Source organism: Centroberyx gerrardi, chromosome 13, assembly GCF_048128805.1.
Source record: "Centroberyx gerrardi isolate f3 chromosome 13, fCenGer3.hap1.cur.20231027, whole genome shotgun sequence".
Taxonomy (NCBI): domain Eukaryota; kingdom Metazoa; phylum Chordata; class Actinopteri; order Beryciformes; family Berycidae; genus Centroberyx; species Centroberyx gerrardi.
In genome coordinates, this window is record NC_136009.1 from 5,384,323 (window position 1) to 5,451,365 (window position 67,043).

General features: G+C 43.2%; 3 protein-coding genes and 1 pseudogene across 4 annotated transcripts; 2 read left to right on the top strand and 2 right to left on the bottom strand.

The window, feature by feature from the left end:
• Positions 1-16,481: 16,481 nt before the first annotated feature.
• On the bottom strand, positions 16,482-26,393 carry cryz (crystallin, zeta (quinone reductase)). 2 transcript variants are annotated; one of them, XM_078287769.1, is made up of 8 exons: positions 26,307-26,393; positions 21,338-21,490; positions 21,085-21,248; positions 18,403-18,454; positions 17,979-18,128; positions 17,624-17,725; positions 17,428-17,523; positions 16,482-17,258 (listed from the first exon to the last, which is right to left on the bottom strand). In XM_078287769.1, exons 1-8 carry the CDS (start codon positions 26,325-26,327, stop codon positions 17,097-17,099), a joined length of 900 nt encoding a protein of 299 aa, XP_078143895.1. In that variant the 5' UTR covers positions 26,328-26,393; the 3' UTR covers positions 16,482-17,096. The 2 variants fall into 2 exon arrangements, with proteins under 2 accessions (XP_078143895.1, XP_071762377.1); XM_071906276.2 differs by lacking the exon at positions 26,307-26,393 and adding an exon at positions 22,479-22,684.
• A 1,181-nt stretch (positions 26,394-27,574) lies between these two features.
• Positions 27,575-28,480, top strand: LOC139917186 (peptidyl-prolyl cis-trans isomerase pseudogene; annotated as a pseudogene).
• Positions 28,481-42,677: 14,197 nt separating this feature from the next.
• Positions 42,678-51,301, bottom strand: LOC139917189 (NLR family CARD domain-containing protein 3-like). Its single transcript, XM_071906268.2, has 9 exons — positions 51,264-51,301; positions 47,937-48,112; positions 47,705-47,783; positions 47,316-47,544; positions 44,770-46,570; positions 44,482-44,655; positions 43,871-44,044; positions 43,639-43,685; positions 42,678-43,389 (listed from the first exon to the last, which is right to left on the bottom strand). The coding sequence occupies exons 2-9, from the start codon at positions 48,065-48,067 to the stop codon at positions 42,797-42,799; spliced, it is 3,228 nt and encodes a 1,075-aa protein (XP_071762369.2). The 5' UTR covers positions 48,068-48,112; positions 51,264-51,301; the 3' UTR covers positions 42,678-42,796.
• Positions 51,302-61,886: 10,585 nt separating this feature from the next.
• Positions 61,887-63,444, top strand: LOC139917201 (uncharacterized). The gene is made up of 2 exons (XM_071906286.2): positions 61,887-63,004; positions 63,194-63,444. The coding sequence occupies exon 1, from the start codon at positions 61,990-61,992 to the stop codon at positions 62,995-62,997; it is 1,008 nt and encodes a 335-aa protein (XP_071762387.1). The 5' UTR covers positions 61,887-61,989; the 3' UTR covers positions 62,998-63,004; positions 63,194-63,444.
• The last annotated feature ends 3,599 nt before the right edge of the window (positions 63,445-67,043 follow it).

Below are 67,043 nucleotides of genomic sequence, written 5' to 3' on the forward strand. Positions count from 1 at the left end.
CAGCACAGTGTTGAGAACGAGGAAAACAAATGGCTCCTCCAGCCCCTGCATGTCCCAAGTTTAAACTATCTGCTTTTATTTTAAGCCTGGCTGACCCCTACTGTGGCCAAATTCTATTACTGATGGTATTTTATATTCTACTGATCATTTAGCGGACAAGACATGCCCTGCTGTGATTGGAGTTTGTTAAAAATATATGTATACTAATGAGAAGAAGTGGGCAGCGATAATGTGCTGTGACCCACCGCCCATATGTTATCACCGCTAATTAGGCTGATATGATATTAGGTATATTCTGTCTACCTACCATGTCCTGTCTGCCCTAAAGGTCTTTAAGCACTTAACTGATGGGGTTTGATCCAACACATGGCCACATGTCAACTAAAACCACACCATTTAATATCTCAGTTTCTGCTTTTCTAAAAATGGTTGACGTTCAGATCCAAAACAGGCTCGGAGAGCGGCTGTAAAATGCTGGACCATAATTGTTTGACCAGTCCATCAGATATAGATGGAAATACTCTCATTTATAGCCAGCTGACTTTTTTTATTTTTTCTTTAACCTGATACTCGCTGTGTCATTCTACAGCCAAAGTTTAAAGAGCACCGAACCGCAGCCTAGAAAAAATTGCTGCTGTCCAAATACTGTGGAGCTTCGTTAATGGTGTTTCCCACTGGTTCTTTTATTGTTTGTACTGGTGACAGACTGGGTAAGACACACAGAAAAGATTTGTTGTGCGATGTGGTGGCACGCTACAAAGAAATCTATGGATGATTAGAAAACACACCTTCAGCTTTATAACCCCTCACACAGTATAGACTGAAGTCCCCCACATTGTCTACTGAGATAGGCAAAAAAAATAGTTTCCTGATTCTGAGCAGAAGCAGCGCTGAACAGCAGTGTGACAATGACTTAAATCACGCTGCTTTATTCAGCTAAAGACGAAGAAGGGAAATAGGTGAAACAGCAGCCAAAGCTGTTTGTGTGGAATTGTGAATAATTGTGTAAGATGAAACGGTTTTCCATTGTTCTCTTGCAGTAACTCTCAGATCTGCAGGGGGAGAAATTCATTGTATTTTAGTCCTCAAAAAATGAAACGGTTAAACAATGCTTTGTTGGAAAAAAAAGAAACAAAAATACTCCTTTGTATGATGACAGCTCCTCCTCCTGGCATATGTCTGCTGATGATATTGATTTGGATCCAAACTGTGTGCGAGTGCGTGTGTGTGCGTGTGTGTGTGTGTGTGTGTGTGAAGCCTGTTAATGAGGAAGCAGAGTACGGGTGGTTGTTAACCCAGATATCTGGTTGCATCATCTCTCTTGTCACCTCTCTATCTCTCTCTCTGCCCAGAGACTATTTAAGAAACTATAATTGTTGCTGGGTTGACTGTGTTTTATCGTTGTTGTTGTTTTTTTATAATATAAAGTTTTGTTTTTAGTGTTAATGATGATGATGATGAGAGACATCTCTCTTCCTGTATCTCTTTATATTAATGTGTTTTCTGACAGACAAAAGGACTCAGAGCAAAACAACCACGGGAAGATTTTCTTATTTTTAGATTCTAATAATGTGTTTGAGAATAAAGTCAGCGCTGCACTGATGTGCAGTCATCACTCCAAAACCTGTCTCTCTTTTGACTTTTAGCTATGTATTTACTATTTTGTGGCAGTTGTTTTAATCAACAGTACACAGTAATGTGCGTATTTGTGTTTTAGCCCATCCAGTTATTAGTTAAAGGAGTTAAAGGTGCTACACGTAGCTTTTTAGCATCAATAAATTATTACCACAATAATTAGTATAAAACAAACAAATGAAACCATCACTGAGAAGATTGTAGGCCTCTATCAGCCTCTACACTGTATTTTACATTGTGAGTCTCCAGGTCAGATTTGGAGGGAAATCTGCTGGATTGCTTTATGGCACAAAACAGGAAGAGGGCGCTGTTCTTCCAGAGCAAACAGAGATAAAGCTGAAGAGTTTCTGGCAACAGTAGATGGTGGAAGGAGTGAAAGACCGATGGAAAAATTACATGTTTATCCTCTTCAGTAAAGAGAAAGATGCCAGGGGGGGGGAGGACAGGAAGCAACAGGGTTTATGGGAAATGTGGTCTTATTTTAGAGAAACAGTAGCTAGCAATATCGCTAACGTAGGAAGACGCTACCCATAGCACATTTAAATGACAGATACTGCACTCCAATGTAAATTTCTTTCTCTTTATCCCTTCTTCATTAATGAGCTCAAGTCCCGTCATGGTGCAGGGAGCAGGCTGCGTTTACACAACAGCAGCTCCCTTAGTGCAGCAATCCTCTTATTGGTCCGATTCACACTGTAGCAAGCCTAATGATTAGTAATCAATAGTAGAGATCACTAGCTATCAATATCATCTCACATCAACTGGGCAACATCAGATGCACTAATGCAGTGTATCGACTGTGCCAGAGGTGGGGGAGCAGTAATAGTTCTGACTGAGTGTAAATCACAAGTCATTTATATACATTTCCACTTTTCAGCAGAAACAAGCCCACAGCGGATGTGGAGGCGGGCCAAAGCCGTAACACACACACACACACACACACACACACACACACACACACACACACACACACACACGCCCAGCAGGCATTTCTGCTGCATGGCATTCAAACATTTGCATTTCACACAGATGCCTGGGGACGAGGTTAGATTAGTTGTAACAATACAGGGTGTTACTGGTGTGGGCCTGGTGTCAGTGCAGGCCTAGGGCTGCTATATGGGAAGGTCTATCAATCACAGTACATACAATACACATCTCTCTTCCTCTCTCTTTGTGTGTGTTTGCAATGTTACTTGCCTGAAACCTTGTATCTTCCTCAACCAGGAGGAGTGGATTGATCACTAACATGGGGGTCATGTGTTGACTGTCACCTTTATCAGTTAGTATAGATAATATAGTTAATATAGCCCTAATCCTGTCAAATAAGAGAGTTATTTAGGGACATTTTGAAACATCTTGAAAACACATACCTTTACAAAATGTGAACATTGTTTGATTTTCCCCCATTGAGGCTTATGTGTGTTTGACATTTGAAAATGATCCATGGTTTGGCTTGGTACCAGTGTCACAATATATTTCTCACACTTGACAGATACTACCAAATGTCAATTACACCTACAGTAAAAAAAAAAAACTAAAAAAAACCCCCATTACATTTTATGTCTAGAATTTGTTCAATTCCTTCTCTAACTTGGTTTAAATTCATTTTCAGCTGTCATGCCTCCCCTGTATCCACCAGCAGGTATATACTGCCCCCTAACCACCATGAGAGGGAACTACAACCAGTTCCTACATCGGCTTCCCTTTCACTCCTTCACCACTGGAGTACACTGCTGCTAACCCAGACTACATTCAATCAGTTACATCAATTAACACAAAAGTGAAAGTTTATCTACATTCATATTTACAACAAAATACACTTTTTCAGAATTTTTAAAGACCCATCTGTACTGTACTGATTTGGTGTAATTTTGGTTTCGCCTTCACAATGGTCCCTGTTTTGTTCAACTTGTAGGTAGAAACATGTCTCACTATAATGTCCTACCACTGCTGAGTGAATAAAAATTAAATGCTGGGTGATCCTTTATTGATATTTGAAGGTTTTTTTATACCAATAATTCAAGGAGGAACCAAACCCTGACAACGTTCAGCAGTCTCTACATGCAATATGCTCAGTAGCCATTAAATACTGTATGTGTTCATCCATTCAGAGGGAGATAAACTGGTAAATGTTCAATATAGACACACATTTTAGACATTGTGAGGAGTTAAAGGTGCTACAAGTATCATTTTAACATCAATAAATCATTGCCATGTTAATTTTGGGACATTAGTATAATTTCTGTAAGTAAATGAGCCCAGAAGACAGGCTCTACCAGCCTTTACTCTGCATTTTACATTGTGAGCCACCAGGTCAGATTTGGCAGGAAATCTGCTGGATTGCTTTATGGCACGAAACAGGAAGAGGGCGCTGTTCTTCCAGAGCAAACAGAGCTAAAGCTTTTTTGTTAACAGCATACTGTTTCTGGCAAGAAGCAACAGGGTTTATGGAAAATGTGGTCCCAGACAGTGAGTCTAAACCGAACCCCTGTAGGCAGCGTTTAGAGGTGGGCAGTATGACCAGTGAAATCCAACACACCGCAAACAGCCGTCCTGCTGCCAAAACCGAAACCCAATCTAATGACAACGCACCATAAATCCTCAGCAACCCGTTACAATGAGAACAGAGGTCAATCTCATTGCTGTTCCAGTTTGTTTCCCATTTAGATTGACCTGTTGTAATCACTGAACTGTGAGGGTTTATTTAAAAGTGGTAATCCTCTAGTTCTTAATTTTTCTTTTGTCTACGATTTTGTCTCCATCTTTGGTGCTCAGCCTCATTGCTGTGGTGTTTCTGCTCTGCACTTCCCAGAGATCACCTGTCAATCAAACAGTGTGTCTTCTTTTAACATTATCCCACCCAGGTGATTCAGTCCCACACCTTTTGAAGCTCATTGATGATTTTAGCCAGCACTCTGGTTACAAGGTTAACTGGAGTAAGAGTGAGGCCATTCCGCTTAACCATCTTACATTCCCAGCAGATTTAGCTTCTACTCCCATTGTATGGAAGACACAGGGGATGAAATATCTGGGTATCACAATTAGATCTTCGGTTGAAAAGATCTATGAGTTGAATGGACCTAAGCTTTTGAAAACTATAAAGCAAGACCTTAAGAGATGGACGACAATGCCTTTATCATTGTGGGGGAGAGCAGAAGTAATTAAAATGAACATACTCCCGAGATTATCCTTCCTCATCTCTGCAATTCCTCTCAAGTTTCCACAGCAGTGGTTTAAGGAAATAAATAAATTATTTACTAAGTTTCTATGGAAAGATAGAAAACCTAGAATAAGTCTGAAAAAACTTACCATCCCTAGAAATATGGGTGGCTTAGGTATACCTGATGTTTATTCATATTATCTATCCCATAATGGCAGATACGCACTATCATGGGCATACACAAGACATGGTGAAGAAAGTAGTTGGAGGTGGTTATAACAAAAAATCATAGCTGAAAGTAATAAGTATATTTCTCTAGCCTCCCTCTGGTATTACCCGAAATGTAATAAAAATATTGATAATCCCTTGATCCTCCATTCATGTGAGTTAGCTAAAGAACTTCACAGACGTCTTAGTATTTCTGGCCTATCCCTCCCCTCATGTCCAATTAGGATGAACTATTTATTTTTTATTTTATTTTGTATTTATTTACTGCTGGAGAGAAACCTATTGTCAACAAAGTATGGTAGCAAAATAATATTAATACTCTGAGCCAATTGATAGTTGAGTTGATGGAAATATTGTCGATTTCAATGTACTGAAAAGGCAACACAAATTAAACGACTCAAATTTTTTTCAATATATACAGCTTAAAATCATATTAAAGAATTACATGACTAAGGGCATTATCCTAAATCATACAGATTCTGTTGATAAGGAATTGATGGAGGCAGTCAATGGTAAAGGAACGGTTTCGAAATTGTATAAATTATTATCCCACACCACTTATGACTGTGACCATTAAGTCACAGTGGGAGAAAGATCTAGAGGTGTCTCTCACCACAGATCAATGGGAGAAGATTTTGCAACGTTCAAATTATTTATCAAATTGTGTGAGGTACAAAGTTATCCAGTTAAAAATTGTATTTAGGTCATATATAACGCCACAAAGATGAAAGAAAATGCATCAAAATGTTTTGGATTTATGTTGGCATGGCTGTGGTGGGACAGGTACACTAATGCATCAATTGTGGCACTGCCCAGCAGTAAAAAGATTTTGGGTTGATGTTATAAATTTCTTAAATTCTATTTTATGTGTAAATATTCCATTATGCCCTACAGTGTGTTTACTGGGCAGTAAGGTAGTTGGAATCATCCCATTTAGATACACTCTCTGCCCTGGGGCATTTTCGGGACGGTGGGGCTGGCATCTGACCTTGTGTGGGGTCCCACCCCCCCCCCCCCCCTTCTTTTCCCCTTTTTTGTTTTTCTCTGTCTCTGTTTTGTTATGTGTGTGCGGTTTAAAATAAAAAAAATAAAAATAAAAATCAATCAGTGTGTCCAGTACTGTGACGTCTTTTTCTTTGGATTTTCTATTGATGCAGTTTGAGTTTCTCTTTTCTTTGTCTGTTCAGCCATGGTGGCTATCACTGCTCATGCTAACTACCCAGTTCTTCTTCTGTTTATTCCAAACAAACCGGAAATGTAAAACGCATCACTTCCTGTGCACCAGAGTATTTTTCCTAGGAAAGAGCTACCAGATTGTAGACGCTCTAGTGTGCCAACTATAGACTAGTTCAGTGATTAATTATTATTGATTAAACAATAGATACATTTAAAAACATTTTATGAAGTGATTCATTAAAATGACATTATAATGCAATTAGAAAAACTGTTATATAAAATATAACAGCATATATATAAAATATTTAAAAAAATATTCTTCCATTTTATTCCAGTATTTTTTTTACACATAGCAGTGAAAAAGTATAAAAATAAAAGTGGATCAAACATCTGCAAAACACTCAACACTCAACAATCACAGTTACAGTATTTTATGAATCTAATCACATAGAATTCTAAATGATGAAGTGCCTCTTCTCACCTTTATATCCGACTAAAAAGAACACACGTTGTAAAACACCACTAATCAAAAGTACGTAATCTCTAAATCTTTAAACTAAACTTTTAGAACTAAACTTTTAATCTACAAAAAGATGTTTGTTATCGTATTTTCTTCTCCAGTGCGGTGGGCGGTCGGCCGGACGTCTTTTCAGGAAGTACCAGCCTCAGCTTCCTCTTGGGGGAGGAGCCTCCTTCCTCTGACAGGTACTCCTGCTGCACCAATGTAGCAGCTGCAGACACACTCCCTGTCGACGGTGCAACTGCTGCAGACACACTGGGTGCAGAGACACCGGATACAGACGCATCTGCTGCGTGCATACTGCCTCCAGACACTCTTACAGATCCATCAGTTGTAGCCACACCCCCAGCTGACATACTGGCTGTCATATTGGCTGCAGACCCACCAGGTACAGATACCCCAGGCTGGATCAGGCTATTATTGTTCGACAGATTGTCCTCAGTCACTGGCCCGGGAGCCTGAGGGGCCGGCGCAGAAGAACCATCCCCGCCTAGTGGTCCCTGAGCTTGGGTCGGGAAAGGGACGCTGTCCTTGGTCTGGAGCGCTGGTGGAGGTTGAGGGGCCAGCTGATGCAGTCCCTCCCCACTTTGAAGGCCTGCTCCCTGGGCTGGATCAGGCCCGAGCCTGGCTGCCAGAGGAGCGGTGTCTGGAGGCGGCTGGTTCTGAGACAGCGACTGGACAGGTGTGGGATGGATAGCCGGGTTGGCCGCTAAATTGGAAGCGAACACCCCAGGCTGGGAGGTATGGAGAGGAGACGGCTGCATCGCACCTCCCAGCAAAGGGTTGGTGTGCATCGTGTTCGCTAGGAGAGAGGTAGCAGGAGGATTGAGGCCTAACGCGGCTTGCCTGCTGAAGCTTTCTGGGTCGCCGCTAGAAGCTGCGTTGGGCTTCAGAGCGCTGAGTCCGCCGTATGCCATGTTAGGGGCGATGGTGTTCACTGGATTGCTGGGGACCATTGTATTTGCTACTAGGGCCATGTTACTGGGTAAGTTCCCTCCCTGGAGAGAGAGGCTGCTGCCAGTCAGCTGCGAGCTAGCTGAGCCCAGCAAGGAGAGGTTGGTAGTACGATTCCTGTCAGCGGCAGAAAGGGAGAAGGGATGCTGGGAGGAAAGCTGACCACTCTGCAGAACCAAACTGGTTCCTTGGTGCTGAACACCCGGACCTTGAACGATTGGTCCCGGACCTTGGACGAATGATCCTGGACCTTGGACAATTGGTCCCGGACCTTGGACGATTGGTCCCAGACCTTGGACGAATGATCCTGGACCTTGGACGATTGGTCCCGGACCTTGGACGAATGATCCCGGACCTTGGACGATTGGTCCCGGACCTTGGACGATTGGTCCCGGACCTTGGACGAATGATCCCGGACCTTGGACGATTGGTCCCGGACCTTGGACGATTGGTCCCGGACCTTGGACGAATGATCCTGGACCTTGGACAATTGGTCCCGGACCTTGGACGATTGGTCCCGGACCTTGGATGATTGGTCCCTGTGCATTGCTTGGAGACCCGACCTGTTGTCCAACAGTAGAGCCCTCCGCAGCTCTGGTGGCATCTGATTGGTCAGTTGTGTTGGTGGCATCGTCAGGTGTGTGCTGGGAGTCCTCTGGGTGTACGTTATCACCTTGATCACCTTCTGTACCTTCCTGACCACTTTCTTGGGCCTTTTTCTGTTTAGATGACGTCTTGCTTTTCTGTCCTCCTTCTTCACCCTCGTCATCTTCCTCCTTCTCCTCCTCAGTCGATCCTTTAGTCTTGGCAGATTTCTTCATTTTCTCGCCGCTCGGTTTGTTTTTCTGACTAGAGCTCCCTCTCCCTGCCTTCTCTCCTCGTCCTTTTCCATCCTGCCTTTTCTTTTCTTTACCCTTTTTCACCTGCTTTTCTCTCTTAGAGCTGCTTTTCTCTGCGTGGCCCTGCTCGTTTTTCTTCTTGGGATGGACTTTGCTTCTTCTTAGCGGGTTCAAGTTCAGTTTAACCCTCAGCAACCTGCTGGACTGACCTTGAGCTTTATGTTTCCTGGACCCTCCCTCTCCTCCTCTTACCTTGTCTCTGGACGTCCTCGCCTCCTCTTCCCCCTTTCCTCCTCTTCCCTCTTTGTGAAGGTTTCCTCCCTCCAGTATTGTTGAACTTTCCAGATCGAACGTGACGTTTCTCGCTTCTCTCCTCAACCCCCCGTTCCTCTCCGAGTCAAACTGGTTGTAATTCACATTCCTATCCCTGTTGCTCTGTCTGTACTGGGAAGGGAAGCCATCAAAAGGAGCAGAGTCTCTCAAATTGGTGTGAAACCTGCCTTGTCTGTCGGTCTGTTCTGTCGGTCTGTGCTCATATGTCTTGTGGCAGCTCTCGCAGCTTAATATCTCATGTCCTCCTCTGTTCTTACCATCCATATCAGTTCTATAGCTGTTCATCTCTCTGCTTGTCCTGTAATTAGGCATGGTTTCTGGTCTTAGGCTGCTCTGAGTGACTGGTTCTCTCTGTGCAGGGGTGTAATAGTTAGAGTTGCCATGTAGAAGTGGCTTGTTGCCAGTGACAGCAGCTTCCCTGGTCAAGATGCCTTGTTGAAGGAATGGCTGCCGAGTCCCAGGCCTCCTCCTCTCCTCCTCCATCATCATCCTCACTCTCCTCTTCTCTCTCTCCACCTCTACCTCGATCCCTGCATCTATCCCGTTGTCCCGCCTCATCGGGTTCAGCCATGCCCCTCTCGGGCCCTCAGCGCTGCAGTCAGGACACCTAAAATGGCTGCCGGCCTTGCCTGCCCTGGACCTAAACTGGTCACCATGGGTCTCTATCCTCGGGTCCAACATGGCCGCTTCCCTGTCCCCCGGCTGGCTGCTATTGGCTGGCATGGAGAGGTCCCTCCTCTTCCCATTTCCATCTCGGTGATTGACGTCATGGTTGGCCACTGCGCTCTCTCCCTCCTCCTTCTCCTTCTTTCTGTTCCTTTCTTTCAGTTTCTTCCTGCGAGACCACCAGATCAAGACCGCCAGCAGAGTTAAGCCGACGCCACCTGAGTCACAGCAGGACAGGTAGGATTTTAGACAGTCAAGTGATGTTTTAAAAGGGGCATTGAGAGATTAATTTCTCCAAATTCAGTTCTACTTAAAGGTGCTATGTGTAGTATTTTTAAAAATCTATATACCATTGAGAAATTAATTGTGATACCTTGTTATTATTATCATAAACAAATGAGACCATGGTCGGACAATTGGTAGACTCTGTCTCACACCAGTGGTATTGTTAGTGCTTGTGTTTCTCTAGATTAAGACCGCATTTCCCATAAACCCCCTTGCTCCCTGTTGTCGCTCTGCATATAAGAGATTTTTCCAACTAATATTTTATTCTCACCGCTAAAGCAGACCACAGCGGTGATAGCCAGATCTCGAGCGTAGAGTTGAGGCGTCACGCTATTGGCTGCCTTGATCTGCACAGTGATGTTCTGATTGGACGGGATGCAGTTGGCCTCGGTCAGCTCTAGTACAGTGGTCACAGCTGGGTTGTCAGCACTCACACACACCATCCTACGACCGTTATAGAGGGCCTGCGAACACCATAATTGTAAGTCATTTTAACTACACTCAACACTCAGCAAGCTCTGCTCTGCAATAAATGGCCATCTTAACAAGTCATTTAGTATTAAGTCTTAAAAACTTGTTTTCCTTAAAACAACTGAAAAAATCTGCCAGACTGGTGAGATAGTTGCACTGAAGTTCCAATGAAGTTTCACCTGTTTTGAGTATTTTACAGAATCAAGTGACATCTTGAAATAAGGTGGATCAGTATCAAGATAATGTCACTTGACTCAAGCAAATTCCTGAAACAAGTGAAACTGCATTGGAAACAAGTGAAATGATTTCACCCCATTGGTAGATGTTTTAGTGAAAAACGCCTCCTGTACCTTGTCAGGCTGCTGTATGAAGTTGGCCAGGAAGGCAGACAGCTCCAGCAGCTGGCAGGAGCAGTTCCAGGAGTTGAGGTCCAGGTTGAGGTTGGTCAGCCAGCTGAGGTAGGAAAACGCCTCGGCAGGAGCTGAACTCAGACGGTTTCTGGACAGATCCAGAGTCCGCAGGCCAGACAGCCCACGGAAACTAGGAACAGAAGACACCATAATACAGTACATTACAGCAGTGGTTCCCAAACTGGGGTCCAGGGACAACCAGGGGTCCTCCAGGAGGTTTCAGGAGGTTAAACATGTACTAACCTGTCTCTGTCCAGATGATCTATCAGGTTATCAGACAGATCCAGAGTCTCCAGATCCCTGAGGTCATTCAGAGGGAAGGAACCAGAGTCCAACCTGGTGAGCAGGTTCCCCTCCAGCTTCAGGCTGAGTAGGGCCTTCGTACCTTCTAACCAGCCAGCCTGGATCTGCACAGCAAAATACACAATCGCATCAGAGGAAAACATACCCATACTGTTTCGTCCCATAGTGTAGCCGTGTGGTGATGACGTATATTTCTTGCTGAATATGAGAAGAGGATTGTAGAAGCTAATGTGTGAGGATTCATAGCTGTTAGATTTTAACTTTATAAAGCACTGTATCTAAAGGCAGAGTTTAGTAGGAAAGTAGGAAATAAACACATGCAATTGTAGAGGAGTGAAACGTCTCACCCCTGACTGAAAGACTTCAATTTACCTCTTCATGATTGTGGAAATAGTTAAATATGAACATTCAGTTTTTCAAAAGGGGCTCAAACTCCCACTAGATCAACCTAATTTTATAAATCAAATCTACAATAACCAGCTACAAATACTATAATTCAAATACCTTCACAGATCTATTTTTTCACCTCCGGTGGTACGCACCATGCTGATCTGGTTGTTCCCGAGGGCGAGGACCTCGAGGTGGGGTAGGTGCGTCAGAGCTCCCCCCTGCAGGGCCTGGCTGGTCAGCAGGTTGTGGTCCAGCAGTAGCGTATGGAGGAAGGGCAGGTTCCTGAAGGACTCCTCACCCAGCACTGAGATACGATTATGGCTCAGACCTGGAGGAGGGACAGACGGATGGATGGATGGATGGATGGATAGATAGATAGATAGATAGATAGATAGATAGATAGATAGATGGATGGATTCATAAGAAAGCACTTTCCTGATGTCTGAATGGCAATCACAGGTCTAACTGGTTCTTGGGCTATATTAAAGGTGCAATGTGTAGCATTTTAAACATCAGTATATTGTTGTCAAATTAATTGTGATACCTTGGTATAATTACTGTAAACAAATGAGACCATGGTGGAGACGACTGGTAGTCTCTGTCTGCTGCTCCATCTCACTGCTGTGAGATAGAGACTACCAGTTGTCTCCACCTCACAGCAGTGGTATTGTTAGTGCTAGTGTTTCTCCAAATTAAGGCCATATTTCCCACCCTGTTGCTTCTTGTCTCCCCCTGAAGAGGATAAAGATGTTGGAAGTGATTTTTCCCTCCTTCCACCATCTGCTGCCAGAAACTCTGGAAGCTTTATCTCTGTTTGCTCTGGAAGAACAGCGCCCTCTTCCTGTTTTGTGCCATAAAGCAATCCAGCAGATTTCCCTCCAAATCTGACCTGGTGGCTCACAATGGAAAATACAGAGTAGAGGCCAGTAGAGGCTGACATTCTTCACAGTGATAATTCCATTTGTTTACAATAATTATAGTGGTGTCTCAATGTTAATGTGGTAATGACTTATTGATGTGATGATACATGTGGTGCCTTTAATTAAATGAATAATGTAATAATGTAGGGAAATGTTGACATATATAATTTAAAAGACAGAACATAGTGGTGACGATGTGGATGGAAAGAGGTGGGGTCCGCTGTAAAAATGGAACCTTCTGCACACACACACACACACACACACACACACACACACACACACACACACGCACTGACCTATGAGTGTGATGTTGCTGAGGTCGGACAGTGAGGCAGGCTGGACTGTAGAGATGGAGCCTTCTGTTAGCAGCAGAGCTTGGGTCGAGTCTGGGGCATCTGGTCACACACACACACACACACACGCACACACACATGCACACACCCACACACACACACACACACACACACACACAGTATGCACACATATACACACACACACAATACACACACATTCAAAAAAATGACAAGCTTGACACATATGTTTATCTTGTATCCAGACTCATAAAGCTTATGTCAGGATATTTTTCATCAAATTATGTCACTGTGTGTATGTGTGTGTGTGTGTGTGTGTGTGTGTGTGTTACCTATAATGTGAGCCAGTCTGTGACAGATGACAGCATCCTCAGAACAAACCACACAGGAAGCAGGGCAGGACGGGAGGCGGGACAAACGCTGGGCTCCGATGATTGACAGCAGCAACATCAGCAAAATACCTGGGGACAAATTCAGATTTTCTTTTTCTCAGATAAAACTTAGCAAGATTTCTGAGATTAAAGTTAAGAAAAAAAATCTGAATTCCTATCCTTGGTGAACAATTTAATTATCTTATTAACCTAAATTTTTTTTACCTGCAGTAGGACAACTAGCCATTAAACTTACAAAAGTGATTATACAAGACAACAGCTTCTTAGGTAAGAATGAGTGCTAGTCTAAGTATTAAAAATTACAACGAAAACTAATAATAGGGATGTTTTGTATTTTAAATATGAAATTATGAGCCTTGCTTTTATCAACCCTTTCATCATAAGACAAGAGTCATGCTTGTTTTTTTTTTCCTTCAGATGAAACACTATAAGAAAATCTATCTTTTGAATGAATATCCATTTAATTCTTATTCTAAGGGCTATGGTTATGAAAAATGTTAGGAAGATACTACTTTACTTCACTCCTTCCACCATCTACTGTTGCCAGAAACTCTGAAAGCTTTATCTCTGTTTGCTCTGGAAGAACAGCGCCCTCTTCCTGTTTTGTGCCATAAAGCAATCCAGCAGATTTCCCTCCAAATCTGACCTGGTGGCTCACGCAGTGTAGAGGCTGATGATCTTCACGGTGATGGTTTCGTTTGTTTACAGTAATTATACTGTTGTCTCAAAATTTATGTTGTAATGATTTGATGTTAAAATGACACATGTAGCAGTTTTAAGTATGGATATTGATATTTCATGTAAAAATCCTCCTGTATCAGTCAGTTCCTACTCACTGGTCATGTTGTGTTATAGCAGAGACAGCACAGCGGGGAGGTGGCATCTCTTCCATAGGGCACTCACTTGATAGACCATCATCAGCATCATCTTCGTCACCAGCACCTGGGCCTGTTCACACATATCATCATCATCATCATCATCATCATCATCATCATCATCAATATGACCACCAGTGTTTCCTCTACATTCATTCAGCCCTGCACTGGTGGATGGCTTCCCTACTCTTAGAAAATGTGGCAATTTGACTGTATGTGTATTTGTATCGGCCTGTTCCAAAGATGCTTCTAGAAAACTGACATGATCTAAAACACTGTGATTCAACACAATAGCCAGTTGTGATGGAGTGTGGTGCTGAAACCCACAACTAAAATTTCCCTCCATTGCAGGCCAAATTCCTAGAGGAAACTCTGACCATCATCTACATCATCATCAACAATTAAATTAATACCATCACCATCATCATCATCATCATCATCATCATCATCATCAGGGACCCTTGGGTGTCCCTGGACCCCAGTTTGGGAACCACTGACAACACGACTTACTGGTAACCCAACCGTTGGGTTACCAGTAAGTCGTGTTGTTTGTTAACTCTGTTTGTTCTGAGTTGCTAGGAAAACAAACAGTGATAAATGTGATGGCAATCAACTGAGATCACTGTGTGTGTGTGTGTGTGTGTGTGTGTGGATGCTACAATGACTCTGCCCCCCACGTTGTCTACTAGTACATGTCCTCTGAGTGTGTGTGTGAGTGTGTGTGTGTGTGGTAGCAGCTGTCCCCAGAGGATGCTGATTGGATGGATGACAGTCAGACATTGTGGCAGCACTATCATGTTTCTGTTAAAGCTCTTTTCCTAATGGACTTTCCTCTAGTGTACGAGGCAATACGACTTACTACAGCAGACATGTTTCCCTTAACAACAGCACATACATGTCATGTAATTATATCTTGATGAATCACTTCAAAATGACAGTAGTTAGCGGGGCTATGATTAGAATTAGTGCTTTAAAGCAGTCTCTTGGCTGAATTGGAGGGCAGTACATACAGTATATATATTTTAAGTTGATTTAATCGGGTTGATCCTATTGGGAATAAGAATTGATTTTTCAAGTAAGACCTGGCCAAGAAAGCAGTATAAAGTATAAAGGTTGCAGACTAGCAATGTACAACAATGTATAGGGTCAAAATCCTGTTACATGCAGCCTGCATTTAAGTTTCACACTAACACATGTACAGTTTAGGTATTTAGAGGTATTTTATCTAGAGTGACTTACATTAAGTGGAAAGGCACTCTATGGGTTCAGTTTCTTGCTCAAGGGCACTTTGGCTGATGTTTGGACTGAACCTGGGACCATCTGCCCAAGCAGGGATCAGGGTTAGACTGATATATGGGGCTGATATAAGCTTTTTATTAAAAATCAGATATCGTCCAGTCAGTGTCGTCCACCTCTGATATGATGGAGATAGTATTTCTATAGCAGATGTCTGACCAGAGAAATCGTTCCAGTGTGATGTGGGAAGCTTTTACTTCTGTAAAACCTGCAGTGAAACCTGCCTCACCTGCCTTAAGGAGCTGCTAACCCACCTGAAAGAATTTCATTAGTATGGGATTCAGTGGAGAGTTTTAGTGTCCCATGATGGATGATCCCATGGAGGCTTTTCCATCCTGACAACCAGTACAAACAGTAAAATCTTTTTTTTTTATTTTAGGGCATGAAAACAGTCAAATTTAAAAATCGGTATCAGCCTAAAAAACTCATATCAGTCCAACACTAGCAGCATAAGATCTCTCCATCCTGCAAGCTGTTACAAATATTAGACAGCAGTGTTATATAGCTAACAGAGGGAATCACCCACACACTGGACTGATATTTCTCCAGCAGCCTGTTTTATACACCTGACAAAGACCAGTTTTGGATGAAACATTGCTGAATAAACCACAAAGAGCACACCAAACTAGTGTGTGGGGATTTTTTTGCCATTTCATTACCCTGCCATGTCTGCCATAGTACCTGGCTCTGGGTTTTGGATCTCGATACACCACTTCCAAAACTGACCAACCCAGCTGATAGTTACAGTAAGGTCACGTACTAGCCCACAACACACTGCTTACCTGCTGAACAGAAGCCAAAAGTCCGCCTCTGCAGATGAATGGTACGCTCCAGTCACATATTAATCCATAAGGATGAATGATGGGGCAGAGGGACTAGCAGTCTACTGAGGAGGGGTGGCTTTATCCCGGGGCTTCATACACTGGTTGCTACAGTGCTAAACTATAGTAGGTACTGAATGTGTATGTGTGTGTGTCTAGCTTAGGTTACCTGGCCCTCCCTGGAGCATGCTCAGTAGAGCCGGCTGTCACCTGAGAGGCACAGATGTCATCTCTGACTCAGTGTCCTGAGTAGGCCTTTGGCATCAGTGTTCAGTTTAAGTTTGCTTAGTGGAGTTTCATTGAGGGATTTCTCACAAAAGATAAAAAGTCCTTTTCTCTACCATTTCAGCCTTGTGTTGAATTTAATATTCATAACGGAAACAGTAAATTAACACATTAAGAAAACACAACTGACACATTAAGAAAACACAATTGACTCCAGGGAATTTAAAGAACTTTTAAATGTGTTTATATTTTACAAAAAAGATTTTCCCACACTATCTTTTCACAGGATTTCAAAATGAGGATGTCATATGCTGATGTTTTATTATTCATATTCTAAAGTGCCAATGAAATCAACAAAAGGAATAAAGCTGTTCTATTAAAGCAACAGTTAGTAGTTGAGACATTGTCCATATTGGTAGAAAATCATATATATTATTAAAGTGCAGCAAAGATCACATTTGGGGATTTTGGTCTCTAGATCAGCTAATTTCACATCATCTGCATTCGACACCATTCAAATTCTGGCTAGTGAGGACAATATTACACAAGCCCAGTCTGAGATTTACTTGCCATGGGCTTAGAGGCCTTCATTCAGCACTTGCAAGCCATTCCATATACTTCCATAGCTGTAGTAATAGTAAAAATACATAATAGAACTGTCTCAAAGCACTTGAAAGGGATTTTGAAAGCAATGGTTTCATACCCCATTGACTTTTTTTTTCTTGTACTTTGGCCTTCAACCCTTCTAGCAAAATTGCATGGAAAGTTCCAATGGAAGGAACTACTATTATCATGGGTTTTAAACTGAATTAAAGCTTAAGAAACACTTGTTGGTTCAAGCATGTCCCCTGTATGGTGACCTTTGACCTATGAGTGAGTCACATGATCACACGGTCAGCACCATCTTCCCGGCGGCCCCGGGACACTCGATGATGTCGTGGTGGGCCTGGGCCGCCATCTCGAGCGAATACTGCCGACCCACGACCGGACGCAGCCAACCGGCTTCCATCCCCGCGTAGAGCGCCGCCCCGCACTCCTTCTTCTCCTCCTGATGGGTGAGAGAGAGAGAGAGAGAGAGAGAGAGAGAGAGAGAGAGAGAGAGAGAGAGAGAGAGAGAGAGAGAGAGAGAGAGAGAGAGAGAGAGCAATGAAACCTAGTAAATTTGAAAGCCACATACAGCCAATATGAGTGTGTAAAACTACATCTTCGCCTCCTACCGGTGTAGCGAAGAAAAGGGCCACTCCCATGATGCTGCTCTCTTTAGCCATGGTGTCTCTGGGGTTGATCTCTATAGAGCCTCTGCTGCCCACTACCTGCAGAGAGACAGAGAGAGAGAGACAGAGAGATGGAGATATGGTGCTACACCAGGCAGCTATAGTATAGAGCTATAGCATAAACTCTAGTCCTACTGACCGAGACTCGTCCTCCATAGGCCAACATCTGCAGGTCTTTACTGAGGTTGACATTGGACAGCATCTCTACAATCACATCTACGCCACGGCCCTCTGTAGTTTTCTGGAACACACACACACACACACAGACAAATAGTGGTATGTCATCAATAAATGTGCTTTGATCACTATTTTTCGCATTATTTCTTTATCGACAATAAACTTTTCCACTTTAAATGAGAATAATTGGATGGAAACCAGCTTCCGTTTGTCATTTCTGTGGTGAAATGCTCGGTGAGCTCCATTCCTCAGGACTAGTTCCTTTCCCTCTGGTGTCCCTACTGTGTGTGTGTGTGTGTGTGTGTGTGTGTGTGTACCATGATTTTGTCCGTATAGCCCTCTTCTCTGTGGTTGAAGGCCAGGTGAGCTCCGTTGCTGACGACCAACTCCATCCCCTCTGGTGTCCCTGCTGTTCCTAACACCCTCAGACCTAGAGCGCGGGACAACTGGCACGCCGCTATACCCACCTACACACACACATACACACATACACACACACACACACACACACACACACACAAGCCAGAAACCATTTGGATGTTTCTAGACTCAGTTTACCCACCTTTTTTTTTGATGATTAAGCTGACATACATCTTTTATGAGGTAAATTTATAGTATACATCATACATCATCGTGAGTAGTATCAAACTGATGTACGTTATATAAGGATAGGGTTTTTTAAGAGAAATGAGACAGAAAGAAAGAAAGAAAATAGAGAGACGGAGAGAAAGCTGGTCTCACCCCTCCACTGGCTCCATGGATGAGGACAGTCTCTCCAGCTTTGGCGTGGGCTCTGCAACACACAGCAGACGGAAACACTTTATAGTCGTAACACTGGAGCATTTGGGATGAAGTGTCTCGCTCAATCCTTGGCTAGATTATATCATCTGAACCCCTAGAGCCGAGGCATAGAGTCAATCTGGACCTTGAAGTGTGTTGGCTAGCTGAAAACAGCTGGAAGTGTGCTGGATTCAGGTGGAAAGGTTTAGAAAAAAAACTAAGAAAGAGTTCATCTTTTAAAAGTGTTTGCCATTTGACCACCAGATGTCACTATTTACTCTCCTCCATTCATTTTGATGGAGGGAAATTGGGAATAAACAGTAAGAGTGAGCTTAAAAAGTATAATGAATATCAAAAGAATAAATACATCACATCTCCTGTACATTAGGAATAATATAAAAGCATATATAACCCTTTAATTACACTGTTATCACCGCTGATTTATCAAGCCAACAGTTTGGCTCAAAATCCTGAATCTGTGATGATGACATAACTGGAGGTCATGGAGATGCACTGTACAAACTGCCTGAAACACACACTCTCCATACACACAGATCAAACACACTCTCACACTACACTTTCTGGTGAAAAGGGATCACAAGGCTGTCGACTGCTGCCTCACTAGACCACTGTGGTGTGACATCATTGGGTTAGGTTTGGCTGTGAAGGAGGTAAGGGGTAAATGGTGTTAATGAACAAAGAGCTTTGGAGGCTTGGTTTCACAGCACACAGCCAACACTGTTTACAAGGCTGCACTCAGCACGGATGGAGAATTGCAAGTTGGACAAAGTCAGTGTAGGTTACAAAGCGGGCTGTGATGAATAATAGGACCATGAAAAAACATACTGTGGGTCACAGTCACTGGGCAAAGTTGCTATAACATTACCTAAATTGATGGTCACATATGGCCTCAAGTGAATGTTTGAATGTTGATGAGAGTCCTTATGTTAAGATTATTTTGAAGGTTATGCTAATTGTATTTCTTTTTTAAGAAGGTATTTATTAGGATTTTAATTTTAATTGTCAAAACTGTAGAGAAAAAACAGCTGAGCAAAATATTTCAATAAGTTCAATAAGGGAAAACAAAAGAAAGAAAAAAGAATGGAAAACAAACAAACCAAAAAATAAACTAACAAATAAATACATGAAGATAGACAGATAGACAGATAGATAGATAGATAGATAGATAGATAGATAGACAGACAGACAGTAAACGAAACAATAAAATCAATCAATTAGGTCGTCCTCGGACGAGTCCTCCAGCGGCGTTTCCAGTCATCTCGATCCTCCATGCATCTGGCTAGCTCGCCAGTACTTTCCGCCCCTGCATCTTTCTTTAGTACATCCACGTACGTTGGTGTGGGACGCCCTCGTGATCGATGCCCGTGTGTTGGCTCCCACAGCACCAGTTTGCTGGCTGGGAGCTCCCGGTGTCTCTGGCAGTGACCGGCTAGCCTCATTCTCCTGGATGCCATCTTCTCACTCAACCTTGGTAACCCCCCATACAGATGCTTGTTGGTAACGTGCTCGTTCTGGTCGATGTTTAGTACTGCTCGCAGCATTCTGGTGTAGCACCCATCCAGGGACTTCTGCAGGGTGGGCTTCAGGGTCCAGCATTCACAGCCATATAGGAGAACGGACTCTACTGTCGCAGAGAAGAAGCTGAGCTTGATATGTCGGGGGAGGTTGGGGTTCCACACACTGGCCATGCCGTTCAGAGCCTTCCATGCGAGCGCCTTCCTCACTTTGACGATCTGACGAGTTGACCCATGAGCCCAGGTATTTGAAGTCATTGACTTCTTTCAGAGCAATGCCTTCTGTTGTCGTTAGAGGTGGATGGTCCGGGAGGATGTTGTAGGTGATAACCTCAGCTCCTGTGCCTGCTCCATACGGTCAGATAGCAGGCTGATGTCATCCGCATAGTCTAGGTCCGTTAGGACTACAGCAGGGAGTCGTCTAGACCTCCTAGGTGTAATAGTGAGGCCGAGTTCCTGCTCCCGTCCACTGATGGCTTGCCTAAGTGCATAGTCCAGGACTATAATGAAGAGGAAGGGAGCGAGGGTGTCCCCTTGCAACACCCTCGCCAAGATGTCAAACTCCTCGCTGTTGCCGTCTGGGGTCACCACCTTGGCTCTTGTATCCGTGTACATGGTCCCTATGGCCCGGAGTAGGTTGGGAGGGACACCGTAAGCCTTGAGTATCTTCATCATCACGCCTCTGTGTATCGCGTCAAATGCCTTTTTGAAATCGATAAAACACAGCACCGCTGTCAGGTTGTTCTTTTTCACCTCCTCGATGATCCTCCTTAAGGCCAAGATCTGGGCTACGGTGGTTCTTCCCTCTCAAAAGCCATTTTGGTTCTCTCTCAAGTGGGGGTCGATGGCGCACCGTATCCGGTTTAGTATCATGCGGTTGTACATAAAAACCCAGCTAATAACAGTATATGAGAGAATGAGGGCTTATGCCATGTGACAAAGACAGTCAAACCTATAACATCTGGTACTGTTTGCACCTTCAGCCGGTGAGCTACCAGGACTGGGGTTCTTGCACTTTTTCAACCATGGAGCCCAATAAAATCCTATAGTTTCTGAAGCTGTAAGAGAACCAGGCTCATGAACACATGATGGGTTACTGTTATCCTACTTGTGAAGCAGCGCTCTGTAGGCGGTGAAGTAGGGGGTTCCTATGGCGGCTCCCTGGGTGAAGTGGAGAGCATCGGGCAGTCTGTGGACAGAGTCATCTGCCGCGACGGCGAACTCTGCATAACCTCCTGACTCTGTGGCTGTGGTGAAGACACGATCCCCCACCTGCAAAACACACACACATCTACACATCTAACCTACATACAACATATAACATCATAGCTTTAGACAGGTTTGGATGCTTTAAGTCGTACCTTAAATGCGGTTACTTCCTCCCCAACAGCTTCCACCACCCCGGCCACGTCACTCCCGGGTGTGTATGGCAGGGCAGGCTTACGGCCGTAGGTCCCAGCACGGATGTAAGTTTCCACAGGGTTCACTCCACACGCATAGACACAGATCAACACCTACATCAGAGCATAGATATGACAGTACATCACTACTTTTTTCTGCGGATGTTTTTCCTGTGTTCACCTCCCTGGTCAACATTCCTATAGAGACCTACAGTATAGTGTGTCAGTTATACTCAATAGTGAGTTTATATGACCTTACAGTACTCATTTTGTCTCTCTCCCATCTCCTATAGTATCGTTCTTGCAGTTCTATTATAGTTCTATAGCTACTTGCAGCATTCTGGTCTGATTGTGAGGAGAGAAAGTCACGCTAATGTCCATTCAGAAATGTGGCAGTTTAATGTTACCTTGCTTATCGACCATGGTATATACTCCATGGAATATGACTCAATACCTTGTCTGAATCATTAGGAGCCACTCTTCAATTCGGCATACCCATAATCCACCAAATACAACCCATTAAAACAAAAACCTCAACTTTTAGAATTGGTTCACACTGCTTACCACGGTCCACCGCGGTGTATTTTGGTGAGGCTTGTGGGAACAGAGTAGTCAAAGCTGTCCTAAAGTTGAACTTTTACTGAAATAGCTGTTGCTTGGCGTAAAGAGTACACGCCGAATTGAAAAGTGGCATCTGCCAGTTCAGAAAAAGTACACAGTCATGTTCTATCATTTATGTAGTTTGCCGAAATGCAAAAAAAAAAAAATCAAAATGCCCGATTGTTGAATGAATTTTAGCGTACGGGCTAGCGTCTTGTCGTGCTCAATAGTGTTTATAGTAAACTTATAGTGCATATTGTATATTTTATCTCATATGCTATCACTATAACAGTCCTGTAAGATTCCTACAAGATTCCTACAGGGACTTGCAGCTATTATGTAACATTTGTACAGTATCCCTCTACATTATGCTACTACAGTTAATTTACGTAAGGGTAGGACAACGGCTAAAACGAAGTTAAAACGCCACCTGACAGTAAGACGATAACCAACAGTATTTACTCACTGGTAAACCATTCACCAGTAAACTTTGTGCCCTCACCTGTCTGTCTTCGGGCTCTGGCACATGAACATACGAGCACAGTCTGAGGACGGACGGAGCTCCAAACTTACTGACTCGGATGGCTCTCATCAGCCCGGGGCTTGTCATGTCTGCAGTGCGGGCTGTGGACCGTTAATATAAAACCTGCTTGCTGTGGACACACAAACCAGCCTGGGACAGACCATGGATGTATTAAACTAGGGACCTCCTTGCTAGGGACAGAGTAGTGTAGCAGTCTTCTTTTTCTTCTACAATTTGCGACAGTTTAAATGCTTCCAGTCATACTACTGCCCTCTGTCGGTCAGAAACAAAAGGTTCACTTCCACTACATCAGCCAATGGGGAAAAATAAAGCCATTCCCCCTTTTACTCCAATTCCACTCTTCCATACCTCCGCCAAGGAGGTTAAGTTTTCGGTGCCGTTTGTTTGTTTGTTTGTTTGTCTGTTTGTTTGTCTGTTAGCAGGATTACGGAAAAACTACTGGCCCGATTTTCAATAATAATAACGGCCCGATTGCAATAATAGCACGAACCTTGGCGGAGGTCTGCGCTCTCCGAGTGCCCTTCTAGTTTATACTGCGAAACTCTGCTCTGTCCAGTTGAACCCTAAAATCCTCTTTCTCTCTTTATCTGCTCCTTTAATATCCTACAGGCATATTAAACTCTCATTAAAACATCTTCAATCATGCTGGTCCCACCGGTGGGTCCATCATTACAAATGCAAGTTGCGCGGCCACGCTTTGTTCAAACCCACATAACTTTATTCTAGATTCTAAAGTCAAGATCTCAAGGTTTCCAAAGATACCAAATATGTCGTGCTGAATTACAGGGAAACGTGTGTAAAATGATGCACAAGACATCTAGATGTTTTCCATTTGATGTAATGGTGCAGTCATAAAAATATGGCGCCTTGGGTTTGAATATTTCACTCAGTAGGTAGAAGTGTGATATAGCTTCAAAGAAGCGTTGGAACAAACAGATACAGAATATGGATGTAATGGACAAAATGTGTTTTCTAACTTTGAAGCTACTTAAAGGGAAATTTGATGGGGAAAGTCAGAGTTCAAGGAATTCAGGTCAAGCCTCTGATGCACTGATCTTCAAAGCCAAAAAGGCAGCTGCAGAATCAGAGCATGACAGCAGTTTGGTCTGACATTCTCCATTCACCATAATGCCAAAATGATTGGCTACAGTTCAGAGGCAAAGACTGATGATCCCTCTGTGATCTGCAAGCCTTGTTGGATTTCAAGATGCGCAACATAAAAAGCAAACCCTGTTTTTCTGCTCTCTTGGTCCTTAGATCCATCAGTGAAAATCTTTTTATTATATTATCAGAAGTGAGGAGTCGAGTCACATGACTTGGACTCGAGTCAGACTCAAGTCACAGTTTTAACTGCTTGAGACTTGATGCATGAAGAAGAAGACTTGAGACTTGACTTGGGTTCTGGTGACTTGGGACTTGACTCTGACTTGTACTTTGATGACTTGAAAAGGTTTCTAAAGTCTTGACTTGAGATCTTGTGTTTGTGTAAATGACTTAGATTGAAAGTGATGAGATTTGTTCCAGCAGACGATTGAATTTAAATTCTATTTTCTGAATTTGTATGGAATGATTTAATTTATTGAAGTTGAAACTGATGATAGAAATCAAACTCATGACGCTCTTACCAAGTTTGTATCCTATTAAAACCATATTGCATTGAAAAGTCCTAGATATTTAGTTTTCTTTAAGATATTAAATTGATACTGGACTTGATTTGTTCTGACTTGACTTGCTTTTAAAAAGCCCTCAATATCTAAATCCGCAAGGCACTGACATCTTTTTCCCATAATCAGCAAAATAGGGAGATCTATCTCTGTTTCTGGTAGAAGACAAAGGGAAACAGCTGCCACTACACAGAGATAATCAAATTAGTTCCTTGCTTTCTAGCCCATACATTTACACGACGCAGGAAATTACCACTCTTGGTCTTACTCTTTGCAGAAGTGTCATCAAGTAGACATTTAGCAGAGAAGCAGTGGTTAAACCCACTCATTTCGACCCAATAGTGCAACCTCAACAAAAACGTAAAAAAGTACAAAAGACTCTCTCCCATTTCCACCTGCAATGGTGGCAGTGGTGAGGATCTAAAAGCACCACAGCAAATTCTTAAAGCCATTCAACTGGCCAGAATTCTACAGCAGAATCAAATATACATCCATAATCTAATACTGATCTATCATACCTGGTTATGTATGGTCTTCCTCTCAGCTCCCCAGTCACATCCAGCTAAACTTCTGAGAATATTTATTACTTGTTCACATTTGTCATTTTTCAACATGGACTTTCCAAGTGAGCTTTTCATCCAGCCAAACACCAAGGCCCGGGTCTACTGAAGGTTTGCGCCAGTGCAAATCGCATTGCGGGTGCTAAAACTTTGTTTTCTGATCTACTAAGCCAGCACACAGGGCATTTGCGCCTGAAATCATGGGTTGATCTGTGTGCGTCGTTTTTTGCGGTTTGGTCTAATTGCATATGCATTTGTGGGTGGTCCAAGGCTGAGGCGCAAAATAAAGGGAGGGATTTATGGGAATTGGCAGTGGACGTGATAAGAGGCGGTTGCTGTTATCGCCTGTCGTTTGCGCACGGAATTTAAGACCTAGTCTCATCATTTTGCGCATAGGATAGCTCTGCCGAAACTGTCTCTGGAACCGGCTCCAAGACCAAAGTGACACAGTCATCTACACGGCATAACATGCAGTCATTAGACCGCAGGATTTAAACGAGGATGCTGACTTATAAATGTACAATTTAAGCCTCATTGGCAGAGCAGCAGAATGCGCACTCAACATGCAGACTATTACCTAAATATACAAAAAGGAAAAGTCGCACGCTCTTCTCTGGATTTGCTCACACTTATTATGAGCCAATATCTCCGCGACATTGCCTTGATGAAAACAATGCAGCTAAAACATGTGTGCGTAATAACTGTCACCGCAGTGGAGAGGTGTGTGCGCGGCTTCTCCAGCTATAACCACACCTTCACCAGGTCTCCATCCCTCCCGCACTGCCACCTGCGTCAGTCAGGCTCTCCTGCTGCTCCTCCAGGGAATTAAGGCTCCTCTTTGGCGTTATTTGTAGTAAGCATTTTGGTTCACCTCCTCATATCATACCAGCGCTTTTTATCTTGCTTTAGCTTGTGGTGCCCAATTGCATCCACTTTATGTCGTTCCAGTGATTTTTTTACGCGCGGGTAAAACATCTCTTCTCTGCAGCTCTTTGGGGTTTTCTCTGCCATCAACACTTCCAGCTCCACTGCAGAGACATTTGTGCTTCTTTTGCCCATCATTACGTTGCCGCTAATGGGCTATTGTGCGCATTGCTTGGCCCTTATATTAGCGCAGTCGCAATTCTAATTAATTATCTGCGCGCCCTACTTCAAAAAATACCTTGCGCTTGCGGTATCAATTGCACCCGCAATTGCTTTTGCGCTGCGCCGGGAATTGCGACATGTTAGTAGATCCGGGCACAAGAACCTTAAATACTTACAATTTCTCTAGAAGAGAACCATCGGCCAATCCTAAGACAGGCAGCTTTTTCTTGAGCCCCAAAATCATCTTCTACGTACATACAAATTCCAACCAATAAAAACATCACCGATTTTTTAATAATCCCGCCCCTCCCATCAAATAAAACTGTTTCTCTCCTTTTTTTTAATTTTTAAATTTATTATTATTTATTAGTGGCTTTTTGCCTTTATTCGACAGGACAGTAGAGACAGACTTAAAGACAGGGCAGAGGGAAGGGATGACATGCAGCAAAGCGGTTGAGCATCTAAAAATAGCCTACCTTTTTTACACACCTGTGCATCCTCCACCGAAGGAGACTTCAGGAGCCGCTTCTCTCGTCTCCTCCACCGTTGGGACAGCAAGCAACATTGAGGCACCAACATCAGTCTCTGGTTCACAGAGGAAAGGGGGAGGTAGTGGAAACAGAGGAAAGGAGCTTTGGGACGCACCCAGCGAGCGTCTCCTATCCGGCGTATTGACATTTTTTACCTGAGGAGGGCAGAAATACGCCTCTGATGTGTCTAGTCTGAAAAAAATCTACAGGAAGAAGAGGAATGAAAAAAACAAAAAGGAGGAGGATGATCTCTTGTCTGGATCTACAGCTGACGGAGAAAAAGAGAGAATGGAGAGAAATGGGAATAGATAACACTGGAGACTTATTGAATGACTATGTTAAGATACATTTTTATAAGTATATGAATATTTATACTGGTGGATCTAAAGAGGCAAGCCACAGACATGTTGGATCTAACTGAGTTCACTAGAATTATGTAAAATAATTAATAATAGACTATCTGTATTTACAGCTGAGATGATTGCGATGATCCTTGCTTTGCAATAAGAAAGTTGTGCTTTGTTCAGACAGTCATAACCAGCTTGACCGCAACAGAAACAGTGATGGGTGATCTAATGATGGAAACTTCCATGACAAATCTTTACAGAGAATGGGAATTGATATTCAGATATGATGGATACCTGCCCCAGTGCCCATAAATACTGAAATTATCATTTGGAAGAGATGTCGCAAAATCATTGGCAAGAATTACAGTCATGGACTCACGGCAAGAGAAATGAAACATAGATAATAAAGTAAGGAAATACTACAGCATACAGAAATCTATTGAGGTGAAACCCTTCAAAGGGAAAAACAGAAAGCCAGTTTCTCTAGACTAAGATTTGGACATACAGGGTTAAACTCAACTATTTTTCTAATGTCAAAATTCAGATAAATGTGATAGTTGTAGTGTTCCAAAAGATGTAGTACTTAAAAAACAAAAGGCAATGTGATGTATAAAGACAAGACATTCTATGACAACATGAAAAAAAAATGGACAGGAATGGAAATTGAAAGGGATTCTAGGAATGGGTGAGGAAGTGTGGGAATGCAGCAGCTCCCTTTTTGACTTTCTATGGGGTAAAAGAACACGACACACTCCGCCGGTGTAGTAGGTGGCGGCACGCACCTTTCGTGTTGGTTGCAGTATTCCAGAGAAGAAGATGAAGACTTGTTTTGCGTCTCTTATTTTGCTGTCTTCCTTCATTCCTCCCCACTCTGCGCACCACGCCTTTTCGGTTCCTTGTGGTCCAGCCTGTCTCCGCGCCGAAAAGCTCCACAATCCTCCTCCTCCCCTGCTGAAATGGCCTTGCCACGAGTCTTCTTCGACCTGACCGCCGACGGCACGCCTCTGGGCCGGGTCATCATGGAGCTCCGCGCCGACATCGTGCCCAAGACCGCCGAGAACTTCCGTGCCCTTTGCACCGGAGAGAAGGGCTTCGGCTACAAGGGCTCCATCTTCCACCGCATCATCCCGGGCTTCATGTGCCAGGGCGGTGACTTCACCCACAACGACGGGACCGGAGGCAAGTCCATCTACGGCAGCGAGTTCCCCGACGAGAACTTCACCCTGAGGCACACGCGAGCAGGCATGCTGTCCATGGCCAACTCCGGACCAAACACCAACGGATCCCAGTTCTTCATCTGCACAGTCAAAACTTCCTGGCTGGACGGGAGGCACGTGGTGTTCGGCCAGGTGGTGGAGGGGGGAATGGACGTGATGCATAGGGTGGAGGCCGTTGGCTCCGAGAGCGGCAAGACCAGCGCCAAGATCACCATCGCCGACTGCGGACAGCTCTGAGCACCCAACGCTCCCTGTAGCCCCCAGCTTGTGTTTTGGGGGTTTTTTATTGAAAGAAATAGATGCAATGCAAATTCACATAGACATACAACACAAATGCACATAACACAAACAACAACAAAAATACACAAAAACTAGAGAATTCAATCCAACTGAAGTGACGTGGGGGTATTATAAATGAAAGACCATGTTTGCTCTAGAGTTTATGGTTGTTGCATTTTGCAATTGCATTAAAATATGCTTTCAAGTCACTTTTTAGGACATTGAAAGATGGTTTACTTGCTGACCATTTTGTTTTGTGAATCAGGTATCTTCCCAATAAAATGAGGAGATTGATTATAAAAGAGATTTCAGTGTCCATGTTGTCCTTTGTTGTGAGATTTCGTTGGTTAATTTTTACAAAGCCTTTGATATGGTTGAACACGCTTTTATGTTAGAAACATTGAAATTCTTTGAAATAGAAAATTATTTTCAGAAAGCTTTATAATAACTGCAACATCTTAATGAAATTAGGTCAAGGGACATCAAAGAGATTTGATATAAACCATGGAATCAAACAGGGTTGCCCAGTTTCTCCTTTTTTATTTTTGCTTGTTACACAGGTTATGGCTATTCATATTAACACAAATCCATTTAAAGGTAGCCTATTCAAATTAGAGATAGAGAGATTAAATGCTCGCAGCTTGCTGAAGGGACCATATTAACATTATTATGATTCTATGAAAAGCTATAGAATGTATTAAAGCCTTTTTTTATGTATCTGGACTATCTTTTAAGAAATGTGAACTGTTCTCTATTAAGTATTGTGACCTTACAACAATATTTGATATACCTGTTAAAGACATTGTCACTTATCTTGGAGTTAGGATTTATAAGCATCAAAAGAAAAGGGCTGATTTGAACTTTTTACCTATAAAAGACAAAATTAAGAATAAATTCAATATGTGGATTTATCTATTGGTGGCCGTATACTATTGTCAAAAATGGAAGGGTTAGATTAGTATATACATCCCTTGCATTAGATGTACCTACTTATGTAATCGAACAGGTTGATGCCAGTTTATTCAACTTTATCTGGAGGAACAAACCTCATTATTTAAGAAAATAAATGCTATGTCATGATAAGAAAGAGGGACGTATGAATGCTATAGATCTTAATTCTTCTAATAAAACCTTTAAAGTTAAATGGATTAAAAATTACCTCCAAAATAAAAGTAGCATCTGGAATATCATTACAAGCTTAGTTTTTCAAGAAGTTGGAGGTTTAGAGTTCCCTGTTGAAATGCCCCCAGAGGCTTGTTCCACCATGGAGATAAAACAGTATGGGGACATGTCATAGAGAATTCCTATTCTGGAATGGGACCATATGGCAGCCATCTTACCTGGGTCCACTTCTCAGCTGACTGTAATTGGAACCAATGGTGAAAGTGGCTTATGCTGCCATTTTCATGCTAATATTTTTTTATTTAAACATCACAATTTTTTATTTAGTGCATTGTGTGCAAGACAACTGTGTCTAAAATGGCACCAAACATGAGGCATTTTTGTAGTTTTTCGATAACAATAGCTTCACCGTGTGAGCTAATCATGTTTTCAATCATAAAGATTATCTTCTGGAAGTATTTTATGATGGTGCATTTACAAACTATATGAATCCTTTTTTCAAGAAGACTTAATAATTCTCAGGTTTCTTTGGTATTCTGAGTGGTTAGAGTATAAATGAAATTATGCTTAAAAATGATTTTTAATCTCTGAAATTATCTATTGTTGTGGCAACAGACAGACTATGTTGGCAGCAATTGAATATGACCAACACTGAAACACACCTAACAATACACACAGATTGAAAAATAGACACAAAAAAAATGCCACTGTGATTTAAAATATTAATAGTGATTAGTGTGACAGCTTTAAGCCAACTTAATCAGGTGACAATGGACAGTAGTATATGTGTGTTTTTTAAACTTTACTGGCATGACAAGCTTAGCATTAAGATTACAATGCATAGAAAGAAATAATGAACATAGATTCCTTCATGTAAACAAGTTTACTCTGTCCGTGATCACAAGTCGATATTTGTCTCTTCGAACATGAAGGTGCGTCTCGACAGAAATTCATTTGATTAAAAAAAAATCTTGCGCATTTTTAGCAGCCGCACAGCTACTGAGTGACTATGGAAACACTATAGAAAACGCTATAGAATGTATTTTTAGCATGGCGGGTCACAATTTTACTGTGGCGTCTAACAGCTAACTAGCTAACATTACACAACTCCAGTCCGTTGGCTACTACTAGCCAGAAATGTTGTCTCAGTTAAAGTTAGTATATTAAACAGCCTCTATCTTCTCTATACTGACGAGTGGAAGGTGATGCCAGCCTCTCTGGTGTCTTTGGTCCTTTTAGTGCAGCAATTAGGTACAAATCAGGACAACCGTGGTTGCTGCCCATAGGCAGTTGTTGTAGTTACAGGTAAACTGGACCCAGGTGGCAGAGGATTATCCTATCAGTTGCACTTGTTAGCCTTGCTGCCAATTTGGTATGGTGGCCGACCGTGGTACTGACCTCAAGACTTGAGGTCAAGACCAAGACAAGACCCAGACAAAAAAGTCTTGTTCTCGAGACCGGTCTCAAGACTTACAACTCTGGAAATGAGCCATTTATTTAGACTGTGTTTAAATATGTTGTAGGTTTTACTATTGCGTATGTGTAGTGGCAGGGTATTCCAAAGATGTGCGGCTCTCACTGAGAAAGCTGACTGACCAAAAGAGCTTTTTCTGAATGGAATGATACAGTCATCTCTCAATGTAGATCTAGTAGACCTGCTACTTTGTGAATTGTGCTTAATGAAATCATTCAGAGGAGGTGGGGCTAAACCATGAAAAACTTTAAAAACAAGACAAGCATCTACAAATGTTATAAGATTATCCCAACTCATAAGATCATGCTTGGAGAGAATCGCGCACTAGTGTTAACTCTTTTTGTCAAGCACTTTAAGAGCCTGTTTACACACCCTTGAAACAGGTTTTAGAGTGGCACTGCTGGCTTGTGCCCAACTGGTTAGGCAGTGAGTCAAGCGTGGGAGGATAGGATGAAAATATAATTTGGCAGCCACTATGTAGGAGCAGCTACCTTTGTAAAGAGCATGCAGACTGTTTTTTTAACATTCAAGTGCAAGCATGTCTCTAAGCTATTTGGATACACTAACCATTTTCATTACCTGGTTCTTCTAAGTAACTCAAACAAAAGTAGCAAGGAACTGAAGCTGCATTTAAGCTTGGGAGGAATGTGAAAGAACATTATAAGATTGAATGAGCAGAAATGCTTGTGGAAAACTGTCTCTGAAGATTGTTTTTTTTGTTTTTTTTACTGTTCTTTAGTGTTCCAAGTAGACCTGGCAGTTTTTCCAACCCCAGATTGTGACTTTCCAGAGGTTTATTTATTCACAAAACAAGCCCATAAATAGGCCAGGGAATAATTATTTATGTGACAATTAACAATTGGTCACATTTAAAAGGGTTTATAAATATTTCATCTTTTCAAATGTAGTTATTGTGTATACTGTATCCTTCATTTTCTTTTACTTGAAGCTTATCAGTTCCTTTGTACCTTTAATTCAAAGCTTGATGCTCCAGTATTTATTTGATTAGATATTCTTTAATCTACTGATAACTTGTCTATCAAGAGCAAAAGTATTTCTACATTGCGTTCTTTTTTTTCAATGTTTGGGAGCATTCAGTTGTTAATGCATAACTTCTAAAGGTTATGTTAAAGTTTATAATCCAGTTATAGCCTTCTGCCATCTGAGTACTTGAAGTTTGAAACTGCATCATTTTCAACATTGTTGCAAAACCTTCTTCAGAAGAACTACTAACTGCTGGGTTCATACAGATTTAGGAAAAGTAAAAACAGGGATATTTCCTTTAAAATGTAGTAGCATATGTAGAAACTGAATGAGCATGAATTATTGAGGGGCAGATGATTATGAATTTTAGGAGATTCCTTTACTCTCTGCTCTGCACGGCCCCGCCCCTCGCCCACCAAACTGTCCGATCCCACGCGTCGCTCCCACCTGCAGCTCGCTCGCTCCCGACCTGCTCACTTGCGCGGCCGGGCTCGCTCGTCGGCGCTCTCCTCCTGGCGGGAGTACGTGAGCGCTGCTTGCGCGTGGGCTGGGAAGCAAACGAGGAAGAACATTTTTGGGGGGACGTGAGCAGCTTTCGTTCAAATGAATGGGCGGCCTTTTTTTCGTTCATCTTCCAGATGTCCTTGGTTTGTTCCCATGCTTGTTCCACACTCGGCTTCGATTTCGGTGACGGGAAGTAAACAAACAGGCAGTGTTTACGTACTTCCCCTTCTCGTCTATTCGTAGCCCACCCAGGCAGCTATACCCCAATGCCGCAATCTTATTATTGCAGCGTCCCTAGTTGCTCCAACAACAAACAAAAAAACCCTTATCGATGACTTCCCAAAGGATCCAAACGCACGAGCTCAATGGACTAAAGCCATTAGAAGAGAAGAGGGTCCCACATTTAAGATCATCCGTGGGACATTTACACAACCCCCTAAGGTCGGACCCGGGTCAGAAATGGGACTGTTCCTTCTAGGTTCGTCTTTTTTAGCATTACCAAACTTATTAGTTTGGTAATTGTCAGTGAAGCACTAAATCATAACAATTAATACAAATGATTTAAATAATTAAATAATTTTCTTGAGCTGGCTAGTCTGTCTACTAACACAATACTCATTTGTTGATTCATATTGTTGATTTAGGCTAGCTAAATCTAGGTTAGGCTAGGAGTCAGTAGTCAGGAGCTTGTGCGTGTGTGTGTGTGTGTGTGTGTGTGTGTTTTTGACAGGGAGAGAGACTTAGCTGGAGTGAGCCTAATTTCAGAAGCCATGAATCCCGGCCATTCACTTGTCCTTGATTAGCCCTTATGTTTTATCATGCATTAAACATCTGTGAAAGATGCACAGTATTTATGGTTTTATGTTGGAATCGATAGTTAAGTAGGCTATTGTAACTCAAGTTCTATGAGCATAGGTGTAGCCTTCTAACAGCTTCGCTATTGGTTTACCCATGGTGCACTAGTGCGCCTGCTGAACTTTTTTCATCTACACTCTCATCCAATCAGAATGAGGGCCGGTGGGTGCGCCCTCCTATATAATGCCAACACGCCCACTGCTCTGCTCCCATGTAAGTCTTCAGCGAGACCCAGGGAGACAGCAGGGCCGAAGTTAGAAGACTACGCCTATGCTCATAGAACTTGAGTTCCAATTCTTAACTATCATTGTATTTCGCATAGGCTTCGCCTTCTAACAGCTTCGCTATTGGTTTAGAGGTGAAGCCGGATATAGTCTGCTCCTTGCTGGATCCAGAGCGGACCCCTGATATACCAACAGTAGCACATAAGCAACTCAACATACTGACCCTTACTCACCGAGGTGAATAAGAGGATGGAGATATATTGATTACTATTGGAGAGGGATGTATTGTCACATCCTTGTCATGATAATCATTCATCTGACACAAGCCAAGCTGTGAATGAGTAGAGAAAGGTGTGTGAGGGGAAGAAACAAACACGTTACAGGTGTGTTCTGACAACCTTTATGATTATGGGTTGTGAAAGAAATCACTCCATAATAAAAACCCTATGACTCTCCAGCAGCCACACTAAGCACAGAGTGGGTTAGGGAGCCTTGTGACACATCCATCAGATAGAAGTGGATGAATGGACAGGGTGAGGACCAAGACGCCGCTGTACAGATGTCCTCCACTGAAACTCCCCTGAAAAGCACTGTGGAGATGGCTACACTCCGTGTAGAGTGAGCTCTGATTGACGGGGGTAGCGTGCGTCCTGCATTCACGTAGGCATGCGTGATGCCATCACACAGCCAGTGTGACAGCTGCTTTGGAGAGGGGTTTCCCCACTGATGCGTCACTGTAATGCACAAACAGCTGTTGTGTTGATCTGACAGCGGCTGTGCGCTCCACGTAGCACACCAGTGCGCGCACTGGGCAGAGTCTGTGGAGACTCTCCTCTCTCTCCTCCCTGTGAGGGAGAGGGAAGAAGGCGCTCAGGGTAATAGTGCGAGACCTGAATGAACTCCTAATATTTTTAGGAATTAATGTAGGGTTGGGTCTCAGCACTGCGCTGCTCCCATCTCCATTAATAGCCAGACAGCTCGGATGTATGGAGAGTGCGCATAAATCACTCACCAGTTTTGTTGACGGCAATGCCAGCAACAAGGCTGTCTTGATTGACAGCCATTTCAGAGATATTTGAGCAATAGGCTCAAACGGCTGATTGCCCAGAGCTTGCAGCACCAGAGGAAGATCTCACTGTGGCGTGAAGATGCGCGTTATAGGACGCTTCCTCCTCACACCCTGTAAGAAGCGGCGCACTAGAGGGTGACTGAACACCGACCTGTTTAGTTTAGTTTATTATTTGACAATTGATTAAAATACATTGTACATTATACATGCATTCTAAAATCATCAAGGAATACACAAAAAGTCACAGACTTATTTCCATTGTGGTCCTTGCTCTTAGACATACAGTGCACATAGGGACATACAGCACACATACAGTTCAAAAAAAAAATTTAATCTAGAATCCTTACAATAAAATGGTAAAAATGGTTGACAAGCATCTTAAAAATATAGTACACATTATTGCAAGGTCCCTTCCTGACCTGTCCCCTTACTCTAGGACCTTTTCCAGGAACCACCTTTTAACTTTAGCTTTAAAGTTGTTTAGGTTTGGAGTCTCTTTGATGGCCAATGGTAGCTTATTCCATTCATGAGGCCCTAGGAAAGCAAATGAACATTGGCCAATATTTCTTCTGCACCTTACTGAAAGCAGATTGACTAGGCTAGCTCTGGTTCTGTGGCTGTGGGCTTCTCCTACTCTAGAGAAATAGTTGGTGAGGTAATTGGGGGCCCTATCATTAACTATCCTGTGAACCACTGACAGTCTAAGTTGTGTCTCCGAAGCCTTCGTGACACAAGGAGATGGCTGAGGCATAAACCTTCAATGAAGAAAGTGCAAGGTTTCTGTCAAACAGCATTTGGAGAAAAGTGAGGATGTCATTAACAGGACATATGACAGGATTGATCCCCTTATCCTCACACCAGCGCTGGAAAGAGCCACTTTCCTGTGTAAAGGGCTGTAGTTGAAGCCGCTCGGGCACTATGAATAGTGTTAATCATGGCAGGCGGCAGCCCTTGCCGCTCTAACCTGTCCCTCTCAGGAGCCAGGCCAATAGGCAGCTGGCCGATGGCTCCGTCTGCTTGAGACAGAGCTCCCATGCGCCACGGGATTGGCCACGGTGACGCACTGAGAAGCTGTGACATGACGGGAACCATGACGCGCTGATGCGCTCTGGAGGGGGAAAGGTACCGGGGGAAAAGCGTACAGCATTGTTTGAGGCCAGGGGCGGTGAGCAAATGCATCAACGCCCAATGGCGGTTCATCCTGTGTCCTGAGGGAGAACCACAGGGGACAATGTTTTCCCGAGAGGCGAACAGGTCCACCTCCGCTCTCCCGAACATGCTCCAGATCTGCTGGACTATGTCGGGATGGAGGCGCCACTCTCCGCTCCGAGGTCCGCCTTGAGACATGAGATCCGCCCCTTTGTTTAATATCCCGGGAATGTGAAGCGTTCTCATTGAGCGCAGATTGGTATGAGCCCAGAGCCACAGCTCTGTTGCCTCGCGGAGGAGATGAGCAGATCTCACTCCGCCCTGGCGGTTTATGTAAGATGCCGTGGTCTGGTTGTCTGTTCTGATCAACACACCGTGGCCCCTTATCCGCCTACGGCGTGTGAGAGGCAAGTCCCCGCCCAACCGGAGAGTGAGGCGTCTGTGAACACCGAGATGTGTGACATCACTCTGCCCATGGGGACTCCATGACGCATCACGTGCAGGGATTCCCAGCAATCCAAGTTGGGTTTCACTGACAGGGGAATTGTCACTAATTGCCTTTTGTGGCGATGGGGGTCGACACATAGGCGGGCGAACCATCTCTGTATCAGCCGCATGTGAAGGAGACCGAGAGGCACAACCACGTGAGCTGCTGACATCAGTCCCAACAGATGCATGACTGACAACACTGTTACTGACTGGAGAGCCTGGCAGCGCTGAGGGCTGCGCGGATTGCGTCTTGCCTTCTCTTGTATTCTCAGACCTCGCCGGCAGAGCGGCTCCAGAGCCGTCTCGACGCATTTGGAAAACGTGTGGGGGGCGAGAGAGTAACCGAAAGTGATTCTCTGGTATTTGTATGCCGTCCCCTGGAAGGCAAAGGGCAGGAATTTCCTGTGTTTTGGGAGAATAGGCACGTGGAAATAGGAGTCTTTCAGATCTATTGTTGCGAACCAATCTCCTGGCTGCACACAGTCCAGTAAGTGCTTGGTAGTGAGCATATGGAAAGGTCTCTCCACAATACGGCTGTTGAGAGATCCAGAATAGGTCTCACCCCTCCTGTTTTCTTTGGCACAAGAAAGTAGCAGGAGTAGAATCCCTTTTCTACCTCCTCCGGGGGCACCTGCTGATTTTGACTGAATGCCGTCGAGCCGCGCGGGGGTCGATGCGACTGGTGGGCTCGGACCAGGGGGACGTGGCGGCGGAGGTGGGTGCTGTCATCGTTCACCTGCCGGAACAGCTCAGTCACCTCCTGCAGGTGCAGACCAAAAAGGCTTTCACGGCTGATCCTGCCATCAAGAAAAGCCTTCTTCTCTGTCTCCTTCAGAGCTGTGAGACTCAGCCACAGATGGCGATGCTGCAGCGTGGCCCAGGTCATCGCTCTCCCGGCGGCCACGGCCAGTGCTTGGGTGAGGTGGAGAATGGCTCCTGAGGCTTTTGCCACCTCCCCCACTTCGGCAGGGGAGAGGGCAGATTTTCCCACCACCATGGCCGAGAGAGAGCTGCTCAGTAGAGCAATGTTGTTTGCTGCTGCAGCTGACTGGGCGGCGCAGGCATAGTTTCGGTCCGCCAGCAAGGAAGAATGCTGGTCCTTTTTGGCAGGCAGAAAAGGCTTCTTATCGGACATCCAATTCCCATGCGGGAGGAGGAGAGCGGCCAGGCTGGGCTCGAGCCATGGGACCCTACCGTGCTGTGCCTCCGTCCTCCCATCTACCATAGTAAATGGCAGATAGGTGGTGACAGGAGCTTTGACAGAAGTTGGCTCTGGGGACAAATAATGTCGCCCCTCACTGACGATGTTGGCCGGTAAGGGTCCCTCAGCATCTCGTCCGGCTCCACCTGCGGCAGTGCGGCAGGGAGGGGAATGCCTTTACGCCGGGCTGCTGCCTTCATAACACCGGGGAAGTCTTCCCTGATTAGGCGAGCCAGCGGGGGGGGGGGGGGGGGGGGCAGTGAAAACTGACGCCATGGAGACGGATTCCATCTCCAATGCCGCGTCACCACCATCTCCTTCCCCCATCCGGGGGGCGGAGCTGCGGGGAGACGGCGGCCGTGAAGTGGCGGGGGACCGAGAGGACTCATCCGAGTCCTCCTCAGAGTCCGCCGCACCTAGAGTTTTAAGGGCCTGCTGGAGAGGAATCTCCTCTCCCAGCTCGCCATCCTCCTCCTCCAGGAAATGGGCCAAACGGTCCTGCTTCTCCTTCTGAAGTAGGCTGGTGCAGCTTTGGCAGGGGGTAGATTCTTCCAGACCCCGGCGTGCGTGCTGCTCGCCCAGACACTCAAAGCACCAAGTGTGGGTGTCGTGGCGAGGTAGCCAGGACAGGAAGGGCAGCGACGAGCTGGAGCTGGAGCGTCATTCATTTCGAAGTTGTAGTTGTAGTTGTAGTTAGCGTAGTTGAATTCAGTCAAGCTGAATAAAAATGGGAGGACAGCAGTGGGCGTGTTGTATAGGAGGGCGCGCCCACCGGCCCTCATCCTGATTGGATGAGAGCATAGATGAAAAAGTTCAGCAGGCGCGCTAGCGCGCCATGGGTAAACCAATAACGAAGTTGTTAGAAGGCGAAGCCTATGCGAAATAGAACAGGTATTATACCTCCGATAGAATTTACAATTTACAATTTCCCATTTGGCAGAGGCTTTTATCCAAAGCGACATACATGCAAGCACAAGCAAGGATGTAGTCAGGAGAGAACAACGAGAGTAAGTGCCATAAAGCTAAGTTCTGGTCCGACAGGACATAGGTGCTACAAGGCAGTGCTACGAGGCAATGCATAGAGTGCATAGAGGCAGATATGGAATTTATTTTATTTTTTTTAGATTACACAGTCCATCAGGTGAGAAGGTGTTCGCTAAAGAGCTGGGTCTTTAGCTTTTTCTTAAAGATTGAGAGGGACTCTGCGGATCGAATGGAGTTTGGTAACTCGTTCCACCACCGAGGAACCACAGAAGAGAAGAATCTGGATAGAGACTTAGGGCCTTGTTGTGGCGGCAGCAGAAGGCGCCGCTCCTTGGCAGAGCGTAGTGGGCGGGAGGGAGCGTAGACCTGAAGGAGGGAGTTCAGGTAGGTGGGAGCCGTTTTGGTTGCTGCTTTGTAGGCGAGTATCAAGGACTTGAACTTAATGTGGGCAGCAACTGGAAGCCAGTGGAGGGATATGAACAGCGGAGTGACATGTGCTCTTTTGGGCTGGTTGAAGACCAGACGCGCCGCCGCATTCTGGATCATCTGCAGAGGTTTGAGCGTACATGCCGGGAGCCCTGCCAGTAAGGAGTTGCAGTAGTCAAGGCGTGATATTACAAGCGCCTGTACTAGGAGTTGTGTTGCATGTTCAGACAGGTAGGGTCTGATCTTCCTGATGTTGTATAGGGCAAATCGACATGACTGAGCAACAGACGCCACATGCTCCTTAAAGGTTAGTTGGTCATCACTGCTGATTTTCTCCTGATAATAAGTGGTCTTGGCACTTTTTAAATGGGACGAGAATGCTGATAGGAGAGACTGATAGTCACTGAGGTCAGTGGGATCTCTGGATTTGCGCCATTTCCTCTCAGCTGCTCTGAGCCCCGCCCGTTGCTCTCTGATGACACCGGTGAGCCATGGACTAGGGGGGTGTTACGAGCAGGTTTGGATGAGAGTGGGCAGAGATTGTTTAGAGAGGCGGCTAGCGAGGAGCAGAGTGTGTCTGTAGCCTCATTGACGTGGAGTGAAGAGAATTCATTATGAGGAGGCATGGTAGCCGAGACCTCATTGGAGAGCTGAGCCGGTGTGAGGGAACGGAGGTTTCGTCGGAAGGAGACCATTTGCGGCGGAACGTGAGGATGTTCCGGTAAGGAAACCGTGAATTGAATAAAGAAGTGGTCTGACAGATGTAAGGGGGTGACAGTCAGATTTGCCGTGGAGCAGTTCCGAGTCACAATCAGATCGAGGGTGGAGACCTGTTTGAGGTCAAATGAGGACAGAAGTGAAAGGAAGTCAGCCGCTTGGGGTTTGTCAAGATGGATATTCATGTCCCCCATGACAATCAGTGGGGTGCCATCTTCAGGAATGGCTGAGAATAGCATGTCCAGTTCAACTACAAAGTTCCCCAGTAGCCCTTGGTGGGCGATATATGACAACCACAAATAGCTTAGCAGGAGCGGTAACCATGATTGCATGGTATTCAAAGGAGGAGTTATTGCTTAGAGTAGAAAGCTCAGTAAATTTCCAGCCTTTGGAAATGAGGGCACCCGTACCACCTCCACGCCCAGCAGAACAAGGTGTGTGGGAGAAAGTAGCGTCAGCTGAAAGCGCAGCTGGTGTGGTTGTGTTTTCATGGATTCAGAGTCATTCATGGATGAATTTCAACCCACCTGGTGACTAGTGCCCTCGGTTATCTCGTAAAAAGGGCCTTTGTGGAGTTTGCATGTTCTCCTCGTGCTCACCTGGGGTTTCCTCCATATGACACTGATAAGAACCCTCCACTAAAAACAGGCAAGAAGATCGTCGCCTGACCAGCGATGGTCAAAAAAAGAAGTTGGTCCCCGAGCACTGCGCTGCAAGCTGCCCACCGCTCCTGGCCTGCCCGTGGAGGAGGACGAGGCAGGATGGGATAAATGCGTCATAGGAGGACATATTTCACGGCGCCATTGGAAAGACGCATGTGTGTGTGTACAAGCCGCCGTGCACGTGTGTGTGCATGCATTGTGAGAAATAGTTGACAGTAATAAAGACGGGTTTGTCCGTCCTGTTTCCTGTTTAATAAATACACATCAGCAACACTTGTGAGAAAAATTGTAGAGAGTTAATGCGTGAGTTAACTATAAAGTTTAATGCTTGTTTTAGTCATTCAACATTTAACAGACCTCTGTAAACTAGGCTGAAGTGAGGCTGAAGAAGGCTATTCAGATAAATTGAGTCTTGAAAAACGGTAACGCTTGCGATGATATGCTACAGGTGGGTACAAAAATATATAAATATATCATGGTCACCCTCTCTCGACATAAAGCCCTGCAAATAATTTGAGCTTCCATGTCAATGGGCTCTCCCATGACAAGTTTAAAGCCATTTTCCAGAAAAGTTGAACGAACTGACTTGTGTGATGCTTAAATGCTGCAGGCTCAGTCAGGTTTAACTCAAGTAAGCCTCAAGTAAACCAGCCACAGAGCAGGTTAGTTTGAGAACACAGTTGCAATAGTAACTGATCTAGACTTACTCTGATCTCAGTTTTTGGAACAGAAAATCCCAGATTTCTGTGTATTCTGAGTTAACAGATCTGGATAACTTGCCAGTCCTGCTTTCTGGAATACCCCTCTGGACATCAAGTAGGACAGGCCAGTTTGAACACCGAGGACTAGCTTCTGTTATCTGCATTTTACATGGTTCCCATCTTCCCAGAGAAGTCATGGAATATGAAAAATGTTTAGAAAATGGATATTTGTCTGTGAGGTGTTGGAAAAGCAATGGAAATTTGCTCATAATGTGCAGTAAATCAAGTATTTATTTTCAAGCCAGCCAATGAAATCCTTCTAGGTAACTTTTTTTTTTTAAAGACTATTTGTTTGGGGCATTTTTGCCTTTATTTCTGGATAGTTGACAGTATTCTTAGTGTTTGTATCCCAGGTAATTGTTTTAACCAAACACAGACCCACATAATAACATGGAGATACTGAGAAATAGTCGTCATAAAATAATTGTTTGGTTCACCTGCAAAGTGTTTGGTAGACTAAGAATTAGCCTGCCAAGAATATGTTTTTTCCAGCCAAAATGATTCATATGCATTTTTCATAAAAATATGTCAAAGTTTGCAGAAGCACTTTATGTAGAGCAGTGTAACAGGCAGCCAATCAGCAGCCTGCTCGATACAGAGCCATTGTTTCCAGACCCTGTTCCCATGTGTTCGTTTTAGTCAGTATCTCTTTAGATTAAAAGATTCTAACATGGAGATGCTGAGAAATATTTGTCATTGAAATGTCAAACCCTGAGGAAAACCCTGTTATGGATATTTGTGTTGATTTAGCAGCCGTTTTAAAATGAAGGATTTCACCAGCATTTCTGGACTTGACAAGATGAGGAGTGTCTATGATGTCTAATTTTGACCAATGTCAAGTTGTGGCAATTTTGAGTCCTTGAATTTCACCAAGTAAGACCTTGAAAGTCATTGAAAAGTCACTGAATATGATGCCCAAGCAAGTATGGGAACCTTTTTATATGAATAGGGATACATTGTCTTTCTTAATAAATGACATGGACAGTATGTTGTATTACTTGTCATTACGAATTAGCTTTATTTTCACTTACTGTAATTGCAATGTGTAGTTCACACACAATTACTGGCTCCTTTTTTCTTTAAATTTATGGAAATTGAATTTATTAGTCTGTAATAATAATGACATTTTTTAAAATGTGTATACAGTTATTTATATATAATATATATTGTTTGAAAGCATGAGCTGTTTTATTGAGCTAAAAGCTGAAGTTTTTCTATCATAATCTAGGACACTTCCATTACACAGAAGAAGGGGGCAGCATAGGCTGACACAGTGTCTACATGTCAAAAACTGCAATTACAACAAGGTTCATTATGCAATTACATTTATCATTGACCAAAATAAGTGATGCATATCAACATGAGTCCAGATATCAATAATGTGATGGATCCGCTCAGCAGTCAAACATCCTAAGTCTTGGTGTTAAGGAAGACATTCATCTAGGTGTGATAGTAGACTAGGTGAAGCTGCTGCCTCATTACATGGCTGCTATCCTCATCTCACCATGTTCTCTTTACAGTCAAGTCAGTGTGGCTGTCTGGGAGAAAATCACACCACTCAAGTCCTCTAATGGACAGCTGGCTAGTAAAACATGGCTCTACTTCAGTAGCAGAATTGACATCACAAAATGTCACTTCAAGCGTCTTGTTTCAGTTGGGTCCAACACTTCAGGTGAGCTGGATCAGGCTGCACGATGCAGCCACATGGCAGCCCAGGCACGTCACACAAGAGAGCTGGTTAAGTATCTCAGCCTCCTGCTCCACATATCTTTTTATCCCCCTTTTATATCCCAAAATGGTACAAAAGCTAAATATTTCCTAATTTGACCAATATGATACAAGCAAGTCATAAATAAAGGCTTAATTAAAATCATGTTTTATTTTCATTTTTCATTTTGAATACATTTTAATCTTCTTGTCATCTGTTGGCGGGCCGCATCATGGGGGTCTACGGGCCGCAGGTTGGCCACCACTACTGTACAGAATGAACTATCATTTCAGCGGTAGGAGTGTTTCTCTCTCCCTCCTCTATCTGACACAGAGACACTGACGAACCAAACCCAAACATAAACCCAAACGCAGGGTAGAGTGGTTCAGTGAATGTGGAGTGGAAGGTGTGGAGGTGGATCAGTGTGTCAGAGGAGACTCTGTAGAAGGACAGAGAGCCAGCAGGCCAGTCCAGATACACTGCTACTCTCTCAGAGTCAGAGGAGAGATGGTCTAGTATGACTCTTCTTCTGTTTTTGTGATAGGCAGAGTAACTGTTACCAAGGCAGTCCAGACTCCAGGATTTGTCATTCCCCCCGAGCATGCAGTCAGGTTCCCCTCCTCTCCTTCTGATTCCTCTGTAAGTCACTCCTATATAAACCTCTCCTTCCCTCTCGACCTCCCAGTAACAGCGACCAGTCAGACCATTTCTACACAGCACTTGTTTCCAGTAGTCAAATCTCTCTGGGTGATCAGGATATGGCTGCTTCTTGTCCACCACTGTCACCTTTCTGTTGTCTTCAGACGGGACAAGCTTTGTGTGTGCTGTGTTTGGGTCCAGTGTGAGTTCACAGGCATCTGATGGAGAGAACAAGACACAATACAGCAGCAGTTTCTCATCCAATACACCTGTTCTGGTTATTTGTTGATTTATAGACAGTTTAACAATTAATTTCCTAGCAGTTTCATGATAGCACATGATGTCAGCCATCATCCTAATTCACAGTATGAATGAATGCCACATGCTGTGGTGTAGATGGGATTTCTATCTAAATAGCTGAATGTGTGCTGCTTGGTTTTCATGAATTAACCTAAATACACACTTACATTTCCTCAGACCTGGTTTCAACATCTGCACTCCACCATGGTCCACACTGAGAGGATAAACAAAGTCAGATCAGCAGATTCTCTTTGATGATGGAAACATGGACATCTAATAACCTTCCCTATGAAGGTTTTCCACTCATATCCAACATTAAACAATAGCCCTCAGCTTCTCAGTCTGACAGAGAAATGTGTGTGAGCTCTCAGCCTTCTAGCAGACGCTGCCTGTCCATACCTGAGAGAGTCCAGTCTCCAGTGTGGATCCTCCAGTCCAGCAGAGAGCAGCTTCACTCCTGAGGCTCCTGGATGATTGTAGCTCAGGTCCAGCTCTCTCAGATGGGAGGGGTTGGAGCTCAGAGCCGAGACCAGAGAAGCACAGCCTTCCTCTGTGAGCAGACAGCCTGACAGCCTGCACACACACACACACACACACACACACACGCACACGCACACACACGCACACACGCACACACAAACACACACACACAGCAAACACACTCTCCAACAGTTGTACCCAAAAAGAGTTACATGTTGGATTTTCTCATTAGTACACTGCTCTGAAATTAGTTATGATAATGGCTTTATGCTTTCATTCAGTTCTCGACTCAATTTGTGACAGAATCTTTCAAGTTCTTTACTTATGGTTTCAACAACAGCGGCAGTAAGGTGAGGAAATAATGAAACATTCTCACAGAGGCTAGAAAGTAGAGCTAAATGTTCTCGGCTGGTTTCAAAGATCACCTCAGCAGGAAAATCCTGCAGAGCTCAGGTATTTTCGCTGACATTAATGTGCATGTAAAGCAGAATTGAAATGGCTGTCTGTTGAACAGTATCAGTAATCCTGACCTGAGAGTTTCCAGTCTACAGTGAGGACTCCCCAGTCCAGCAGAGAGCAGCTTCACTCCTGAATCTTGCAGGTCGTTGTTACTCAGGTCCAGCTCTCTCAGACTAGAGGACTGGGAGCTGAGAACTGAGGCCAGAGCTTCACAGCTTCTCTCTGACAGACTACAGCCACTCAGCCTGAAGAAGAATTAGGGATGAAGACAAACAGTAACTTTGAAAATATATCTTTTTTCTCTCCTGAATGAAAGCTCACATCATATATTCAATCTATCCAGTTATCTATGCACTTACAAAGATTTATTGGAGGCTTTGACCACTGGCAGCAGCCTCAGAAGAGCCTCCTCTGAAGCAGAGTATTTCTTCAGGTCAAACACGTCCAGCTTTTTTTCTGATGACAGTAAGATGAAGACCAGAGCCGACCACTGAGCAGGGGAGAGTTCTTCTGCGGAGAGACTTCCTGATCTCAGGTACTGTTGGATCTCCTCCACTAGAGAATGGTCATTCATCTCATTCAGACAGTGGAACAGATTGATGCTTCTCTCTGGAGACGGATTCTCCCTGATCTTCTCCTTGATGTACTGGACTGTTTCCTGATTGGTCTGTGAGCTACTTCCTGTCTGTGTCAGCAGGCCTCGTAGGAGAGTCTGATTGGTTTTCAGTGAAAGGCCCAGGAGGAAGCGGAGGAACAAGTCCAGGTGTCCATTTGGACTCTGTAAGGCCTTGTCCACAGCACTCTGGTAGAGGTGATTTAGTTTAGATTTGTCTCTTAAATTAGATGTTGTGGAGGCTGATTGTAGTTCTGACAGCAGATTGACACCAGTGTTGATGAATGAGACGATGACATAAACAGCAGCCAGAAACTCCTGAATGCTCAGATGGACAAAGCAGAAAACCTTGTCCTGGTACAGCCCACGCTCCTGTTTAAAGATCTGTGTGAACACTCCTGAGTACACTGAGGCTGCTCTGATATCAATGCCACACTCTGTCAGGTCGGCTTCATAGAAGATCAGGTTGCCTTTCTCCAGCTGGTCAAAAGCCAGTTTTCCCAGAGAGAGAATCATCTTCCTGCTCTCTGTATTCCAGTGTGGATCTGTCTCAGCTCTCCCATGATACTTGACATTCCCCTGTTTGGACTGAACCACCAGGAAGTGGATGTACATCTCAGTCAGGGTCTTGGGCAGGTCTCCTCTCTCACTGGTTTTCAACACATGCTCCAGAACTGAAGCAGTGATCCAGCAGAAGACCGGGATGTGGCACATGATGTGGAGGCTTTGTGAAGTCTTGATGTGGGAGATGATTCTGCTGGCCTGCTCCTCATTTGTGAATCTCTTCCTGAAGTACTCCTCCTTCTGTGGGTCAGTGAAGCCTCTCACCTCTGTCACCATGTCAACGCACTCAGGAGGGATCTGATTGGCTGCTGCAGGTCGTGTGGTTATCCAGAGGCGAGCAGAGGGAAGCAGTTTCCCCTCGATGAGGTTTGTCAGCAGGGCGTCCACTGAGGTTGACTCTGTAACATCAGTCAGGATCTTGTTGTTCTGGAAGTCTAGAGGAAGTCGACACTCATCCAGACCGTCAAAGATGAACACAACCTGGAACTTGTCAAACCTGCAGATTCCTGCTTCTTTGGTCTCAGTAAAGAAGTGATGAAGAAGTTCCACCAAGCTGTACTTTTCCCCTTTTAGCAGATTCAGTTCTCGGAAAGTGAATGGAAATATGAACTGTATATCCTGGTTGGCTTTGTCTTCAGCCCAGTCCAGAGTGAACTTCTGTGTTAAGACTGTTTTCCCAATGCCAGCCACTCCCTTTGTCATCAGTGTTCTGGTTGGTTTAACTCTTCCAGGTAAGGGTTTAAAGATGTCTTCACATTTGATTGTTGTTTCTGGTCTCACTGGTTTCCTGGATGCTGCTTCAATCTGTCTGACCTCATGTTCATCATTGACCTCTCCACTCCCTCCCTCTGTGATGTGGAGCTCTGTGTAGATCTGATTCAGAAGTGTTGGGTTTCCTGCTTTAGCAATCCCCTCCAACACACACTGAAACATCTCAATCAGATTGGATTTGAGTTTACGTTGGCAGGTGGTATAAAGAGTTTCTGAATGAACAAACAACAAATAATGTCAATGAGTGGATGTTTCGGTAAACATGAGGAATGTGAACATTCAATGTTGAATTGAATAGATCTTGTTTGCCAATGTTTAGATTTACAGCAGAGTTAGGAAATTACGGAAGAGTATTAGGGCCATTGTAGATTTTTTTTTTCTGATTAAACTCAGAAATGTGTGAGAAAGAACTCTGAAATTTGCGAGGGAAAAAACTAAGAATTTCTGAGATTAAACTCAGACATTTGTCAGAAAAAAACTCAAAAATGTAATCTCAGAATTTCTGAGATTAAAGTCAGAAATTTGCGAGAAAAAAACTTGGCAAGGAGCCAGGATCAACCAAGTGTAACACAGTCATCTCCACACCACAGACACCGCCGAACATGAACGCCACACAGTGGTAACATTCACTCACACAGTAGTGAGTGAATGTTATCAATAACATTCACTCAAACATGCTATCAGGTAAGTTTACCTAACTAGATTACCTACTAAATTAATGAAGTTGGTAGTTTATGAATCATAAGATACCAACTTCATTAATTTCACTATCCTGACTAAGTTATTTTCTCACAAATTTCTGAGTTTAATCTCATAGATTCTGAGTTTTTTCTCACAATATTACCCCCTCCCCCCCACTGCAGTAAAAAAAAAATTCTACAATGGCCCTATAGGAAATACATCTATTTTCCACCATTTCCCCTTTCCATCATGTTAAACCTGTTAAAAGCCTCTTACTGCTCTGCAGAAAGTCAGCCAGCTCCTCCTGTTTCATTCTCCTCAGGAAGTGCAGTGTGATCTGCAGAAAAGCCTCTCTGCTGCTCCTCCTCTGCTCTTCCTCCTCACCGTCCACCACCTCCTCATCCTCCCTCTGCCTCTCTAAGCATTCTGGGTAACCTGGGCTCAGAACCCTCTGGAACCTTTTCAGCTCGTTCTTCACAAAAGTGACGATGTTCTCCTCAAGCATCTGGAGAAGAACAACATATGAATTTAACTTTCTTACTAAAATTGTGGAACGCAACATCAGAGCCATCTTGCATAGACTGAAAGCCCACCGGTCCAAAGAGTGTAGCATGGAGACTGAATGTTTGTTTTGCATTTTGCTGCGTTGTTGTACATTTACACACATTAAATATGGAGTCCAGGTCTGCTTGATGGTCCTGGATAGACTGACCACTGGGATCCTCTGACCTCTCCTGGTGAAATCTGGAAAAAAAAAAACATCAGATTTTAGGTCATAGATGTTTAATTACACTTAAAATGAAGTTTAAAGTGAGTTTTATGGGCAGATGGGTTTTCAGTACAATAATGTAGGTTATCAATAACATTTACTCATTACAGTATAACCAGTCGTCTTACTTTGTGTCTGAGGGTCCAGTTTCATTACTGAAGTATAGAGGAAACTCTTTGGACTGGTCACTCTTCATAGACAGACAGCTGGGTACGGGAGACTCTGCTCTGCCCCCCTCTTCCTCCACACAAACACTCATCTTCTGGACTTACAGTAAGTCAGTCTGAGAGGTAAACCAGTAACACTGGAGACCAGGGGTTAAAGTGGGATTTGGCAGGTGGGGGGGGGGGGGGGGGGGGAGGGGGGAGGGGAAATTTAAAACAAATTTCCTGCATTTCTACACCACCTCTTGGATTAAGTCAAGAAACAGCAACCCTGTATAATGTTAACCAAAAATGTAAAATTATGTTATATTACTAGATTTCAGCATTGAGGTGCTTACATTCATGATTTTGCATAGGCATACTAACCTAAAAACCTATTATTGGGAATCGCGAGAAAGTTTCAGAGCGACAGAGACACAGAGCGTCCCTGTAACCATAGTAACTCACTCTCACTCCTGCCTACGTGCGCACGGCGCGAGAGGAGAGGGAGAGACGCAGAAGAGCCGCGGACTGACATTACTCTGAGCACCATGCATGGGAATAAATTACAATATAATAGATTTGTGTATATTTCTCGCTATTCAGATGGTCTGAATAACTCTGCTGCACGGTGCTGCTCTGTCTCGTCTGTCTCGTGCGCTGTCAGTGTCTCTTTTCGCGCCGCAATGTTATCAGTTATGAATTTGTTTTTCACTGCATGAGAAAATGGACTTGTGGCGTGAGAGCGTGTGAAAAATGTCAATTGCGTGAGTTTCACGGTCAATGCGTGAGAGTTGGCAGCCCTGTGAACTCACTTGACATTATTATGTATGAAACTGCCAATCAGATTTATTTACTAACAAAGGTGCCGGAACGCCGTTTCTGGTTCCGGCCCACTTTAACCCCTGCTGGAGACAGGGAAAACAAGAAATACCACTGCAGTCATAGACACACACACACAGTGGCGCTGGCAGGATTCTATTTCATAGTACGCACAAGAACTGCCCACCCGGTTGTAGGCTACCTTTAACGTCTAGGTTCCCATGTGCGCACATACGCAGTCTACTCAGTGAGCGAGTGAGCGAGCGAGAGAGAGAGATTGATTCATGTTTTTTTGCACTAACGTTACCGATACAACACCACCATAAAACTCTGAGTAGCCTACCGCACGCATTTCAAAGACCAGCCAACAGGCCTGAAAAACAACAACAGCCATCTAAATAATAGGCTACAAATAGCCTAGCCTGGTAAGACCATGATCACGTGACCTCACATTCTGTTCCGCTCCACGGATCAGTCTGGACTTCCAGTAGGGGTGGGCGGATCGATCCCAAAATATCGATACTACAGATACTACGTCTCATTTTTGAAGATCGATTCTAGCGTCAATAGGATCGATACCAGTTTCAGTTTCTCTCTTCTACATTGTACCCATTTCATCAAAGAGCAGAACTGTCTGTGCAAACAACGTTCCGTTGTCGTGAACACATCTTAGTGCATGCATGCACTCTCTGCTTCTCCACTGCTGTTGTCGTGTCGTGTGCACTCAAACAACAAACATACGCACCCTGAGAACCATTGCTCTAACTGAAGGAAGGAAGAATGGTTGAGGGTAGTTTGTGCTTTTGTTTAGTTATTTGCACTTTGCTTATTTATAAAAGTTGTGAAAGTTTTAAAACATTCATTGTTCTCCACAAATAATTGTGTGCACTTTGTTTATTCAAATTTATTTTTTTCATGTTTGCACATTCAATTTACAATAATAAAAAAAATATTTTTGTTATTTGCCTTTAAAAACTGTCCTGTGTTTTAACATGCATGTGATTAAGTAATTAACAGTGGAAAGCAAAAAAAACTGGCTTCATTGATTTATGTAGCACTTTTTTACAAAGTGCTACATAAATGAATGAAGCCAATTTTTTTTTGCTTTGCTTGCTACATACATGCTTCATTTGGGAATCAAACCCGGGTCTCACAGGTGGCAGGTAGAAATTCTACCACTCACCTTACAATGATTGCTAACCTTTGGCAAATAATTTAGTGGTCATGAAAATGTATTCAGATTTAGCCTATTGATGATGCATTCACCTCATAAATCATGACACACTGCTCTCCCCTACATGAAAGTACATAAGCTATAATCGGTATCGGTATCGATATCGGCGATTCTGGCCCTGTATTACTTGGTATCGGATCGAAACCAAATTTTGCGGTATCGCCCACCCCTAACTTCCAGCCGCCCACATCGATTTCTTGAAATTACAATGTAACCGGGCCAATCAGGGACTGCGTCGTAGTTGATGACGTAACCGGGCCAATCAGGGACTGCGTCATAGTTGATGACGTAACCGGGCCAATCAAGGACTGCGTCGTAGTTGATGACGTGAAATACAGGCCGGCGCTGGCAAAACAGTAATGGCGTCTCCCGAAGCAACGAGCGTTAACGTTAACGTTAGTAGAGTAAACACAGCCATAAGTGCAGTTATTGCAGAAATAGACTCAATAACAACAATTAAACAAGAACAAGAGTATGCACTAGCGGAGTTTCTCGGCGGAAATGACGTTTTCGCCGTTCTTCCGACTGGATTTGAATTTGGATTCGCTGATTGGCTGAAGGAGTTTGTCTGTCAAGGCAAGTACTCCCGCCCACTGAAATCGATGTGGGCGGCTAGAAGTCCAGACTGATCCGTGGAGCGAAACAGAATGTGAGGTCACGTGATCAGGATGGTCTTACCAGGCTCAAATAGCCCAGAGAAACGTGCAATAAAAGTCGGCATTAAGCGCAAAAGCAACGGATTCCCTCATTTAGCAGCATCATCATAAGAACAGTTAGGCCTAAAGATAGTAACAACAATATGCAACAGCAAGACCAAACCAAGCTGCTACAATAAACAATCCGAAAAGCCAGATGAGAAAATAAAATGAAATAGTATTCCTACCTATTTGAAGTTCATTCTGCGTTCTCAAGCACATTATTCAATAAAAAAAAGAATCCAAAGACAGGATCTGCTGTTGTCACAATTTTATTTTCAAGATAGAATGTTAAAAAAAAAAGTGCGTAAAATTTAAGCATGGTGCGTACAGGACTACGGCTGCCGGCGCCACTGCACACACACACACATACACACACACACACACACACACACACACACACACACACACACACACACTCGCCAATCAGGACTTTGTATCCACAGATGAATCAGTGATAAACTGTCACTCTACACGTATTCCCTCTAGTCCACAGGGTGACACTGACTCAGAGACTTTTACAGTAAAATAATAATAACATTGTAATAACACTCACCCTACCTCGGCCTGCCTGTTTTCCTCCTCCTGCTCTGCTTTGCCGTCTCAAAATGGAATCTGAACTAACTAGCCTCACACTTTCAGTTTTACTGTTCTCATGTGATCGCCTGATGAGTGTTGCTCCTCCCCTCTCCACTTACTGGAATCGCCTTCTGATTAGGAAGTCTGGAGTTATGGAGGTCTGGAGTTATGGAGTTAGTGGTATCTGATTGTAGCTATATATCAGTTTGGATATTCAAAACACTTTTCTACGCCTGAATCACATTTGTTTTTGGGGGCTGTCCAAGGAGACAGTGGCAGCTGCTTGCTGGCAGCAGAAAGTCTGAACCCCAGTCATTTAAAAAGAAAATGTTTTTTTTATTTTTTTTTAATGTTTTTAGTCAACTACAAAGGTATGAAAGACAGAGCCAGGGGACAAATTACAAATTCGCATTAACAAAAATACATTGAATGATTTACACAACAATAATTGTTTTTATGTATTGCTTGGCTTCATTTCCAAAGCAACAAATGAGGGTTTGGAATTATTAGATTTGCATTTGCGGATGGTATTTTGCCAAAATAATGTTTAGGTTAATAAAGTAAGTTTCTCTGACTTCACTGCCATTCTATTTATTGAAGCCACTGAACCCGGCCGGTCCTTCCTCTCCGCAAGCTTTTGGAAGAAAAATAAATTGACACCTGTGTAAACCGCGTAAATAACATACTGCAGCATATTTAGCCGTTTTTGAAGTAGCCTAATTGTTTAAAAAAATCCTAACATCTCTCTCTCTCTCTCTCTCTCTCTCTCTCTCTCTCTCTCTCTCTCTCTCTCTCTCTCTCTCCAGTGTAAAATTCACTTTCACTTTCAGGTGTTACCGGCGAGCCGTCTCTTGAAACGCCACTGTCCAGCCAGCCGCACTTTGTATTCTGTTGCTCCCAAAAGAGCTTTATTAATACATTTCTCCAAAATGCTGCAGTGAAATGACTTCATATTGATGATGCATACAGTGTGAGACTTATTGAAGAAGACTCAGTTGAATATGGCAATAAGTAAAATGTGTTCATATTTCATCTGGGCATAGAAATACATGTAAATAAATGCATTGGATAAAATAAACAAATCCACTGGATTTGTGAACTAATTATTTGATTTTTTTTTAGTTTTTTTTATGAAAGGTCAAATTTCAGAAAAAAGTAATTTACAGCCATGTAGGGACTATATTAATTATTTTCTAAAATGCTACAGTGAAAATGTTTGAGGATTATTATTGTTGAAGACTTAGTGGAAAAGTTGTTTTTTTAATTATATTTTTATTTTTTTCATATGGTCATGGCATCAGATTGAGGTTTTCAATTTGCCTTAAACGCTTTGTCAATAAAGTTATTTTGACTCCAGGCTGGGTGGGTACCGTAAAGACGCCACTGGACTCGCAACAGAATCGAAAGTGCGGCTGGCTGGACCGGACCGTGGTGTTTCAAGAGACGGCTCACTTGACCGCAGTGTGAAGAGTGGGCTACCTACCTGCAATAGCAGCAGGTTATTTCCAGCATGAAAGGTAGTGTAGCAAACACTTTACATTATAGTTGATAGTGTATTATTCCTTAACACGTTAATGCTTACTGTTGATTGATTTAACTGTAATAAGACACTCAATACAGAATAAGCCTCTGTTTGTGATAGGAGGGTGAAAGTCACTGTAAAACACTTTGCATTAAAACACTTTGCGACAGTTTGTGAACACACCGGTGATTGGGTGTTAACGTTAATATACATTTGTAACGTTTTTAATCCTGTTTTAATCAGGGGAGGAAGGCTGCTCTTTAGTTTGCAGTAGATGACATGGTTAAATTTAACCACCTGATAAATAAAACTATAGTTTAAAACTAGGCTGTAGTTCAGGAAGAAAAGAAGTGAAGAAACTTCCAGAGAAATCAGACTTCAGATTGTTATCAGACAGTTTGGACTTTGATCCTGACGTTATTTCAGCTGTTTACTCATGTTTGTTCAGGTCAATACCTCTATTTACCAGACATATGTTGAGATGTTATCTGATCATCTTTCCATCCAGTTACTTTTCATTTCAATAAAAGCAGGAGCGATGAAATACATGCTGATAATGCACTTTATAGACTTTCACTTCTAACACTGTTTCTACTACAACAGGTACTTTCAAACGTTTATTCCACTATAACACTGCTCCTGCTACTGCTTTGCAAACATTTAAAGGCATATTCTGCTAAAACACTACTTCTGCTAGGCCTACTACTTCTACTTTTAAAGGCATATTCCGCTAAAACACTACTTCACCATAGGTCTTTATACTTTTAATGGTAGGCCTATACTACACATATTTTTAAATCTATCAGTCTATGAGTTGATGGTTTAAAAATGTACCCACTTTTAACACTATGGGTCCCGTGGTTTTTTATGAATTTTGCTCTTTTCACTTGCCTAGGTATAATTTCTTGTACCTATAGTATATCTAATGTTTGCACCAAATATACTTACTGTAAGTGACTTTGGACAAAAGCATCTACTAAATGACATAATGTAATGTAAGCTCACAATGATACAGAACCTTAATTATCATACCAAAACTCCAAAAGAAAAACTTCCATCACTGTCTTTAATGTTTTTAAACCTTTACATTATTTATCACTTTCATTTTAAGTGCAAAACCTCTGTGTGTATTTTTCTCTCCCTTGTGAAAAACTTAAAACCTACACTTGCTGGTCATCACATTGTCACGACCTCTGTCTCCTGTGGTCACCCTGACTCCACACCTGGCCCTGCTTCAGTTTCCCTCTCATCGGTCCCTTAGTCTGCCTTGTTTGGGGTTTTCCAGCAGATGGCGTCCCAGTGTTCCCCACATGCCGTTCAGTGCCTCACTAGCTGTCCCTTGTTAGTTAATTTGCTAGTCCAGTATTTCAATTCTCAGCCACCCACCTTTCTCTGCTTGTTTGTTAGTCTAGACCTATGTTCTGTATTCTTTGCCTGCTGAGACTACCAGTAAAACCTTTGTTGATTCTTGCTGTTCTGCATTTGGGTCCACCTGATCTGCGCTTTTCTGACACACATTATAAATCACATTATATGTGAGCATGTTAAATCGTGTTGTATCTGAATATCTTGATTATGATAGTCAAAAGGCCTATAATTGTATTGATAAACATTTTGTTAATATGAGGTCTGTAACTACTTAAAGAGTTTGCATGAAGAATAAAATGTCTTCAGCATATGTGCCTTAACGCATATAGTAGATTCCAAACGTTTGAAACACATGGAGATTTTGATTGTACAAAAGAAGAAATTCATTCATTCATTCATTATGAATGCTGAAATGTTCTTGGAAACATTCATAGGCACAGTTTATGATCAAATGTGATTGTACGCATGTTTCAGATTAGAGATAATTAGTCCCATGTCATCTATAGTATTGATAGACTCTTTTCATATTTTGTTGACTATTCTGTCAAACCTCAGAGATAGGAACATTTCACGACCAGGGGCGGTTCCTAACACTGAAAGTAATGTAATTCTGAAAGTAATGTCAAGATATACAATTTTAAGAAATGCAATCTTTTATTGATTGAAATTTTTACATAATTGTTGCCTTATTCTTTAGTAGGCTACTCTCCTATCAAACAACAATCAAAACAGCAGCAGGAATTCTGTCATAAGTTGGTTGTTACAACATAAAGTCAATCAAATTTCTATTTTTTTATCTTTCAGGAAAACACCGATTGCACATGAAAATCACCGCTTAGCTGCTGAAGAATTCCTCAAAAATGGGGAACGCACCATCAAAAAGTACAATGGGCAACAGCCTAAGATGCTGCAAGTGCAATAAAGTCCTGCCTCCATCCTCACATTTATACCAAACTACTGTTCATGGCCGGTTTGTACATGTGTTCAATCGAGGTGAATACTACAGACCAGTTGGCCATAATAATGAGTTCGAGTGTGAATATTGCTTTCATAAGACAAGCAGGGATCAAGAGAAAATGAGAAAAGAGGAGGAGAGGAGAAGAGAAGAGGAACGATGGAGGAGAGAGGAGGAGAGGAGAAGAGAAGAGGAGAGACAGAGGAGAGAGGAGGAGAGGAGAAGAGAAGAAGCGCAAAAGATGAAAGAGGAACAGCAAAGGGCAAGAGAGGCTGAAGTGAAGAAGAGACAAGAAGAACTGAATCAAAGACTACAAGAGTCCCACCGACAAGCCAAAGAGCAGAATGAGAAACAACAACTGAGCAGTGACATTTCAAAGAAGTGGGAGTCCAAGCATGATGTTCTAATAAGCCACCTGAATGAGTTTGAGGCAAACTATGAGTCAGGCAGTGACCGTGACGAGTTTCTAGAAATCCTCTCATCGAAATGCAGCATCCCAGTGCCAAAGCTCAGTCTCACTCAGCTGACCGCTGATCAGCTGGGAAACATCCTGTCGGCCCTGGATAAACTTTTGTTTGATGAGTGGATCAGTGCTCCTCCATCCTTCAGCACTCTGCAGCACACTCAGGTGTTCATCACAGAGCTGTGTGCTCTGTCTCTGGAGATATCTGAGGGAGTTTTCCTGCAAGGCATCTCCAATCATGTGCAGTCGCTGGTGGGGTCCATCAGCCAATCAGCATGTAATATTTGTGAGAGTTTCCTGCTGACTCAAGCCCTGTATCTGAACCTTATGCACTTTTTCACTGGCTATGGCAGCTCAGACACTGATGCAGCCCTCATAGCCAAAAAGTGGGCTATGGACGAGCTTTCCACTGAGGATCTCTTTCTTATAGAATTTCTCAGCAACCTCACATCATCACTACAGCTCACAGTTGAGAGAGCCTCTGTGTTCATCTTAAAGATGGAAATTCAGTGCTTGAAACTTCTCTTATCCACACTCACACATCTAAATGGCAAGGAAACCCACTCGGAATGCACTGAAATGCTCCTCAGACTTGTGCAAACAAACCAATGGACCCCAACAGAGGCAGTGGCTCTGCTCAAAGCGCTGTCACAGAAATATGTAGAGGATGCTCCAATAACTGAAGTCATTATGTTGGTACAAGTGTATGACATATCACCAGAGTGGACGGATGACTCCGGACGCTCTCTCACCCAGGCTCTTGACTTGGTTGGCTCTGAGAGATTCCAATGGGATTTCCACAAGTCTCTCAGAAAGCAAGATGAGAGCAGTCTAGTTGCAGCTCTAGCAGAATTAAAGATGTTCAGGAATTTGGATGATTCTGTGATTGATATGATAAAAAACATTACCACTGGCGTCCTGCAATATTCAGAAAGTGGCCCCAAAAATGTGCCATTTATGAAAGATTCCTTTAAATGTGTAAACTTGAATGCAGATGACATCCAAACGTCTCTGTCTCAGCTCTGCAAAGCAGTTTTCGACACAAAAGGCTGGTGGCCCACAGTGAAGCAGATGCTGCGGTGGTGTGCGCTGGTGCTGACTGAGAAGAGTGGAACGCTAGAGCTGGTTGGTGTGGAAGAGGACACATGTGTCACGGCCATGTTTGCAGCCACACAAGTCTGCATGGGGAACAAACTGGACATTGTGCTAAGCTCTGACGTTCACTCAGAGGAGCAAACCCAGGAGTGGTCTGACTTCTACAAGCACATTGGAATTTCTATCAACACAAACATGAAGAGAACGAATGCATTACACAGAGATTTCTATAAAGCAGACATTGTGTATGGTACCATGGATGACTTTGTAACTGATTATTTTCAATACAGCTTAGAGGTGATGGAAACCGGGAACCCTCTGCCTAGTCGTGGATTTATCATTGAAGAAAGAAGTCTCAGTGCTTCTCATAATCTGGAGCTTTCAAGGCTCAAGGACAATGATTCCCTGGTGTTTGCTGCAGAGATCCTGCAAAGCCTCATGGGTAAATTTCACAGTGAGGATATGGAACTAAGACGCAGGTTTATTAAGACTATTTTTCAGGTGCTCCACACCAACCCAAACAATGACACAAACACTCGCAATAAAATCGTCACCATCTCACAAAAAATGACTAGAAAGGGATTGCCTTCTAATGAGGTCTTTGTTCTGACCTTTCTTGAGAATCTTCTGAGAATGGTTACTAGAGAGACAGATGCTGAGAAAAACAGGGCATCTCCTGCAAGCCAATGGTGTTTGGAGATTTTATTTGCCTGTGCAGTGCAATCCCAAGCATCAACAACTACAAAAGAACTCTTCCAGATGGTTTCAAATCTTGAGGAACAAAGACTTTGGTCACCAGTAGAGGCCTTGAACCTCCTTGGAGCATTGACTGACCACCATCATGATGAAGGCTGTATTTCCATCATGAAGATTTTACATTTGATGGCAACATATCAGGTTTCTTCCAAGTGGACAGATGAGAACAACCAGTCTCTCCTTCAGCTCTTAGATTCATCTGGAACCGAGAATCTGATCCAGCATTTAGAAAAAAACCTTAGAGCTGAGAAAATAAAAAGCATTGACACTCTTTTTGATGAAATGAGGCAGATGAAAGACATTGATGAATCAACACTGAAGAAATCATACCGTGTAGTAAATCATGTAACAAACCTGATTAAAACGGGTGAAATTGAAAACCACACAGATGTACAGCGAGCTAGGAATCTGAGTCACAGCACCAACACAGAAGACCTTCAGGAGATCCTGGCAGTCTTATGCAACGCTGTACATCTGCACAAGGCTGAAAGGGAGTGGTGGCCCAGAGCCACTCAAATGATAAGCTGGTGCCTCTTGGCCTTGTCTGACACTGGGAAACTGCTGGAGATGGGCACTGGAGAAGGCAAGTCTTGTGTCATAGCAATGTTTGCAGTGCTGCGTGCGTTTAGGGGTGAAAAAGTAGATGTGGTGTCCAGCTCTTCTGTGCTATGTCAAAGAGATGCAGAAGAATGGGCCAACTTCTACTTGCACTTTGACATCACAGCTGACACAAACACAAATAAAACCGAAGATAAAGACCGAAAAGAATGCTACAAGAAGGATGTGGTCTACGGAACTATCGAAGCCTTCGCTGCAGATCACCTTCGCCAGATATTTGAGATGAAGGATGTGAGGCCTGATCGCAGCTATCAGTGCGTCATAATCGATCAAGTGGACTCATTGCTGCTGGACCAGGGAGTGCAGCTGACCTACCTGTCCAGCCCCATGGTCTCCAATGCAGCACCTGAACATTATTCTGACCATGATCTGGGGCCATGTCAGCCAGTACGGCTTGCTGTCTACAGGACACCAGACATTTGTACACGGTCCCCCTGCTTCATTCTTCAAGGCCATATTTGACTCAATTGACACAGAGAAAACTAAAATTAATGACGCAATGGACATTTTACATATTGCTGAAGCATCCAACATTGTGCCAAAAGGATTTACCAAGGATTTCTATGAAAGTAAAAAAGATGAACTGCTTACAAAACTGAAAACTGTGAGTCAGGATTCTGTGGTAGATTTTTTCCAAGAAATGGAGCGCTATGTCCCCTATGGTTTTACTGTTTACACTTTAAACGACAACGGATTGCTCTGTCTTAGGAAGCCCAGCGCATGCAACCACCAGGACATTCCAGAACTTACATTCCTTGTTTTGGAAGGAGGCTTGTGTTGTCCTCTCTATGATTCAGAAGAAATTCTCATCAAGCCCATTGCAGAATTAATATCAGAGAAGATTCAGTACACCCCATGTACAAACAATAGAGACAAAATCAGCATCCCTGGATTCCTGAGAAATCTAATAGAGAGGAAAGTGTCAGTGTGGGTCCAGAATGCATTTCTGGCAATGAGACTGAAGCAGGGACAGGAATATGTTGTAGAAAATGACAATGTCTGTCCGGTGGACTTCAGATCCACTGGTATTGTAGAACTGAATAAGAAATGGGGTGATGGTCTGCAGCAGTTTGTTGAGATTAAACACCAAATCAAACTGAGCACAATTTCAACAGTGACAAACTACATTTCTAACGTCTCCTTTTTTGAAAAGTACCAAGGGAAAATATATGGGACAACGGGGACACTTGGGAGCAAAACAGACATTCTGTTTTTGCAGGACCTATACCCAAATCTCTCTGCCTGCAAAATGCCAACATTCAACAGGAAGAAGTTATTTGAGGTCAAAGGTACTCTGAAGACCTCAGCTGAAGAGTGGAAATCTGAAATAAAACGTGTGGTTATGGCTCAAATTTCCCCAAATTCATGCAGAAATGGAAGAGCAGCCCTGGTGATCTGTGAAACTATCAACAAAGCCAAAGAGATCTATGAAGAGCTGAAAAGCAGCATCCCAGGTGAAATCATTCTCTACTGCCGCAGTGACAAAGACAGTTTAAGCAAAATAGATAAGGAATTGCTTCCTGGTGATGTCATTGTTGCCACAAACCTTGCCGGGCGTGGCACAGACATAAAAGTTTTCAAAGAGGTGAACAACAATGGAGGATTATTTGTGATCCTGTCCTTCCTTTCTGAGAACACAAGAGTGGAACTCCAGGCTTTTGGCCGAACCGCACGCAAAGGTAAACCTGGATCCGCTCAGGTAATCATGTCCACCGATCATCTGCAGCAGTCCTTCAGGAAAGTGTCTTCTGTGGAGGAAGCTAAGAGCACAAGGGATAGACTTGCATCAGAAAAGGTAAATGACATGACGAATGATATCACTGAGTTGAAACTGCGGGAGGATCTGTTTTCAGAGTACTGCAAAACTCTTCAAGACATCCACAGGAACACAGATGCAGTTGAAAGAACAGCTGTTGTTTCCATCATGAATGAATTCTGGGGAATATGGCTGCAAACTAAATCTGAAGAAATTGACCAGTTGAAAAGAAATGAATTGCAAAAGAGCTTGAAAGCTGATTTGTCTCTGGCGAAAAGTCAGTCTCAAAGTCAGACTTCACCGTGCTCCAGCATTTATCACTACATCAAGTTCGGGAATATCGCACTGAGTGAAAAACAATGGGACATCAGCAGGAGGCTATTTGAAAAAGCCATGAAACAAGATGAAAGTTGGGCAGCCATAGCTTTTTACAGTCATGCGTACTGCAGTATAGAGCAGCAAAAGGCAGATTACCTCACTAAGGCCAGAGACGATCTAAGGAAGGCACAGGAGTCTCTGAAGTACCTCAGTGAGGAATCCATGATCTGTCTGCAGTTAGTAAAAATGTTGTCTCCAGACTCAGCCAACAGTAACCCAACCAACCTTGAAAAACAGTTCACAACCAAGTGCAGCATGTTAAGTTACTTCGATAAAAACATCAGCGAGGCCATCAAAAAGCTGGAGGAAATAGAAGAAAAAGGGAGGGATGCAATAGCCAATAAATCACCAATTTTCTCCCTGGTGTCGAGTGCTGATGAAGATCTCCATGAGGAAGCCTACAATCTCTACAGTCGAGGTTTGAAATATGTATTTTCTGTGGAAGAGGAGCCTCGTTTCCCATGGGAAGCTCTGTTGGTGGTCTGTCTCGGAGTTTTACAGATTGTTGGAGGGGCATTGCTCATTGCATTTACATGTAATACATTTGCTCTAGTTGGCGTGGAGCTTATCATTGAAGGAATATCAGACTGCATCCATGTCATAATGTCCACGGTGAACGGAGAATTCAGCTGGAAATCATGGGCTATAGAAAAAGCCATTTCTATTAGTGTATCTCTCATTGGGTTTGGAGTTGGAAAGCTGATTGCAAAGGGCTTCCAAGGTTCTAAAATGGCAGTCAAGGGATTTTGCAGAGAGCTGACGTTAATGCCACAGTTTCTGTCTAACCAGGCTAAAAATGGCTTAAGTGTTGTTGCAAAGACAAATATGAAGAATGCAATAAAATACACTGGTAAAATAATGATAGAGAAAATCATTACCTATGGATTTGGCAAGGTAGAAGAGGAAATACTGACAAAAATAATAAACAGCATTGAAAATAAGGTGAAAAAGTGGATTGTTCATGATGTGAAATCCAATGTGGAAAAAGAGCCCTTGGCTGCTTTAGTAGACTCCATGATACTGTCACACCTGGAGGATAAACAACAATTTTCTGATCTGCTGCAGGACAAGAACAGAAAGAGTGAACTGCTGGCCATTTTCAGAGAGTTAAGCAACGCTGCAGTACAGCCGTTCTATGCAGACCTCAGCTGGCAGAACAAGCTTAACTCATCCATCTCCACAGTGATTAACAGAGCTAAAGCAGAGACCGAAGGACAAACACGTGCAATTCTGACAGCCATCCAAACAATCCACATGGTGTCACTGGCAGAAGACGCCATCAGTGCAGTGCGCAGCCTCTCCAGAAAGTTTTTCTCAAACCTTCATAAAGAGCTGAATAAATTTGAAGAAGAAAAAGGGTTTTCAGAGACAGTGACGGTAAATGAGCTGTCTCCTTTAGACACTGAGATGCTGAAAGAATTCAAGCAGGATTTAGCGGACGGCATCAGTGCTTTATTGGCCAATGCTTTGGTACAAGTGTTCCACCAGAAGTTCTCTAGTCACTTGGTTTCTCATGTCCAAGGCAAAGTAAATGGCATCATTGGCCATTATGTAAGAACTGGCTTAAAGACGAGCAGAACAGAGGAAGAACTCAGAGCTGGACAGAACAACATCTACATTGCATACATGCCTCAAGATGAACTTGCAGGAGAGGCAGGTAGACACTCACAGTCACATGCTGAGAAGATCAGGAACCTCACAACAGCAGGTTCCATTCTGGATATCAGAGTCCTGTCAGAAACCACTGGCACTAGGGTTGTAATCCTAACAGAGGACAGCCGTGGCAAACTTACCAAGATGCAGGAGCTGAACCCAGACACTAGACCTGCCAGTCAAACGGTGACACTGATCTACAGACCAAAGAGTGCGCAATACCCAGATGGCCATTACGATGTGCGCGTCAATAACCAGACAGTGAGCGTAGCCGGCGAAGGCAAGAGCTGCCTGTTTCACGCTTTGGCGCGAGGCATGAAACCGGAGGCCAGCGAAGAGGAGATAGCTGTGAAAGCAGGCCGCCTCCGATCTGTGGAGGCCGACACTCTCCTCAGACACCCGGGCCAATGGGAGCCTTTGATCAAGCGCAAAAACTGGACTGAAGCAATAAGAGGAGGGGACTGGTATATAGCAGTGGGAGGAGGAAAGAAGATCATAAAAGAAAACAAAAAGGTGCTTCAGAAAGAAGTTGGAAAAATAGAATTCTACAAAAATTGGAAAAAATATTCAACTCAAAATCCAGGAATTGGACAGTTCATCAATGCAGATCACCAGCCACCAGTGAGTAGTATATTGGAAGCTAGAAGATTGAACCAGAATAGCAAATTAGCTGAAGCCATGCTTGAAGTGGCAACAAACTCATCTCCTCTGGATAACAACCTGATTCTTGATGTGCACAAATATCATGGCTGTGAACTTCCAACTGTCTATGTGCCACAAGAGGTACATCGAGAGTTTCCCAGCACAAAATCAAAACGGTTCCGAGAGACCTTGGCTGCTGCCATAAGCGAGGATGATGTTGTGGGCACCTTCAAACTGACAATACTTGGTTCAATGGTCAGATCTGAGTTGAATAACACCAAGGACTTCAACAACTTTCAGAACACCAAGAAGAGTGAAACCAGGCTTGCCACTTTTGAAGACAGTTTTCAGCAACACTCTACAAAGATGGTAGAGCAATGGTCCAGTCTACTTAAAGGCAAGGGTGTCATGACAAATACACATGTGAACACCATTAATGCATGGATCGAAAACAAGGGCTACAAGAATCAAAACGATCCACATAGGAACCAAGTCTCCAACCTCTTATAATGAAAAGGTAACATCACATTTAATATACTAACATAAAGCACATGTACAGCATTTGAGTGCTTATAGTATAAAAATATTTAATAAAAGGGCAGGTGGTACACATCCAATTAACAGAACACTCTTACATTGTATGCGCTGCATTATGATGAGCAGTTGATCTGAGTGAAAAATGTGTCTATTTGTGTTTTATTTACAGTGGAGTGTTGCCATATGAGTGGGTGAAGAAGTACAATGAAAATACAGAGATCTTCCACCTTTCTGACGTTCATTTAGATGCCTGTCTGGATATGTACAAGGAGGACTGCTTTTCCTTTTGGTTTAATTCAATCACCTAAGAACCAACACCCACTTTTCCTTGCAGGAAAATTAAATGGAGCACAAGGGAGCCAAAATAACACATATTTAGATTTTTTTTTTTTTTGACTGAGGTTTTTTGGGGAAACAATGAACTATACATTTGCAATATATTCTGTATCTTACTTTGCACAGCGTGAATAGCATATCTGAAATATTTCTGTCTGAATAAAGTGAGCTCAAAGCTACAGTGTCTTCTTTGGTTGTATTCTTCCATTGAGTGGTGCAGGTTACTCTGGGGATGAAGTGGGACTGTACTCATCATAGTCAATATCCATAATATTCCAGTTCAGATGCAATATTTGGGGTTATGATGACTTTGGAAAATGTTTTTACACAACAGCAGACTTAAAACTTCATAGTGCTGGCTTACATTATATATTTTAAGAGTTAAAATGTTTCAATCCTTATACCACAAAGATACCAAAGATGCTCAAAGACTTACACATCCCAATATACAAATGTGTGAATCTCATTCATTGTTGGGGTCAGTTCTTCTAAAATGTGTTGTGTAGATACTATGATTCACACTGCATCGCCGTGCAGAGATTTAAATGAATCAATTAGAATATGTGGATGTAAAGAGTAAAAGAAATGTCTTTCACATAAAGATATTTAAAGTTCATTCCCAATGTTGCATTTTCCAAATGATTTCTTCCAATTTTTGCCCCATGAATGTTGAATATTTTTATATTTTGATGCGGATCCATACACCAAAGTTCCACAGTCTATTCTTGATCACATCCGTGCGATATGTCTCAAAGTTGAATACTCTGCCCCCCATTCCTATCTTGCTACACATCTCATTACATTAGTAACCTTGCACTTTTCAACTGTTTTCTTAAAATATACCCCAAGAAAACAAAAGCTATTAATCCTTTCTAATATGCTCCCACAAATTCCAAGTTGAACTGTTCCACTTCATTCCGTCTATGCAAGCTCGCATTAATAGCATTAATAGTATGGTCAACTAATCATGATGTCCTGGTAGAATTAATTCAAAGTAGGCACGGCTGATGTCATCATGCACAATGATGTTTTATTGGAAATTCACAACAGAAGCAGGATGAGAGAGACACAGACAGCAGCTGTATAGCAACCTGGTTACCAGACAGACAACTGACAGCCAGTTCACACATGGAGCAACCCTCGTACCGAACAGAACAATCCCATGTATCATTCGCAAGAGGCAGAGAGAGGGCAGCACACAGAGAGACCATAAGTTTGACCATACAACTGGTTTGCTCTTGCAGTGTAATTTAGCTATTACGGTACCAAAATGCACATATATAGAGACAAACAGAACAAATGACTGACACAGACATATTAAAACAAAAAAAAATGTACTCGACTGGGGTCAACTCGCGTTCACTTCAGTCAATAATACAAACTGCAAACTGCTTTTCCGTATTACTTTGGATATGACAAACATCTTGTGTCTAATGTCTTTCAATATTTGAATAAAGAAGAAAATCCACTGCCTGAACTGTCATGATCAAGAAGTGTGAAAAGACATGCGCCAAATCATGCATTAACGAAACATGAAAATAAAAAATTAAAGATGGGCGCAAGATGGACAATATTACCCTAAATTACTTCTCCACTGCTTCAATTAGATCTGCCGAAAATTCACTCAAGTCAACGACACTTCACACTCCCAATCTGTGTTCAGTACATTGGTTTTGTTCTGTCACTATCAGCCTATTGGCTACAGTAGAAATGAATGAATCCAAACTTACTAATGAACACATTAACAAATCGTCCAGTCCAGTCTCTCTCTCTCTAGCTAGAGCCACTGACAGAGTTTGACCACTGCAGTTTATGGTGGCAGCCATGTTGGTTCCACAATCCTGCGAAATGCCCAAGTAATTGGTGATTCTACAGTTGAGCATCTAACTAGTCTATAGTTAGATGCTCAACTGCAGAACATTTCTAGAGTTCTTATGACTGTTACACCTTCTCAATCAGTTTTCAGTTGCAGAGAACAGGAATCTGCCCATACTCTATGGCTCTGTCTTTAGCCAACAGTTGGTTTACTTGTTATCGCTCTCAAACACTCCACACATTATTGTTATTACTATTATTATATCTTATACTCATATTCACTTCACAAATATTTCTTTCATACAATACACAACAAAGCAAAAACAAGGGGAGGGTTGAATACTCTGCATCCTTTAACAAAGAGTCTTTCTCACACACAACTCCATGCATCCATCCCTCCAAGACGATGGTAATATTTGGGAGTCCGTATGATTACCACGTCACTGTCATGGCGCTTCCATTGTTATCACAGCGTTACCCGATGCCATATGAACCATTGCTACCATAGCAATAGGCACTCGTATCATAAACTGTATTTTTTAGCATCTAAAGGCCCAATCTGGGATCAGTGAAACAACTTTGTGTTTATTTCAGACAGAATCTCACAAGCTTGCAAGTTCTGTTGTCAGATTTCCCTATTTACTGTCATCGCATAGCCACTGGATTTATAGTTCTCCCAGATTAGGTCTTTAATCTGCTCATGGCTTCTTCTAGTCATCAACATCTATCATTATCTCAAGTCTCTGGCAGAACATATTGTATGAACATTAAACTCTTTACTTCTATACATGTGTTTTCATCTATACAGGGTTATCAACAATAATACAAAGGGTGGTGAGACACTTCATAAAACTGTTCACTGACTTGTACAGTTAAAAGCTCAAGTGTAAAGACAGTGAGCTGAGCTTGTTTTGCTGGTTTCATTGTTTTAACAGCAAATAAGAAGTCCAACTTTAAGTTTAATGTCTCAACACTTCAGCAATTGGCTGTACAATAGTCAGTTCAAACAGGCTGAGAGAATGGCAGACAGTACAGCAGGACCTGGCTAATGCAACCACCTAGGAAATGGAGGTCGATCAAACCAGTGAACTTTTCAGTTGACTGAAATGCATTGACATAGAGGTTATTCAAAATACAAACCATGCAAGTACATGTGCTCCAAAACACGCAGTACTGTCCAATCTGTCGTGGAGAGACTTTTAGTAATATGCATCAGCAAAGAAATTCTAACACAATTATTAGAATGTTATTTTTGCATCGCTGCATTTTGCAGGTTTGGATAGTACACAGTACGTTGTTCAATAACGGAAATGGCAAGAAACTGGGATGAGAATTGTACCAGTTCAATATCATTTTCAGTCCGGGCTAGTTCAAGACTGTCCTCACTAGCCAGAATTTGATTGGGGATGAATGGAGATTGTATGGGGATGACATTCCCCACTGGGCCCAAGTCATGAAGGAGGTTCGACATACTGGATGGGACTTGTTGCTTTCTGTACATTGGTGAGACCACACAGCCGTTCAGTTCTCAGCCTGGCACCATAGGAGTCTGCAGCTTGATCTTCTGCCCTTCTGATTCTTCGAGACATGCAACAGCAAAGTGGAACCAATACTGTCAATACTGGAGAGGTGGTGGCACATGTCGAGTTTGATAGGGATGGCAACTTGATTCTAGATGCCAAAATACAAATGCGGGAGAGGAAGGGTATGTACTGCATCATCACAAACAATGTTTGATAGGGCATGCAATCAGTTTTTGAAAAACTGTGCATATGATTTGAACCTGCCTCCACCTACTACCCATGTACCTGAATATGCAGGTTCTTGTCATGTTCATGAAGTCCTTGTGCTGGAATTTCAGCATCAAT

Excerpts from the sequence above, each read along its gene's own strand:
- LOC139917189 (XM_071906268.2), bottom strand. The coding sequence starts at position 48,067 with ATGAGTGTTTGTGTGGAGGAAGAGGGGGGCAGAGCAGAGTCTCCCGTA. Across the intron at positions 47,784-47,936 it reads ACTGGACCCTCAGACACAAA|ATTTCACCAGGAGAGGTCAG; the intron begins GTAAGACGACTG and ends TTTTTTTTCCAG. Across the intron at positions 46,571-47,315 it reads GGCTGACTTTCTGCAGAGCA|AAACTCTTTATACCACCTGC; the intron begins GTAAGAGGCTTT and ends TTGTTCATTCAG.
- cryz (XM_071906276.2), bottom strand. The coding sequence starts at position 22,586 with ATGACAAGCCCCGGGCTGATGAGAGCCATCCGAGTCAGTAAGTTTGGA. Across the intron at positions 21,491-22,478 it reads CAGAGCCCGAAGACAGACAG|GTGTTGATCTGTGTCTATGC; the intron begins GTGAGGGCACAA and ends GCTCTGATGTAG. Across the intron at positions 18,455-21,084 it reads TACAGAGCGCTGCTTCACAA|AGCCCACGCCAAAGCTGGAG; the intron begins GTAGGATAACAG and ends TGTGTGTTGCAG.
- LOC139917201 (XM_071906286.2), top strand. The coding sequence starts at position 61,990 with ATGCAGGAGCTGAACCCAGACACTAGACCTGCCAGTCAAACGGTGACA.